Source organism: Trichomycterus rosablanca, chromosome 11 (genome assembly GCF_030014385.1).
Source record: "Trichomycterus rosablanca isolate fTriRos1 chromosome 11, fTriRos1.hap1, whole genome shotgun sequence".
NCBI classification, from domain to species: Eukaryota; Metazoa; Chordata; class Actinopteri; order Siluriformes; family Trichomycteridae; genus Trichomycterus; species Trichomycterus rosablanca.
Window position 1 is genome coordinate 17,616,672 of NC_085998.1, and position 72,089 is coordinate 17,688,760.

Here is a 72,089-nt window from a genome sequence, read left to right on the forward strand (position 1 = left end):
GGCAAAGATTTAAAATAATATATATGGCTTCATGTATTGCACTGATCAGTGTCCTTAATAATTTTGAAATAGAAAAAGCTTGGCACAACCTTGCACTTGCCTAGTGTTGGTTGTCTGGCCAAACTAGGCATTCAGGCAAGGTCAGGGATGTAAGCAAGAAGTCCTGTGTAGAGACAGGAATATTTTTGGAGAGACAAGTACCTTTTCGCACTCCATAAATTGATATCAAGACAGAAGCTCCTGTTGAAAAATGACTTGACCGTCTGCTCTGAGATTCTCTTGTCCAACTAGACAAACATGAATTCTTTAGGCAGAAAGAATTGGGAAGCACTATGTGTGGTAAAAAAACAACAACAAAAAACGGGCACTGCACATCACCTGGTTAGTATCATTTCAACAGTAAAATATCTTTGGGGGGGAAAACTCCTCCAGAGTGCACTCAAACTCGGACTGGAATGACAGTTTACCTTTCAGTGTGACAAGAACCTGAAGCATACAGCCAAAACAGCACTGTAGTTGCTTTGAGGCAATTCTCTGATTGGGTTTAAGCATGTGTTTTGGCTGGGTCACTCAAGGACGTTCAAACATATGATACAGTCATCTCAAATGACTGGATAGATCAATGATTTCAGTTTTGTTTTGCTCTGAAGTTTTAGAAGTGTACCTGCCTTGGTGTTGTTAAAAATGTCTCTAATGGTATTTGCTGTTAAGAGTTGCTGTCTTTTCCGGTTGTAAATAGTGCATTCCAGTAACAAGTGTTTGTTTGGGAGTTGGGTTTGACATGGTGAGCAGTAAGAAATGGCTTCACGTCTTAAGCCTGGCGTATCCAAATGCGGCATCTTGAGTATACTGTTCGGTCCCAGTGGTTTTCAAGATAAGAGATCATTCTTTTTCCAATTATGGGAAATTGCCTTTGATCATTTGTTAGTTTTACATCAGCTCCACTCAGTTTGCCATTTGTTCTTTATATAAGCATTTATTAATCAGCAAATGGTGTGCCTTTTGTTCTCCTTGCCACTTGGTCTACTCTCTTGTTATCTAGGAATCCACTGTGTCCTGGTATACAATGTCACAGTTCCAACCAACTTCAGGTAAGTTATACAATAATGTTTCCTACCCAGCAGCCACGGTGGCCAATTTTTGTCTGTTACAGGTACTGGCAATTGTGCCCGCTAGATGGCGCCCAGCCGACCGGTAGCAGAGACGAGTCTTTATGTAACACCTCATGATTAGTTATATTCTGAGCAATTGATCTACATTTAAGTACATAATTACATTTTGATTCTGGTGCTGGTATAAACTTTACTGTTGTGGCTATTTTTTGAAAGATGTATCAACCATAATCATTCATTTATTCATTCATCTTCCATAACCATTATATTTGGATCATGGTTGTCAGGCATGGTGCCATTTAATTGCAGGGCAGCACATACTTACCCATTCAATCACTTACATCAGGTGGGAATTGAACTTAGGACCCTTAAGCTATGCAACAGCCACACTAAATGCTGCCCTGTTCATCATTATCATGTTTTACCACTGCGGCCTATCAAACAGTATAACATCCAGTATTTTTATTGTACATGCCTTAAGATCATCTCCCCCCATCCCTCAAAAAATGTACATGTTATGGTGAGGGGTATGCACTGCCTGGCCAAATAAGGTGCACACTAATATACGTATTGTAGGCTCTCCTTCAGCTTTGATTATTGCTCACAACGTTGTTTTCTCATCCCTATACAATGTCAATGTTTATTTTCATCTAATTTAGCATTTAGTTTTGGCTGAAGTCTTGTACTGAACACCAAACCACTCTATAAAGTCGTCTCTTCAGCACATCCTCCAAAAGGACCTTCAATGGTGTTAGGCTCATGGCTACGATAGCCAGTTTATGTGTGAAAATGATTCCTCATGCTACTTAAACCTCTCTTTCACAGTTCAAGCCAGATGAATCTTGGCATTGTCGTCTGGAAATCTGCCCATGCCATTGGGAGAAAAATCCACTGATGGGATAATTTGGTCATTCTGTACATTCGGGTAGTCAGTTGACCTCATTTTATTGTCACATAGATCCTAAGCCTAGTTCAGACCAACTAAAGCAACCTCAGATTATAATACTGCATCCAGAGGCTTGTAGTGGCCACTATTCATGATAACTTTATGTGTTTCCCTTCTTTGCGTGACGTGCCCATTACTCTGGAATAAGGTAAATCTATACTCATCAGGTCACATGACCTTTTTCATTGCCAGAGTACAAGCTTTACGCTCCCAAGCAAATTAAATTGCCATTTTTTCCAATTAGCCTCAAAACATATATATTATATACAGTATATGGCCAGAAGTATTTGGACACCTGGCCATAAACTTGTTGGAAATCCCATTTCAAACAGTTTGTTATTAAAATAGCAGGACCTCTATGTGTTTTCGGCTATAACAGCCACTCTTCTGAAGGGGCTTCTCACAAGACTTCTTTTAAACCAAGCTTTTCTTGATGTCTTGAGCTTGCCTTGTGCACAGTCATGCTGGGACAGGAAAGAGCCTTCTCCAAACTGTTGTTGCAAAATTTCTTTTACAATTTCCTATGTATAATTGCTTTATTACACCTATACCAATTGTTGTGACTGAAACACATTAATTTAGTAATTAGAAAGGGTGTCCCTTTTTTATTGGTTTGGGAAATAAGGCTGCTAATTATTGCAGTGTTACAAGTTACATTTTTGCTCATTCTTGTTTCATACAACACTTCAGGTGCTTAACAGTCACCACTGCCCGATTCTCCTCTTCATAATGTACCATACATTTTCAATAGGAAACAGATCTGGACCTCAGGCTGGCCAGTGAAGCACACACCCTCTGTGTCTGTAAAACTACCCTGTCGTCTTAATTGTTCTTTTCCTCTTTTGAATGCCTTTTTTTTTTAACAAGCCGGAACATTGATTTATGTCTTTTGCAGGTGGTCTTAGTGGTTTTGATTACTTCAGAAGGAAACTGGCTGTTCCTTGTGGATTACATACTAGTGCATGGTAACAAGTAATTCACCATAGTATATATATATGTGTGTGTATGTATGTATGTATATATATATATATATATATATATATATATATATATACAGTGTATCACAAAAGTGAGTACACCCCTCACATTTCTGCAGATATTTAAGTATATCTTTTCATGGGACAACACTGACAAAATGACACTTTGACACAATGAAAAGTAGTCTGTGTGCAGCTTATATAACAGTGTAAATTTTTTCTTCCCTCAAAATAACTCAATATACAGCCATTAATGTCTAAACCACCGGCAACAAAAGTGAGTACACCCCTTAGTGAAAGTTCCTGAAGTGTCAATATTTTGTGTGGCCACCATTATTTCCCAGAACTGCCTTAACTCTCCTGGGCATGGAGTTTACCAGAGCTTCACAGGTTGCCACTGGAATGCTTTTCCACTCCTCCATGACAACATCACGGAGCTGGCGGATATTTGAGACTTTGCGCTCCTCCACCTTCCGCTTGAGGATGCCCCAAAGATGTTCTATTGGGTTTAGGTCTGGAGACATGCTTGGCCAGTCCATCACCTTTACCCTCAGCCTCTTCAATAAAGCAGTGGTCGTCTTAGAGGTGTGTTTGGGGTCATTATCATGCTGGAACACTGCCCTGCGACCCAGTTTCCGGAGGGAGGGGATCATGCTCTGCTTCAGTATTTCATAGTACATATTGGAGTTCATGTGTCCCTCAATGAAATGTAACTCCCCAACACCTGCTGCACTCATGCAGCCCCAGACCATGGCATTCCCACCACCATGCTTGACTGTAGGCATGACACACTTATCTTTGTACTCCTCACCTGATTGCCGCCACACATGCTTGAGACCATCTGAACCAAACAAATTAATCTTGGTCTCATCAGACCATAGGACATGGTTCCAGTAATCCATGTCCTTTGTTGACATGTCTTCAGCAAACTGTTTGCGGGCTTTCTTGTGTAGAGACTTCAGAAGAGTCTTCCTTCTGGGGTGACAGCCATGCAGACCAATTTGATGTAGTGTGCGGCGTATGGTCTGAGCACTGCCAGGCTGACCCCCCACCTTTTCAATCTCTGCAGCAATGCTGACAGCACTCCTGCGCCTATCTTTCAAAGACAGCAGTTGGATGTGACGCTGAGCACGTGCACTCAGCTTCTTCGGACGACCAACGCGAGGTCTGTTCTGAGTGGACCCTGCTCTTTTAAAACGCTGGATGATCTTGGCCACTGTGCTGCAGCTCAGTTTCAGGGTGTTGGCAATCTTCTTGTAGCCTTGGCCATCTTCATGTAGCGCAACAATTCGTCTTTTAAGATCCTCAGAGAGTTCTTTGCCATGAGGTGCCATGTTGGAACTTTCAGTGACCAGTATGAGAGAGTGTAAGAGCTGTACTACTAAATTGAACACAACTGCTCCCTATGCACACCTGAGACCTAGTAACACTAACAAATCACATGACATTTTGGAGGGAAAATGACAAGCAGTGCTCAATTTGGACATTTAGGGGTGTAGTCTCTTAGGGGTGTACTCACTTTTGTTGCCGGTGGTTTAGACATAAATGGCTGTATATTGAGTTATTTTGAGGGAAGAAAAAATTTACACTGTTATATAAGCTGCACACAGACTACTTTTCATTGTGTCAAAGTGTCATTTTGTCAGTGTTGTCCCATGAAAAGATATACTTAAATATCTGCAGAAATGTGAGGGGTGTACTCACTTTTGTGATACACTGTATATATATATATACATACAAACTGTGTGCGTATACTAACACATAAAATTACTTCTACACAAATTGCCAAATGTCCTTTCCTTTGTGTGCGTGTGTGTGAGCCTGTCTGTCTGTCTGACATGGGGTGGGGCTGTCTGATTGAGTAATCAAAACCATTGTTGTCCTAGAGGCCGTGAACTTGGCCTTTTGATGTGTGTGTGTGTGTGTGTGTGTGTGTGTGTTGGGTGGGTGGGTTGGGTGACACCAGTATAGCAGATGCGCTATAGGACGAGCACATATTCCTAAAACCTTTATATTCGAGTCGGCATGGCTTTGTTCTGTTTGTGCACATTGGACTTTATGTTTCAATATGGCACTGAATGTGCTTCCTATACGAACAACCATTCGATCCAAGTTAATCCAAGTAAATATTTTTACTAGCTCAGTTTATAATAATAATAATAATAATAATAATAATAATATGAGTAAATATTAATAAATAATAATAATAATAAATAATAATAATATGAGTAAATATTTTTATTAGCTCAGTTTATAATAATAATAATAATACCTTTTTTTTTGTTATGGTTATTATTATGAGAGTAATACATATATTGCTTTTTTTATTTTTACGTTCAATTTTCCACATATTTCTTCTCACATAAAACGAATTAAAATGCTAATAACCACCCATTTTAAAACGCAAAAGCCTAAAAACCTCGAGTGCATTTTTCTATACTGGTTCTAAATGTGTTTTCAGTTCCAACACAAAAACAAAATACATTTTAATACCATTATAAAAAAGCATGATGTTAATAATGTTAGACACATCATGAACCAGCCTAACCTGACTGTATTTTTTCAGTATTTGTGGAGAGGCTTTTGACCTTGTCATTTCACCTCGAATGTCACTAGGGTTTTCCTTTGACAATAAAAATAAATTACCCTTGCTGTTTTTTATTCTGCATGATGTTAGAAACACATTCAATTCACGTTATCCAAGAGTAAAATACAAGCGTGCAATAATTTACAACATTTTATTATTTTTTAATGTTTTCTGAGAAAATAAAGCATCGCCAGACATTCTACATTACCTGCAAATAGACAGTCGCAACATCTGACTTTTGGGCGAATATGCCTAATGAACATTGTGATCATCATGATCATATTGATGACATAATTTAAGCATAAAGAAGGTGTTATAGATCAATGTGATACATTTAATATATTTACTAATTAACTTTAAAACAAATAATAAGAAGAAGAAAAAGAAAAACAATAATAGACCCTTAATGATTTAAGTACAAATAATAGTATGTTCGTGGTCTGTTGCTTGCAACATATCAGTAACCTTTATGTCTCTTAGGATAAGTGTCTAATTAATAAAATAAGTGTCTAATTAACAGATTAAGTGCGTAATTAACGGAGTTAATACACACAAAGGTTAACTCAAACAAACTGGATGCACAGATTGATGCTTAATGAGAACAGGGCTGCTTTTACTGCTGCGCATGGTGCCCATTGTAAACAGTATATTCACATTTAAATGAACTGGACCTTGGCAGTGGGACAGACGCGGCACACGCCAACACACACACACACACACGCTGGTTTTGAAGTCTATTTGCGATGTGTACGATTTCTGCAGTACACGGATCTGGCTCAGACATTTTTAGATAGTGCAGCTCATGGTGGTAAGTGCAGCTTATTGCTTTAAAACAAATAGAAATCATAAAGTACCTTGCTGTATATTAAACCCAACCACCCTAAGTGTGTTTAAATACATGATTGAGATTTTTTGTTAGGCTGCGTAATTGTTTTTTAATAGCAACAATTGTCGTTTTTAAATTGAATTGGGCTTTATTTTACCAAAGTTGTTGTAACCGTGAAAAAAAATCATTTTATAAATAACTGTCATTTTAAAATACCTCCTCTCAAAGTGTTTTCATATGTTTAACTGTTTCGTCATAAGAAACAGTTGTGGTTTGTTTTACCAACAGTTGTTAAATAATAACTGCCAGATGTTCTTCAAATTTAATTCAGGAATCACAATCAGATACATTTATAAAAATTACAATTATAACTACTGATGAGACCTTTTTAAACGACAGATGAAATTCAAAACCAAAGATACAACACAAAAAAAATCATTCATAAATTAATCTCCAAAAATCTAACATCTACCTTCATTAAAGCAACTAATCCCTCCATGCCCTGCATTAACAATTGGTAACTTTATATACGAGCTGCAGTGGTGAAACTGTGTAGCCTTTACATGATATAAATAAGATGACTCAAAGCCAATGTGTGCGTTTTATGAACAAAGAATGAAATACGCATTTGATGAAAAAAGCTCATAAATATTGTCGGATCTGCAGGTCATCGAGGGTCAGTGGAGGAGCAGCACATGAGGATCAGATGGTGACATAATTAGATGGGGTTTATTATTCTTTTTCATATTTATGGATTTCTACATTTTGTATTAAATGCATTATTTTGAATGTCTAATGCTTTCATTGTTTTATTCTCTATTCAAACACAATCATGATTGAAATTAAAAATATTACATGAACATGAGTTATTGCTCTTATATTTGATCAGATTAAAACACATCAGCTCCAGTGCGCTCCAGGTCCTTTCTTGGCAAAGAGAAATTATTGTTTCGTGTCTACAAATCATACGTGACAGAAATATTTCCAATCATAAAGATAAAGCCGAATTTTCCATTCAAATCTGGACTATATCTGAGCCACAGAATAAATGCTTGTCATTCGAATCTTTCATAAGAATTACAAATAATGCACAATACATACATACATACATAATTACATAGCGTACAACAGTGAATACAATACACAACAGTGTTATCTGTTATCATTACAACACAGAAGGAATGAACATGTACATTATATAAATGTATTCATTTATTTTAAAGAAATTACATTGTGCACAACACTGAGGATGTGGGCTTCGTTTGAATACATTTTAATGTAATAAAATGTTTTTGTTACAAATCTGAAACCTCAAAGCTTTACAACAACTACTTAAAAACCAAAGGAGATTAAAGACTGCTGACTGTCATGTCACATTCGTTCATAGTCACGTGAACTATATGCTTTTGAGCATTTATAAAGTGGTCGGCTTGAAGACGAAGAAAACCAATTATTTAGCAACATGACATGATGCTGACATTGGATGACATTGGAATATTGTGAAAACCATGATAACATAGATCATCAGATTTTGCTGGCCCGAATGCAGCAAAAAAGGATATAAAATATTGAGAGAAAGAGAGAGAGAAATTAACTAAATCTGTGTAACTGATCTAATGTCACCATTTTAAGTTTACATCTTAACAGTGCTATTGACTGGCTGGGCCTCTAGACACAATTTGATGTGTCTGTTGGTAGGGATTGTTCAAATCTCTATACTGCTGCAATTGTGACCACTGCTGGCTGTTCAAAGGCTCTCTGTATGAACCTGTCTCTGACAGGTGAAAAGAAGTGGTTGGCAACTGTTAACATGTCAGAGGGGTTACATCAGTAAGCAAAGCTTTATGGCTGGAAGCCTTCATGTTATGCACACAAACAGACACACAAATGTTGCCACATCAAGTAGCCACATTAAAGCAAACAGCAGCCATGTGGAGTTTAGTAGTTATAACAAGATTGTTGTTTCACGTGAGAAAAATGTTTGTTTTTACAAATGTACTACACTAAATTTGTCTAGAACTAACACTACTGTTACAAGTACAGTATATTTAAAGAGTTAATTTAATAAATGAAAGTTATGTAAACGAGTGCATGTCACTACCCACCGCTAATCATCGTCGTTACAACCGTTAATTTTGCAACGTTGAACAGGTGTAGCTTTTATTGTCGAAATTCACTTTGGGTTCAACAACGGGTTTTAAATGTATCGTTATATAGTAAACATACACAAAATCTTTAGCAAAACACTTTGAAAACCGGAATATTCATAATTAATTTCATGACATTCAGTTTTTTTCTTTATCAGTGCAGAACTGAGTACAAATACATTAATTCTAAAGGTCACAGTAATTAAAAGAACTCTTACAAATATCTGCAATTAATACTAAAAGTCACAATAATTAAAATAATTATTACAACTAACTTTAATTTTAACACGTAAGCTTAAATAAATGTAACAAATAACATATACCACATTTACATTTACCCACATTAACTAAATTATCATTATAGAAGCCATATGTTATTGAATTGCCTCACAATTTTAAATTATGCCCTTACATTCAAGTTTTAGGGATTTTAAAGCTTTTCACTCGCTTGAAAAAACTGTCAAACCTTTAAAATCTATACTTTGTTTCAGGCAGGTGAACACAAAGCTGAACGGTTGTCAACATGATTGGTTGGTTGTGTTGACGCCAACCAAGAGGATGAACTTTTCTTCAGTTCAGGTGAAGCACACAATGTTATGTTTTGACCTATCTGAAGGGAGCACATAGCCTATTTAAAGATTTTATGTAAGGTTGACAACCTATTCACAATTAAAATACAATGTGTACAGTGTTGAGAATGTGTTTGCGGTGTATAAGGTTTAATGCTTGATCTCAAGCCATTTTATGCTTTCGTCTTACCTAAATCCAAATCAAAAGGCTTTTGGAAAAGCATGTCAGCCTGTAAACTGTTATGTTCGCATGAGGACAATATTTAAATGTCTTTTGTGGTCATTGAAACGAAAAGATCTGATATGTTCCACACAGATGGACACGAAGTTAAAGTGGCATCATAGGAATTGTTGTCAGAATAACAGATACACAAGATACAACACATCAACTTCTTCACAAACTGACAAACTGACACTACTTAAATACACAAAGTTGTGTTTGCTGGAATTGAAAAAATAGTCAAACGTAAATATTCACATAATCTACATATATGCCTTAGTAAAAAAAACACAGGACAGCGCTGCTGGGTTTATTGGTACCCTTGTTCCCCTGTCTGTGATGGGTTTGGCAGGTTTTTCTCGGGTCCACTGGAATCTCCAGGCTCCCTATACTGTCCCTCACCTCTAAAAACTAACACAGGTGGATTTACTGCTTTAAACAGCCCCGTGGGGTAGAAGAGGATGTTACCCTGATGAAGTAGCTCTGTCTAGGTGTGCTGCATTGCGTCCAGTGTCAGAGGCGACGCACCCGTGTCACTCTCAAACATGAAGCGGCTATTGAAATAAATTCATATTCATTCATTGAAAAGGAACCAGGTGTTTGCATACAAAGTGAGATTCAAGCTATTATACATTATACAGGCCAACGAATTAAATCAAATGTATACAAAACCCATAATGTGTGTTAAATGGTATAAAGTATATCATTTATAAAATACCTAACAACAAGCATGTTCATGTTGCATACAAATTTACATGAGGTAATTTTTGCATCTCAAACTTTAGAATGGTTAGATTGGTTAACAGTCTAAATATATGTCTATATCAAAGAGTGTAAAAGAGTCCCAATCGGATTTTATGTCAAATTATCCACAGATACCATTATTGATTTCATAATGACATATTTTGTTCTGTTTACAATAAACCTTACATTATAATAAAGCTACATACAGGTATATAAATTCACAACAGAATTTACAGCATAAAATAGGTCAGTTGATTAAATGTCCTGTTATGATACCAATCCCAGGTTTTAGTCAAGTATTGGCCCTAATATCGACACTCTGTATCAGATCAGAGATGACCTAAAACAAACCAAATAGCTTGCATGATTTGCTTGTTTGAAACACTTCAATTCATATTTTAACAAATTGTATTAGTGAATTCTGAGCTCGTAACTGTTCATGCTTTTAAAAAAGAGAACAAAATAGAGACTAGGCAAGTGTGTCATAAAACGGACGCAAAGTGATTTTTGTGGTGCAATGACAATCCACGAATACCCCAGGATATTAAAAAGGTTAACAATTGCCAGTATATATCTTAAATAAATGTTATACTGTTTAAATGCATAAACATTACATTATGGATACTGTAATGCATTTTGAAACTATGTAAATTATTACAACTTTATAATTTAATTCATATTTATGTGATCAAACAAATATGAATTGCATTTAGTGTATAAGCAGCTGAAAAAGCTTACAAACTTAGTCATTTTTGTTCTTCTTAAAACTGTTAATTATACCGATTTGTAAATACATATCATGGTTTGTACTTATGTAGGCTATTTAATAGCATTTAAAAATGGTCACAGCTATCTTTTTATTCACGGTAGCCTATAAGTAATTATAAGCGCCTAAAAAGCTTTTAAACTGTTTGTGATATTGACTTTATCTATTTATTTATTTAGATTTTATCGTTGTTTTCACTTCTGTATTCAATAGCATTTAAAACGTGGTCACAAGCTACGTTTTTATCCAAGGTACATGTAATTATGAACAACAGAGGGCGCTGCAGGAGCATCCGTCCAATAGGGTCAGATGACCATACGTCCAAAATGGAGCATTCTTTTGCAAGGGATAGTTAAATTATTATTGCTACTCTTGTCTCTAAAACATTGCTTAGATTTAGACAATATTAAATAGGCTATAGGATAAGAAACTATTCTGTTAGTAATCTGAAACTCTAGCCTTAGTTGTGAAGTTGTGTTTGTGGTACAAAATAAATGCATCTGCTCATATTTTCAATTATGATGATCAACATCCAATCAACATCCAACAAACAGCTTTTAAAATGCACTTCAATTCACTGCACATAGCATAAATAAATGATTTTAATCATCTGCAGTAGTGAACACATGATACGGTCTACTAAAAATACTTGCATCACCTTTGGTGAATTACGATTTTTTTATTGTAAAATAAATGAATGAATAAATAACTGATTTTAACTTAGCCTACATCGGTTAATGTAACTAAAGCAATGGTTAAAGATTTTGGACCAAAAGTCTAAAAAAGTCACGTTACAGAACAGAAAACTTGGAATAAATCACTATATTAAGCCACGGTTGATGAAGAGTAAAGTAAATGACAACAAGAACAAGTCAAAGTGTATGCATTACAAAGAGAAAAGAAAAATAAGGGGAAAGGATATAAGATAAAAATACGCCAAACAAAAACAAAGATAACGTGTTTATGATTTGGAAAATGAAATTAAGATCACCAGTTTAAAACGGACTGGTAAGAATTTAGTAATAGGTTGTGGTTAACAGTTACAAGAAGACTAAAAAATAATTACAATTTAGGGTGGGGAAAAACAGTTGTGTTTCCAAAGGTTCTGAAATATACAGGGCCAAGTGGTGGTGGCTTTGTGCATTTCGTGGCATTAGAGGTAGATGGTTTAAAAGTTGTATAAACAGAACTATACATTTACAGATATTTTATGTTTAATAGAACCGCACTGTACTCATAAATTCTTGTTTTCTCAGGGCAGATGAATGATTCTGTCTCATTTATTTACCACTTTATAGTATTATTTTACTAGTTATTAAAAATATTATATTCATCAAACTATCTTTTCATTTAAACGTTTGGGAAAACACTGCTAATAATAAATATAATTGTGAAGTCACTAGATATCCTAGATCATCAAAGTTACAGTTTGAATACCGAGAAACCGTAGACTTAAGTTCATAAAAGCTTTTCTACTCCTCCTGACTTTTATTCACCATCCTAAATTGAATTCAGTTCTTTTTTATCAGAGCAAATCTCGTGGTGACTTTGCGGTGAAAAAAGTAACAGATTGTCAGTTTAATTAGGCTGAAGTACGGACGCACAGACACTCGTATATACACCAACACAAAGGAATTATCATGACAAAAGCTGGGCGAATGAAAACCAGAAATACAAATCACAGCTGAATACAAAGAGCTTAAAGCACAGAACATTTTATACAGGTAGAAATGTGTGGATTTGCACCTTACGGACACGGGCACTGAGTCAGGAGGCCTAAAATTATCATTCTTTATCCTTAACATTTTTGTATGAATATGATTTTATTATAGCAATAATAATAATAATAATAATAATAATAATAATAATATGAATATGAATATGAATATGAATATGAATAAAAAAGTAAAAATATTTGTCACCTAAGAACTCATTTTTATTTTAGGTTGTATTCAGGCTCATTTAAGAATCAAAGTTTATTCAAATGTATTAAAATATAGCTTTGTTTGACTTTGACCGTGTTTCAAAAATGAAAGTTCAGTTAAGTTTATTTAAAATGTAAGAATGTTTTCAACAATAACGCAACAGACATGAAGACAATCGTGTTTTTATCAGTTTACTTTTGGCAGTGCTTGTGTTTATGTAGGCAAATATATTTGAATAATTTAAAATAATGTATGCCAGCATGTTAAAGTTTAATGCAACGTTTAAAAGGAAAGTGAAAACATATAGTAACAATCTGTAAGAAACAAGAATCAAAAAATCCATTTTCGTTTTTTATTACTGATTTATTACTATATAATTCTTGTTATCGCACCCGGACACACTGGCATAGTCTTATTTAAAATTAAATAAACATGATTTTATATATGTGTAAATGGACAATGGGGAAATAACACGACTTGTACAACTAAAACAACAAGCGAAATGTTTAGGGTTATAGAAAACCTCTCCAACAATGATTCTGTTTTATTCATATGTTTAAAAAAAGAGTTCTAGTAAGATACCGGTCTGAGTATTTATCACTTATGTTAGGAATTAAAAGAATAAGGGACACTGGTCAGGTTTTTGGTAATAGGTTATTATAATGGTTATAACATGCGGATAAGCGCAGTATTATAGACTCCCAAGACCAGCCCAATCCATCCCGCTTTGTCTATAGGCTAATTTTTCTCTCTTGTTTGTTTTGCAAAATAAAATATTAGATGTAATCGAGGTGTAGCCTAATTCCATCACGCCCCCCCCCCCCTCCCTGCCCCCTCCCCACGCGCTCCAATCTCATTGATCCAGGAGGAGCTAATTAGCCCTTCCCGCCGTGCCTGTGTAATAGAGCGCATGCGCACTGTGCTAATTCCAGCCATTTTTTTGCAGGAAACTAATTAGCAGGAATAAAGACTGAACGCTTTTTTTCCTTTGGTGTCGTCAAACAGCGTTTTCTCCTCTTCCCTGTGAGCATGCCAAGGCACGTCGTCTGCGTTACAACCAAATACTATCTGTAAAGGCTTTAAAAAGAACACGGATATACCTCTTTACTTGTAATAATCTATAAGCTATCGGACCAAATGGGACTAGGCGAATGGGATGTATAACCGCGCCGGAGTGTGTGTGTGTGTGTGGACCGGGGAGACCAAGTCAGTGTAGCGCAGACGTCGGAAATGTAAGTTTCACTGAGATGTTTGTTTCCATTTTCATTTTACTATCTTGCTTACTTAATGTTGTCAGGGTTTAGGTGTGTACTTTCTTATTTTGCTAGAAGTTGCTCAGTGTTGTATAGTTTACGTTGGGTCACACAATTCCGTGCAGTCACGGTTCGTCAAACAGTAAACAAAAGAAAAAAACATAATAACCCACCGCAAACGGTGTTTTAGTTGTTCGATTAAGAGACGGTTTATAATGCACTATAATTCATGTAAGTACATACGTGTAGAGGGCATGAACCAGCTCTGTACGGATTCCCGTTAAAGGCACCAGTATTCCATACAGCGCAGCAGTTACTGAACACTAGATTTTACTTTCAAACAGACTTGTTAAAACTAAACAAAGTTGGGTTTAAATGTAGACATGACCCTAATCCAACGATAAAGACCGTTAGTTAAGTTGCTGTCTTATTACCCTGCAAAAAGTACACCGAATTAATCAAATGTGCGGAATACCGTGAGCTAACGCTAGTTACCTCTTCTAACAGTGATCCTCGCACTTGTCAGTTGAAAAACACTGCGGGCAGATCGGCTCCTCTTTTACACACTATAAACAAACATGGGTGGTGTGTATGCACCGAAAGTTGTAAAAATGGTGCCCGCAAGCAGCTGCAGCGGAAGAAAGAAATCCAGTACACAGTAACATGAGTGTCGTGATCCAAAAGGTCCGTTGGTTCGATTTTCAGAACCGAACCGAGGTTCTTCCTTCCTGAACGGATTTGTTAAGTTTACTGGTACCGTCTGGTCCACTGGTCTTCCATATTAAAACAAAACAGCATATTTCAGCAGCATTCATCATTCAGGAGCATTATTAAACCGCTCCAGTCAGATCTGTCACTAACACATCTGCTTTACATGATGACATTATTCTGTCTTACCAAGACATGCTCTTAAAATCACTGCATTATTTCCACTAACTGTAAACAAAAATACAATTTCTATAGAGAGTGAATTGAGAGGTTTCTGTGTATAGGGAGGGCTCAGTGTTGTGGGGTATACACACACAGCACATCATGGTGGAGGAAGGGAGGAGGGGATGAATGCAGGGTCAAAGAGCCCAGACTCACAGGTCAGAGTTCACTGTGTTAGAGAAAGAATGGTGAAAAACAGACAGATAAGGGTGAAAAAGGCGAGAGTGAGAAGCCGAACATCTGAGCTGAAGGGCTGGCAGGAATGAGGGGAGATAATGTAGCCTACTGCAGGCACTAAGTACAGAACCATAGATCAGAACAATTCAAGGTGTGTTTGTGTGTATGTTTCCATCCTTTCTGTTCTTTGTCAGGTTCATTAATGCAGTTGCGACATTCTGAAATTCAGTCCGCAATACCATCTGTCTCACGTAACTGCACCTCTGTAGTATCTAATGTTAACCTCAATGTGTTGTATGTTCCACTTTATCTGCTTCTGAACAATAACCAGGCCTTTCAGGATGACGATAAAACGCAATTACTAATCAAATTTTCTGTTGACTTTTATATTTAATAAGCATCAATTTTTGTAATTATTTATTTGAAAAAATAACACAATTAAGAATTGTCGCCTTCCCAAAACCAACATTTTGCTGCAAATGAACATTTTACTTTTACTTTTGAGTTTGAACATAAGACATCGATGTAAAAAAAACCATTCACAAATCATTTTGTATCTCCTCTCTCTCTGACAAAACCAACAATACGCTAATGTCCTGCATTGCACAAAACACATTAGTTCTTGGCGCTATAGCAAATCATTTAAACGCCTACATTTTGCTTCTAGCATAAAAAACCTTTATTTAATTGGCAGTTGAATAAAAAGTACTAAAAGTTTCATTGACTAGGTTTACATCTCTACAATCTCTCTACAAAAGCAATGTAACAATATAACAAAAAAAAAATCCTTGCTTGGAGGACTCTGAAGTCACATTAATTACCAGACTAGACATTTATCTGAATTGTTTTATCAAGGTTTCATCATGCACCTCCTCCAGTCCTGACAACTAACAATACACCTAAATGTCACGCATTGCACAAAGCGTTCATGCAGCTATAGCCTTTACTTCAACCATTCAAAACCTATGTATAGACCATCAATTTAACAATAATTTAGTAGACTTTATATTTAGTATCTTTATATTTCAAGCTAGATGAGTTTGTTCTTGTCTGTATAATAAATGGAAGGCCATGAGCGATATAAAGGCTAGACATAAAGCCCTTTACAAAAATCATAAGACAAATACCTTCATTTTAAAACCAGTTATGTGCTCATGTTTACTGAGCTGACATCGATTTGCATAAAAACAAAACTGACAAAGGAACTAATAAATCTTTCAAAGCAAACCTGGCAAGTACTGAGCTTTGTGTATTTGTGTGCAAAGTTGAAATGCCTGACAGACGTGACTTTGTTAAACATGTGTAACACGACTGTAATTATCATTCCTCAGACTAACCAGTTCTAACCTTTTTGCGTAATCTTTTTGTTCTAAGAATAATTGAAAGCAGTTGTTTTGGACGTTCTCACGTGGTGTTAAGAATAGTGGTTTTGCAGTTTTGTAGTATTTATAGTGTCTTTCATTGTTGAGAGCTTAAGCCTTTACTATGTGTCATTGCATGCTTGGATGTTCCTGTGTTTCCAAATTGAAAGTACCCAGCGGGAGAATACATAGATAATATCAAAGATGGTGTGTGGTTTTTCTAGTAATTCATACATCTTATAAGTGGGATTTAAAAACAAATGAGCACGAATGCTGTGGCACCTAAAAGTGTTTTTCATTAACTAAGCAATTGAGCAAATACAGCCTGTATAAATATGACATTTCAAATGTGCCAATGTAAAATATTTGGCTCCCCTTTGTTTTCGAACCTTTCCAGTAATGCCTGGTTGCTCACAAGGAAGTGTTTAGGCCTGTCTTATATTTGTTACCACAGAAACTGGTGCTGCCTTTGTAGGCTTTCATCTTGTGGTCTGGTATCCAAAAATATGTTTCCGCTGCTCTTTGTGCTTGTCTGTTTGCCCTTTAAACATAAAGGATAACAATGTTTTCTCTTTACAGGCCTGTAATTATGTCTGATTTTAAAACACTAGGGCAAAGTTTTTGCGTATTTGACATGTTATACTGTTGTTCAAACCATGTGAGTTGTTTGAAGTGTACTACTATTAAGTTTTTAATTATCATAGTATTCACATTTCTGGAAAATCTATTAATCACAGAATGACAGAATGACAATGATTCCGGTTATTACTTTTATACCAGTATACTCCCACTGTCAGTTAATAATAGATCTTCCACAATTACTGCATAAACACAATTATGTAAGTAAATTATGATATTTGACAGGACAACAATTAGTGTCAGATGTCAGGTTCAACATCCTGCATTTACCTGAACAAAAAAAAAGTTCTATTAACTAAGGTATTTTAACATTCAGCCAAAGTATTTAAACAAATTTATTCTGATGTTTAACATTAATATTTATTCATGTTTCTGTTGAACTTTTTAAACTTTGAGTACTTCAGTAAAAGCTCCTGGTGCTAAATTGCTGTACTACAAAAAGCATATAATATACTTTAACAGCAAATACAACTAAATCATGGATTCAAATATTTCTTTAAAAATCGCAAGCCAACATTATGTAATTATGTAAAATGATGGGCCTAGTGTAAATAAAATTCAGGCTGATAAAAAATTGGTAAAAATGTTGTGCTTTAATAAATATTGTTTAGTTTTTTTTATTATGAATAGCATTGGCAAAACTTCCACATAATGAGTATTTATTGTATTTATTGCAGCAAAGCGATGGACCATTTTAGAGCTAAACACAATCCTGATTAGGTTCCTAAATATAGTAAAACAGGATAATGTGGTCAGATAGAAATGAATTGGATCTGCTGTAATTTGTGGTAATGCTTTACTGTTTGGCCGTGTGGCAGTGATTGCGGCAAGTGTGTGTAACCGGTCAGTCATTATTGTGTTAGTGGTCTTGTGTGTACGCATGCATAAACTGCCTTTCTCTCTGCTTATCATAACAATGGCTGTGCTAGCGTAGAGCTGCACACCCAGAGCTGAACTCTCTTTAATACTCGCTCTCTCTTCCTTTATTACACTCTCTCTGTCTTTCTCTCACCATTCCTCCCGGTCACACCACTCAAACATGCCTCCAAAAACAGCTCATGGGGCCCCCGCTTGTGAGCTTAAGTCCGACTCTTCATTGCGCCCTCGGGTTTTGTGTGTGTGTGTGTGTGTGTGTGTGTGTGTGTGTGTGTGTGTGTTTGTTAGATTACAGTGTGCACTTCCTAGACACGTTTAATAAAGACGGACTGATAATGGAAAGAATTCAGTGACTGAGTCTGAATTCTCATCAGAATTCTCTGCAAATATTGAACTACACCACACTCTGAATAAAAGGGCAGAGAAGGAAAAGAACTGCTTATTTGCAATAGTTCTGCAATGTTTAAATGGAAGGAGCAGCTTTAGAGAGGCTCAAGTTGGAGTCAAACAAGGGTCAACATTGCTGTGGGCCTCATTTACAGGGAATGGGGATTCTAAAGGTGATTTATTATAGTCGAAAGCATGTGTCTATTACTAGGTTCTTTAGCTGGAATGGCTACAGTGGGATTGAAACATGCACACAGACATATAATTTCTAATTAAAACAACATGAGGCGAACTGTTTAACCTATTCACCCTGCACTATATTGGCAGCCCTCACTCTCAGATATAACAGGACTGAAACACCTCTTTTTTGTTGCTGGGGTGTTACTCTAACCCTAACTTTAGTTTGTATACTTTTACCTGAAAGAATACAGTTATTTAGGGTACAATGTTTTATGTATAATGTAGTTTTAAGGAGTTTAGGGTACAGTAACTTATGTACTTTCTTACAAACTAATTGTACAGTACAAAGAACACCTTGAGGGTACAACCTTGACAACAAAAACTGCTTTTTTATTTATATTGAAGTGTTGGTAAAGGTGGGCAAGGAATCTAGATGAAGTTAAACAGCCAGTTCTTACATTCCACTATTTACATTCAAACCTGAGCAATTTTAATATAACAATGTAAAACTTATTTACAGCTCTAGGATGAACAAAATGTGCAAAACAAATGAGCAACATATTTCAATTTATATTTTACTTTCATATCATGTCTCATTTATATCTATGCAAATAAACAATTTGGAAGATGTACCAAAACAGAACCTTACTTTCCTAACCACGAATGTTTGCATTTGGAGTTTGCAAAATATTATTGGAACTTTAATTGGAGATGTTTTGTTTTTTAGTGACCAGATATAAAAATAATTCTAAAGAATTATAAAAATAAAATTAAAGAATTATTTACAGGAGGTCCTGTGAGTCTTGTTAGGATACATGGCATCATTGATTCATAAAGTACCAGGAGATTTTAAAAGAACATTCGACATCATCTTACAAAGCTAAAAGTATATAATGATTAGATCTTTTAGCAGAGACAGTAATTCAAAACACATGACCAGCTTCACACTGAAATGATTTGATAACCACAAAGTCAGGATCTAGAAAGCAGACAGTCCTCAATATAATTAAGCATCAATAAAGACTATTAATAAAACTGGAAAATTAAGACTTTTGTAGGATTAAAAGCACATATGTCAATAATTGTGAGAGTTTTATTTTTAATAATAACAATTGTACTTTGATTAAAGATAGTCTTTCTAATGAAATTGTGTAAATTTAACAAAGTCATTTTTATCATGACCTTTTTTTACCAAGTGTTCCAATAATTATGGAGGTAATGGGATGTCTTTCCAACCCTTTTAGGGGCTAATTAGTCAGCTGTGTGCTCAGTTGTAATGTGCCAGTTGTGCATTATTTTGTTATTAGTTTCGGCGCAAGAGTATAATTACAGGAAAGTCATTTGATTTGCATTCACATCTGTGTTATTATACTCTCTCAACATAAGGATCATATAAGTGTCTGCAGCAGTAAAGCAGGCCATTTGAAGCATGTATGTAGCATTGAGCAGCAACTGGGTACATCCTGGTACGCCACAGAAGAATGTAGAAGTGGAATATAAAATAATATGTTTAGTCTTAAAGACAGGATCAAAAGCTCTACCCAAGATACAAACATTAACATGTCAAATATTAGCATAAACCCTATAAAACAGTTTAATACAACGTGCAAACTGCTCAGAAGCCATAAGAACAGAAAACCACATAACCTTCAGTTCTCATTGCTGTATATAAGAAATGTCTGGTACCATTTTTAAAATTTTGGATCAGATATCTCTGCCAATACTGAAACTGGTTTGATACAGACACTAAATTTTAGTAACGGTCAACTATCTACAAAGAACATTTTGTAAAGGACAAAGACAGAGTGGTAGTAATGTGCATTAAGACAGTTTGGATTCTGTGAAGGATTTTTATGTGAATCATCCATGTTGTCTCATTTGGAATGGCAAGCATTTTTAGCATAAAATATGTCAGTGGGTTGATTAAAAATGCATCAAATTTAGTTTAACAGTATAATACAATTCAGCATTTAGGGTTGGTATTAGCCCTAATACTAAATCTGGATATCTGCAGGGCATACATGCAAATCTGTCTATGAATTGTGTATAAACCTTTAATACAAAGTGTGGGGTGATTCAAAAACATTCGGTTCTAATTGTGCATATTAAGACACAGCTTATGAAAAGCACTTAAAGCTTTGTGTAATTATGCACAAATGTATAAAATATTTGTAGCAAAAACAAAACAACAACACATTTTGTATTGTATATATAACACACATTAAAATCTATGCACAGTCTTTGCAAACTCGCTAGATTAATAAGAGCCAGTGGTACAATTTAGAAAGAAAAAAAAACCCTTTAGACGTCTTTACATATGTTATGGCTCAATGAAAGACTGTAATAGTAATAATGAAAGAGAAAGGTGTGGAGAGTGCAAATGATCTTAAACATACATGATCTGTAAAATGTGGTAGTGCATAGCAAGTGACAGCATGTTATATTAATGCACGACAGTGGCCTAAACCATAAGATAACACTTTAATAATCTCCAAAGGGGAATTAGTCATACTGCTTAAGCAATTATAGTTTTTATGTACAGTTACAGATCTGAAACATGTCACCTTTTTAACAGAAATATATGTTAACAAGGCAAAGGAAATAAATCGTTAAAGTAAGAAACTAAGCAAGTGGTGATATCTATAATAAATTTAAAAATAAGTTTTATGCATTATTCCTTTTCACGGACTGAATAAAATAAAATTAAGCAGGTTGCAATTGGAGTACTATAATTACTAGGTGAATCATATTAATGGAGCTGAATTATATAAATATTAATCGGTGCCACTGGTACAGAGGAGTAAACAAGGGTTACCGTTCTCAACCTTCAATGTTGTGTATATATATATATATATTCTCTTAAATATTCTTTAACATAGGACACAAAGTTAGAGCATGTTGACCTTCATTAGTCAGGAAATGGCTCTGAAAAGTAGCTAATTGCCTAAAAATGCACAGATCTACTGTTAGGCTAATAATTAAAAAGTTCCAATCAACTGGAACAGGGACACACTTGCTTGCATACAGTGCAGAGGATGGTAGGGAAAGCAGATACATCCCAAATGATTACTGTTGGTGAATTACAGAAAACTTGGGGTAATCAAGTCTCTACCATCAGATGCCACCTCCATGCCTACACATTTAGAAGGCTTGCCAGGAAAAAAGCCTTTCCTGAAACCATGTTCTATGGTCAGATTAATCGATAGTTAGGCTATTTGACAATAAACACTTAAGATTTGTTTGGTATTAAAAACATTATGTCTACACTGAAAAGAAACTGTTACCCACTGTTACGTATGGTGAAGCCTTTGTGATGGTCCAGGACACGTTCGGTAAACCACAAAAGTGATTTACTGAACAGAAAATTAAGCTTCTTCATTGAGCATCTCCCATCCTGTGATCTGAAACAAAGAGCAAACCTGTGGGGTGAGCTTAAGAGCTAAAGCTAAACCTCTTCTGAATGATCAGGAGAGATTCTGTAAAGAGGAATGGTCTCAAGTTTCCTGCTTAGTATTCTCCAACCCAATAAGATGTTATAGGAGAAGACTAAGTGCTGTATTATTAGCAAAGGGAGGTTCTACAAAGTATTTAATGCAGGGCTTCCAATAACTGTGGCACATGAGGGTATGTAATGAGGGATTTGGATTTTTCTCACTTATTAGTGTAAGATAAAGCTAATTTACCAAAAGGTAAATTTTTTTATAACTCTTTTAACTCCTCTTCATTAGGGGGCCCATAATTGTGAAGGAGACTGTAAATGCCAGCCAATTATTATTTGGGCGGTGGACCATTCTGAGCACTAAATTATACTAACACGGTAATGACATGGTGGTAAGTCCAGTCAAGTGCAGCAGCGTATCTGGTGTTTTAAATATTGTTTACACTTGCTAGTCTCTTCATTAAACACACGTACAGTGGATTCACAAAGCTGCTTGACTGCTTGCACAGGGTTCTGAATCCATTTTTCATTCTTAGCCAACATTGTTGGTGTACATTCACAAACTATAGCTAATTTCCTTTTTTATGCATAGATTATAGATTATAGGACCCTACATATGTACATATTTTATGTTTTTATAGCCCAGTCCCCAGCCAGGACTATAACAAATACAAGCTTGAGTTTTACATTGGCAGTCTCTTGGATTTTCACTTTCTCACCAGGGCCAAACATTGTTCCACCATTGTGTTTCTTGTTTCATTGTTTTTTTTAACCTTTTGCCGTTTGACTCCGAATGTAAATGTCATTTTCTTTTTGGGTGTGTCATTCAAGAAGCACTTCAGCATTCCATTTTCAGGTCTAGTCCTTTGTTTGGTCTTCAGCATCTAGAATCTAGTATTACAATCTTTTTGTCCTTTCAAGAAGTCTGAAAGCTGCCTTATTCACTAGTAACACCTTCTCTGTCACATTGCTTGGCTTGACTGCTTCTGTGTTTTTCTAAAATCTTGCCTTTCTCTCTCGTCCTCTTTCACTGTTTTGAAGTCTGTTTTGGCCCCTGAATAGACTTAGTGTTTCTAATGGAAACGGTGCATTAAATCAAAGATCAAAGGCAGGCAGAGAGCGAAGTGGACAGCTGTCCAAACAGAAAGTGGGAGGTGGAGGGTAATGGGGTTACTAACAGTTGAGTGAACTATACTCGCTGGTATATTCAAGAAAAATAAATGTGCTTTGGTAAAAAAATATATTTTACACAGCAGGATTTATACTTAAAAATATTAGAACTTTTGCTACTGTTAACAAGCTTTACATAAAACTTAAGGCCGTGCATGTTTAGTTTGGTCGGATTATGAACAAGAGTACTAAAATATGACTTGCAAAACCTGTACTTCCAGCTACCTGTTTTTGTTACTAAATCAATCAGACACCTCTTCACACACAGAACTTTTACTATTATTGTACACTGTGAATGTTTACACAATAAATACCACCCAAATTATTACAGTTACAAATGTTGGCAGGGTGTTTCTAGACAAGACGCCAATCTATGGCAGGACCTCAGTCATCCTGCCCTTAGACATAGCCCATCATGTCTGCATGTAGATGCCCAAACAGCCGATAGGGATTTAGACCCTGGATTCCAGTGCTAGTGGGCTAACATAATTAAAATAAATGATTATGAGTTTCCATTGCTTATTGTATCAAACACAGTGTAATACAAGTGTGTTATTTAAAGCCGTGATAGTGGGATCGACTTGCCTCCAGAGCCTCTTGATCTGGGATGATCTTCGATTGGTCTGAGCTTAAATCAGTGAACACATTCTTAGCATCAGGCTGGCATCCTGCTCTGGCTTCCAGTAAGTTGCTTAGAATTCAAACTATTGATTTTTCTATAAGCACTTTAACCCTCTCCACAGTCAGGATCAAACAGAGCTTAATATAACCTTCTGGATGCTTGCACAATCCACACTTTCACTGCAAGGTTGGGCTGTGACCTCACTGTTAATTTGCACACACACTATCATTTTTTAGATACCCAGCAAACCCTTAACCCTTAAAAGTTAAACTTTTTTTTTTTCAAAAATGCAAATTCAGACTAATTTTAAACACAACGTATAAACTTTAATAATAAAACATAACCTTTTATTATTTTTTGTATTCATTTTTTTTTTCACCTGCTTTATTCTGGGCACACTCTGGACAGGACGGCAATCCATTGTTAGGCCTTGGCCATCCCCCAGACATAGCTAATCATGTCTGTATATAGATAGCCAAGCAGCCCATAGCGCCACTGGGGTTTTGAACTGTGGATCCCAGTGGTAGTGGGCTAGCACCATTTACTGCTGAGCGCCCCCCTCCCTCCCCTGAGCGCTTTAATAGTTACATTGTTTATGACTGAAACTATTTAAATGCAGAAACCAAATCGATTGTGGACCCAAGTGCAGTGGCAGAAACAAAATAGGGAGTCTGTAGGTTAAGCTGTCACACTAAAAGGTGTGACAAGCAAAAAAGGATACAACAGTAATGGCTCATCCTAGATGGGATTTGAATCGAAGCTGTGAGCGTTAAGGGGCAGGTGCTTTCTAGCGTGAGCTATGTGGCAGCTCAGAAGGCAAAAGGAAAATTATTCAAATGACGAGGTCAGTAAATGGGGAGTTGACTAACTCAGTGAACCAAACAAAAGCAAAACACTATCTAAAGGGAGAGTGCTAGATGGAGCTGTGACCAGGAGCAGTGCACTAGCTACTCGGTCCACCAATACAGCGAGACCCGATAACAGCCAGATTCTTGTTCCTCAACCCTAGCATGAGCTGAGCTCTCTGGCCTTCATTTAACAGCTTTAGAGTTTAATGCGCCGAATCAGCACTGATGAGCTGTCACCCATGGGATGTGTAGTCCTTTAAGATCGACACTGGTTTGCCTTGCATTTCCTGCCATGGGAGGAAGTGTTTAAGGGAGAACGCCTCATTACAAGAATTGCGGTGACTGTCTTGAATGGGGTGGGGTGAATCTGTGGGTACTAGGACACGCGCTGTAAGGGTTTCAAATTTTTGCTTGGACTCAATAGCATTGCGCAAACCTCTTTGGCAGTTCACCAAAGGGAAGCAGTGGAAGTTGTAAAGGTCTGACAGGCAGACGTTAATTAAAGAGACTTTAGTGATTCCAAGAAATTTTCCTCATATAATATTCAGCTTTCAGCAGTACAGCCTTACAGAGAGTTATTGATTACAGTATAGTGTTTGCTGTCTCCATTGTCATCACCGCTTTCTCGCTCGCTCTCTTTTTATCTCCATCTCCATCTTGCTTTCTCTTTCTCTCAAAAATATACACTTACACAACTTTAACTAAAGCTTTTTGGTAATTTTGGTAATCTTTGTAAACATTTTATGTATAAAGTGGATTTGTTTAGAATAAGAAGTCATTACTCAAACCCTCTGCTCTTATCTGTTTTAGGTCAGGCTGCGATGAGCATGCCCAGTAACTCAGAGGATGGAGTGCTGTGACTCTGTCTCAGCTGATGTTTCCTACACAAACCAGCCTTCAGGTATCTGCAGCTCAACATCATCCAGGGTGCTCCTCCTTCCAAGAGAGAAAACCTCTTACCTGAGCTCAGCAAGTCCATCCAATCAGGGTAACCCAGGGTGGAGTAAAGGAGTGGAGGGGGAAGGAGCGGAAAGGAGGACTTTTGACGATGGATATGAAAAGGAAAAGCAGATTGACGATTGTGATGGAGGTGAATTTGTAAATCAAAAGAAAGAGTGTGACAAGGGTGGTAATAAAGCTGACGAGGTAGAATGCCAAATTGTCTACCAGGCTGATGGTTCTGCTTACATTCTGGAAAGCCAAAGCCAGCTACCATGCAGTGTTGTTCCATCATCCTCTCGCCCCACTGTTATTAGCACATGCCATTTCTCCTCCCCCCAGTACTCTAATTTAAAGAGCTTTCATGTCTTCCACCCCAAGAACTGGTGCCACCTGACCAGAGATATTACTGCTTTGCTGACCTGTCAATCCAAAGATAGTGCTCCTGCCAGGTCAGGGCTTTCTGAACTACCACTGCCAGGCAAAGAACAACCAATCCTGGTGTGCTTTTCGTGTTGCCTGTCATTTAAGCACATAAATGCTTTTAGACTTCACATCTCACAGCACCACAATATCCCGATTACCACAGAGGAACAGCAGTTACTTACGCTCCCGCACACCTCTGCCATCTTGCATCCTGTTGGCCTCAGCGACCACTTACTCCTAAGCTTCCTAGAACCAAAATTACCAACCACAAAGCCAGGGTGCAACATGGCAAGCATGCCAAGTCAGGAGGGCAGGGAGAACTTCCAGATGTCTGAGCCAGGATTCCCTCTTCAGCCCTCTCTACCCAGAGCCCCCCTTCCTACCTCTGTGCTGAGCCCTGCCAAAGACCATTCAACCCTGGGCAGAGAGGGTCCACAGCTGAGCATTGATGGTGATTTAGGAAAAGAAGGTAGAAGTAGCGAAGAAGGAGAGGAAAGCTCGAGTTCATTGGTAGTTTCCACTGCAGAGGACGGTGCTAACAGTATTAGCAGCAGTGGTAGCCAAGGGCACATTAATGAACCGGCTCTTTCAAACCAAAGCAACCCCAAATCTCTTAACTCTGTCACAGTAGCAACCAGCTTTATGAACAACACCAAATCTCCTACAGACTCTGAGTTAGAGTGTGGAAGAAGCTTTAACTGCCACGGCCCTGCTCCCATTTCCTCTACCGTGCAAACCTCATCCACAGCCACTATTCCAAAAGAGCTTGCCAACCAAGAGAGTGCGCTGGAAACAGAACCAAATAAGCTGTCGGAGAAGGGCAGTGTCATGGCAAAAGAACCAAATGGCAAGCTGTGTGATAATAAACCAGCTCTCACTTACTCTGATCTACCTAGTAACCATAGCAATTCCAAGTCACCCGGCATCATTCCACAACAGGCGAACAAATCTTCACCTGAAGACGGCCAGGCAGATGTGGGAAGAGGAAGTTTATTGGCTGGGAGTGATCTCGATTTTGTCGTTGGGTGGGACAGCAACCAGGGATCTTCTTATTCTTTCTGTGCTCAAGTCCCCATGACACACTCACGAAACTCCTGCAAGACTCTCAAGTGCCCCAAATGCAACTGGCACTACAAGTACCAGCAGACTCTTGAGGCTCATATGAAGGAGAAACACCCAGACTCCGATGAGGGTCAGTGTCCATATTGTGCCAGTGGGCAGGACCACCCACGACTGGCTCGAGGGGAGACATACACCTGCGGGTACAAGCCTTTTCGATGCCACGTGTGCCAATATTCCACCACCACCAAAGGCAATCTGAGCATCCACATGCAGTCAGACAAACACCTCAACAATATGCAAAACTTGCAGGCGCAGACACGTTCAGATGCTCCAACAGCCCAGCCAAACCACCTGCCTCACCCACACTCCACCCAGACCACCTCCCCATCTCCTTCTAAACCACAGGGACGCGCATCTTGGCGGTGTGAAGTTTGCGACTATGAGACCAACGTAGCACGAAACCTTCGCATACACATGACCAGTGAGAAGCACACACACAACATGCTGCTTCTGCAGCAGAACCTGGCCCACATGCAGCGCCAGCACCAGCACCGGCAGAGTGCCCACGACCTCTACCAATACAGCCAGTCCCAGAGCAGGCTGCCAAATGCCGCTGCAGTCCAGTCAGCTGGTGAAGCCTTGCAAGAGAAGCTGACAGAAGAAGACCCTCCAGAGGCACTGTTTGAGTGTGCACTGTGTGGTCATTTTTCCACAGACAGTCTGGGGTCTCTCAGTCAGCACCTGGCCGCACAGCGCTCGCTTCCCGATGCTGACTGGAGAAGCACGACCGGCGATGCCCATCTTTGCCGGCTTTGCCATTATGTCACGCCCCTGCGGGCCAACTTTCAGCTGCACTGCCAAACCGACAAGCATCTGCAGCGCTACCAGCTAGCGGCACACCTGCAAGAAGCTAGCAAACACCACAGAAACCCAGAGGAAGAGGAGGAATGGCTGCTCAGGTGTGTTGCTGCTGGTGTCCAAGTGCAGCTAAGGTGTAATGCATGCAGTTATGAGGCCAACAGTTTGGAGAAACTGAAACTTCACACCATGAACATGAGACACAAGGCCAGCGTCAAACTGTACAAGGTAAGTGAACCAATTATGATATTGAACTTGAGTGTGTTTGGAAATTGACACTGTTTGCTGTTTACAACCCTTTTGGTTGAGTAGTAAGAAATATGTGGAGTGTTTTGTCGTTCTAGCAGTAAGATTAATTCCATACAGAATTTAGTTACTTGAATTATTCTGTAACATTTAAACAACCTCGAATCATCCCACATTCAAAAAATGTTCTGAATGCTCAGGTTTCATCATTTGCATTTTTCTTCTTCCAGGAAGAAAATATTTTCGATTCACACTGACAGCACACTGACTGCTTATTGTTTCACTCTTTGAACAACAATTGATCAGTTGATTCACTCGGCTGTCAGCAGTTAATGTATCATACCAAACTTTAGCTGTCAGTTTCAGTTTCTCTGTTTGTTTTTCTCACGTCTACCAGTCACACTTTACCTTCCTGAATACTTCAACTTAACCCTTTCATAACATCGAGTAAGATCTTTATTTTGGTTAAGCTAAAGGTCTTTCTTTTTCTTTAAAAGGTTGCAGGAACGTTCACGGAAAGCAGGGGCAGAAATTGCTATTTTGCCCTCAGGCCTCAGTGGTCTGCTGAGTAATGGAGATTGATGATATGTTATTTTTCTTTGCTGCTAATGTTCATTACATCTCTCCAGTATATCCAACAAATGTCCAACAAGCTTTGTAAAGCAAGCAAATGCTTTTTTAATAGTGTTTTTAAAGAAGAACAAGGCTGCTCCCGTATTTAGGGGTCACCACAGCAGATTATCCTGGTCCGCATTCCTGATTTGGCACAGTTTTCACACTGGAGTGCACCTTCCAGTGGTTAGGCTGCTTTGCTACTTCTCCTCAGACATGACCAATCATGTTTGTGTAGATGGCCAACAAGCTTATAACACTGCTAAGATTTAAATTCTGTATCTCACTGGTAGTGGTTAGGCATGTCTTCTTGCTATTCCAAAAAATGTAGCTTTTTATTGTGGAAAAATATTGCTAACTGACTTAATACACTAAAACTTAATACACTATATATCTTATACCACTGCATTACCTTACCATTAATCTATACATTGAATACAGTTGAATCTTGTCAGTTGCAGTTTAGTTTGGAAACAGTACAACCGAGTAAAATGTAGCTTGTATATTGGCATTTCCAAAGATTTTATGAATGTACCATGTTTATCATGATTTACTGTTAAATTGTGTGAGTTGTTCAGTCAACATATGTAAATGTTAATTATAGAAATGTGTTTAACAGTGCCGATTCTGATACATTTGTTTCCTTCCTTCGCAGTACCTGCAGCAGTTTGACAGCGCCGTGTCTGATGGTGGCGAGCTGTACTGTGTGCTGTGCGATTACTCCACTCAGAACAGCCTCAGTCTGGTACAGCACTCCAATTTGTTGAGTCACCAGCGAGTGGAGGAACTAGTGCGACTGCAGCGAATCCAGAGCGGTCTCCAGGATGAAGAGGAGGAGCTTAGTGCCATCTTTAAGATCAGAAAGAGTCATGCTCAAGATAGCGGTAAGCAACTGAACCAAATCTGTGGATTTTTTGGTAGATACTAAAGCATTAAAATATTTAGGTAATGACTAGTTTTTGTAATGCAAAAATAAATAAAAAAAACATCTCATTGGTTTTAGTAAGAAGAGAAAAAGCTAATGTGTTTTACATAATTATTTTAAGTTAAGACATTAGTTTGTTGTTGTTTTCATTTCAGAAATATTGTGGGTATATTATTATGTCAAATCCACCCAAATAACTAGTTTGCCAAGACTGGCTTTTGTGTTGGTGGTTGCTTTAGGACCTAACCCTCTATTCTAAGAGCAACATGCAATTTTCAGATTACTTTTAGAAATCTACTTAATCCACTTCAACATATTCCAGTAATTTAGATATTTTTAATCCTGGTTTGTCTTAAAATTATATTTAGGTAATATTGTAGTAAATAATTCTACAAAATAAATGTGCACCTGGCATTTAAATACGCATTAAAAAAAACTCTATTAGGGAAGTCATGCAGCTTTCACATTTGTTTAAGGAGTTTACTATATCTATTCAGTATTGCAATACTGTGTGGTCATTTAAGTAATTTAATTCCAGTTTAATGAACTCTACAGCCTTGTGGTGGGCTTGCCCAGTACCGCAAAAATTCAGGGATCAGGGGTTTAAATCTGTGGTGCTATCAGCCAGTCTGGCGTCTACACAGGCGTAATTGGCTAATGTCCAAGGGGGTGCACCTGTAAGTACGCTCTCAGTACCTGTCCCAAGCCTGGATGAAAATGGAAAGTTTGTGTCAGGAAGGGCATTCGGTGTAAGAACTCTAAATAATTTACTCTACATGAAATAAAGCCTTGTTTTGCCAATGCTAGTGCACAGTTACGATTTGCTGGATTTTAGATGGATGGATGGATGGATGGATACTTTATTAATCCCAAAGGAAATTAAGGCCTCAGTAGCATGTTACATAGATCAAAAGTAAACAGAGACGTAAAACATTCTAGCAAATTGGCATTTTAATTACTGGTGTATGTTGTTTCCTTTTAAAAGTTTCCTTTCATTAAATAAACCAAATATGGAATTTGGCAAAAGATGAAACTTTTGTGAACAACTGTACCAGCAACTAATTCCACACAGTGCAGTCACAGGTTAACTGTGTATTTGCAGCCTGTCAGATTTAAACCTTTTTACAAACACAACAGAAGCTTCTCTTTCATGCTATTGTTGGTTTACGTGCCACATAAAATGTCAATAGAAATCGTCATAAACACTAAAGAGTGGTCAGCCTCCCATGTTGTGTTTGCTGCTTTTTGTATGAAGCCACAAAAGATGGCAGGACGGCAGAGGGGGAGGGGCTGAACACATGAAAGACTGAACGTAAAAAGAAGAAGAGAGACTGTGGTTATTTACTCCTGGGTAATTGAGAGAAGCGGGTGGTAGAGTCAATTAGCATTCGGTAGAAACCCCAAATCAGTTCAGCTAATGACTTAAACAACAGCTCAGTGCATGTGCCTGGCTACAAAGAGAAAGACAGAGAGGGAGGAAGAGATTTTTGTGGAGAATGGCAAGAATTGATTGTGTTAATTCATCTGCCAATAATCAGACTTGTTACATCGTCACTGCCCTGAAGGAAACCTTACCAAGGGGCGGTGACCAGTCGATGCAGCCGATAAATGCCTCACCCACTGATGAGAAATGAGTTAATTAATGCTATCCAATTAATCTCTGAAGGGAAAACGATGGAGAAAGAAAGCAGTTGAGATTTACATATTGCCAACTGCCTCAAGAAATGCTTGTGCATATTAGGCTTGGGTAAGAGCCAAAATCATTGACAATGTATGTATATTTATTTTATTATAACAGTATATATTACAATAAAGTAATTACTGCTAAAATTGAATTAACCCATATCACATTGGTTTAAGCTGTAAATACACTAATTAGGTTTTTATAATTAATTCAATGCAGAAAACACAAGCAGAATTACATTCTGAAGATTTTTAAGATCTGTTGTTCTGGAATTTAACTTCCAGCTTCAGAAATTCAGTTCTTCTGTGCCTCTGTGGGGTTTTAAGCAGTGTCCATAACAGTTTTCACACTCTAGCTCCCTTGATGAGGGCACATCTCAACTATGTTATGAAAATACATGGGTGCATTTGTATAGGTTAGCTAGCGATATAAAACTACTAAAAATTATAGAACCACCAGGTACTTTCAGTTGCTCATTTGACTTGGTTAAAACCAATGTCATTGTTTTTCACAGATCTACCAGTAAGGCTTAATTTGTTTCTTATGTAGTTCTATCTTATGTAGTTTATGTGTATGCGTTATTCAATAAAAATGAATATGCCTCCTACTAGGGTTGTATGATATAGACCACATACCATATCACGAATATTTCGGCTTGCAATAAATTACCAACCAATTACTTCCTCAGAGATTCATCAAAACCCCCTTACACCGATCGTAATAGCTTAGGTTAAAAAAAATCACACCACATAGTAATTTGTCCTGTAATTTGTTTGAGGATTAATTTGCATATAACAGCCTTTTGTTACACCAGTAATTGAAAGGCCAATATTGCAATAGTCATTAAAAAAATAATCACCCCTACCTCAGCTGTACTCTTATCAAATAATTCTCACGGGACCAAGTTGTCAAGAAGCTGAGGCCTCAAATTGTCTGGCTAGCCTATTAAAAACAGGAGTCCCTACAAAGAAAATTAAGCCAAGAGATAAAACAGTGGGATAGGGGATGTCATGTGTAAAATTTTCACAGTTTGGTAGATGTGCTTTCACTGTGTCAAGGTGTGAAGTGACCGCTGAAGTAAATAGGCAGGTGAGAAGGCACTGTAAGAACCTTAATAAATGTGCAGTGCACATTAAACACAACTGGCTGGAGCAGAATCCTTTTTTAAAAACTCTAATACTGTTTATGATCTATTTTAGGACTGAAGAAGTTTGAGTGACTGGTTAGCCTATTGTCATTTCCATGCTATGATGTTTTCATTATAGCAGCTCAGTTATTATATCATGTTGTTTTGAGATGTACTCTGTGGCCAAAATAGGTGAACATCCATCCCAATTATTAAGTTTAGGTGTTTTTTTCAGGTCTTGTTTGATGGGTTTAGTGTGGAGCTCCACTGTCCTGCACAATACCCTGTTAAACACTGTGAAGATTAATTGAAACGAACATGAGCGAGGCCTTCACATCCAACCAAAATCTTGTGCAAAACCATCCTAGACGAGTAGAGGTTATTAAAGCTGTGAAGAGCAGGAGGACCATATTAATGCTAATGGTTTACAAACGCGATGGCTAAAAATTACCAGGTGTTCACATACTTTTGGCAATACACTGTTTGATAGTGTGTTTCTTAGTCAGTGTAATTAAGGGACTAGAATAAATGAAAAAGCACCAAACAGAAGGAGATGTAGCCTTTAGATCTTACACCATGACCAGCCAAGTTACCCTCATACCCAGCAAGCCTAGTCAGAAGTGCGCTGCACCATCCAAAAGCTCAGGGAGGTGAAAAGTAACTGACATGGCTTTGCCAAGTCTCTTAGTTGTAAGAGGAGGATGGATAAACAGTGCTGGAGTGGATCACTGTGCCTCAATGGCTCACTATTGATCTCTGTAAGAACACCAGGGCATTTCCTAATTTATAATCAATAGTGGATCAATGCCGCCGAGCATTTGTATACCGATCCCTGAGCCGAGCAGGAAGTGCTGATGAGGTGTGTGCTGAGAGTGTGTATGGAGTCTGTTAGCACGTGTGAGTGCATTTTATCACTTCATTATTGGCTGGGCTGACCTCACTGGCCCAACGCGGATTCATTTGCTCTTTCTTTGTCTAAGATGGAAACAAGCCAACATGACCCCCCCTTTCAAAAAAACCCTTTGATTAAATAGGTTTAATCAGTCTTTTTGTTTGTTTTATAGCCAAAGAAATTTCATTTCTTTTATTGCTCTGTTTTAGAGCTCAGGGAAGATAATTGCTTTACAAATTCTCAACTAATTATCTAAATTATGGAAATGTGAGAAATATATTGTGTTACGTGATGACAGCTGCACATAATTAGCACCGTATTTGATGGAAAGAACTGGAAAATCAGTTACATTTGTCTAATTCTATTACAATGTATATTGAATGTAGTCTGCTCTCTTTAGATTTGCTTATTCACTTAAAATGTTGTCAAACTATTCCAAACAATCTTACAAAAAATGTAAAAATGTTTTGCCTTGCTTTTTTCTGCTAATATCGCCTTTCATCATCTTTGTCTTCACCTCACAGGCCAAATTTGTGACCGGACACAAAGGCGAGCGTTTAGGTGTCTCTGCGGTGTTCATGAGAGTAACTGTGTGACGGGTGCAGCAGAGCATTCATAAGCAGAGCGGATTTGACTATTTCAGATTATGTGTTCTGTGTTTATGGCTGTGTAGGTCTGATAGGAAATCAATAGCATGGCTGTCAGGATAATTGGTGTTCAGCTGGCCTCTCCCTCCTTCTCTTTTTTTCTCTTTGTCATAATCACTCTCTTTGAGAAGCACTAGCAGATAGCTCAGCTGCACTTTGATTGGCCTGTTATGACAACATGGCTTTTTGTCTCCTTCAGCTTGCCCATCTCTAATCCTTAAACTCCTACCCAAATCAGCTCTTCTCCTCCTTTCCCCTCCCCCACATACGTAAACAATTGCTTTGCAGAAGAAGCAGAAAGCCAGAAAGGGACAGCGAGGGGAGAGGGGGTGGTTGTGGGGGCTATGGGGTGAAGTGCATGTCCTGAGGCACTGTGTCTTGTCCTCTTTTAAACACTGCAAAAGAATAACAGAATTTGACTGCCCTTTTTGCCAAGTATTGTTTGGGTTTTAGCCTTCGAAAGGAAAGCAGGACACACACCAGAACGTCGTTTTTTTTACTCTAGTAAAGCCTGTAAGGATATTTTCAGAACTTCAGCTTGGCCTCCACTGTGACCTCTGCAGCACTGTCTCTCTCCTAAGATTTTAAACCCCTTTAGCACATCTGACATGACTAAGCATCAATTTTCTTTCTCTCATCTTTTGTTATTTTTCATCTCTTCCAAGCCTCAGCTTGTCTATATAATGTGTTATAGCATGTGGATGCCTGCTGAATAGTGACTTTTCCCAAACACAGAGACAGTTTAATAAGAAAAACCATTATGTTCTTAAATGGATTTAATAGAAAATAATCATAAATTAGAGTGAAAACGTCATGTTAAACGGAGACAGGTTAATAGTTAAATTATGGTGATAAAACACTGTGCTGGTAAAACAGGTCTGTCGTATTTTCACACTACAGCTTCAGTTAAGATCTGACCTAGATGAATATACATTTAACATGTTAAATTCTAAAGCCGTAGTTTTAAACTGTATTTTTATCCTTTACATTTTTATATATTTAGCAGACTCATATCCAAAGAATCCAAAGCGACTTACAATTGTGATTGAATACAGGGTGGTGGGGTTTGAACCAGCAGCCTTGTGATTACTAGTCCAGTACCTTAACCACTAAGCAATCATTGCCCTTGGATAAAAATCCGGAACCCCCTTTTTTACCCACAGTTAAAAAATGCATTGCCACACTGCCCATGGGTGTGTTTAAAGACAATAAATACACAATGCCATTACCTTTTTTCTTTGCTGCACTGGCCCATGTGCAGCCACAGACACATAAACACTCACACATACAGACAAAAATAATATACATACAAATTTGTCCATTATCTTAGGTTAATAAAAGAAAATGATCACAAATGCATGACCTTTTACCTTTTTGTCTGAACACAGATGTAATTAAAGAAAATGAGACGCTTCTTTAATTGTTTTTTTTTTAATGTTGCTTTGTTTAATGTTCTAGAACCATGAGGTTAAACACAGAGGCAATATTTGTGGAAAAATGCACATCAGATGGGACAGCCCTGTTTTACAGCTGAACACCCCCACCCTGAGGAATACCACCGTGTTTTTAGGCTGTTACAGTGATCGCAAAAAATCAATATCATAACAGCTCTTGCTATAGCTGAGACCCTAACAGGCAGAGCACAGCCCATTTCACTTCATGTTGACTTAACAGTGCACTACCTAGGGTGTATAAGCCATTGTGTTACACCCTATGTGGTACAAATCCATTCAGAATGATCAAAGCTATCTTGGTTTGGCATTATATCTCTACCTGCATTCAAACAGGTAGGGTTCTAGTTATACATGGCTGGAAATAACTGCCATGGATATTTAACTTTCAAGCCTTTCAAGTAAAGAAACTTTACTGTAAAGACTCTGAATGATGTCTGTTTTTTAATCTCCCACCCTCTTCTCCAGGAGACGTGACTGAGATGGAGTCATCCACCGAGATGACCTCGGACCAAGAGGACCGGACCAAACACACAGGCAAAGAGGAGGAGAAAACAGGTCAGAAATATGTCTGTGTTTCGTACAGTTGACATAAGCTTGGATCAGCAACAATTTATTTTTAACGAAGTTTATATGTCACAGTAATTAAATAGGGTTCGTATTAATAACATGGATGTAAACATGTTTTGTCCTTAGAAACAGCTATTCATGTGGAAAAGAGACAGAATGAGTCCTCCACCGTTCCCAAACGCCCCCGTTCTGCATCTGAAGATCTGGAGGACGCCATACCATCAAAGCTGCCTCGAGCACAGGAAGAGATCTCCTCAGAACAGGTGATAAAGATAACAACCAAAGCTTTATCTTTGTACTCTGGGTTAGTTTTAAGTATTGAAACATTTTTATCATAATGAAGGAACCAAACGTCTCGTCTTACTGACTTTCAGGTGCGGCAGTGCCCATTCTGTCGATTCAGTCATGCTGATCTCGGACGTCTGAGAAGCCACGTAATGATCCAGCATGCTGTGCAGCCCACTCTCCGCTGCCCACTGTGCCAAGACACGCTGCGCAGTGTTGCTCTGATGCGCTCTCACCTTACACACCTGCACAGCGTCACCGCAGACTGCACCCAGAAACTCATCAACACGGTGAGAATCACTGTTTACACAATTCTATATTGCTAAATGCTATAAATGTTATACGTTTTGTAGACCTAAAATGGTATAATCTTGGTGCTAGTCACAAATTTCTTAAAGTAGGGTGGTGCGAGAAAACACCCCCCCAACATTTAAACCTGTTTTTTATCTATTGCTTTATTTGCTACAAAGACATCAGTATGTTTCGTATATTGGAATGCAATAGGAAATGCTTCACATCTAATTGCAGGTTTTAAATGGTGTAGACATTTTAAGATCATTAAATGCTCTTAATTTGATTATTTTAGATTATTAACACTTATGATGAGGTTAAATTCTCTCTAAACAGTATTCATAGCACAAACTAGTAGGAAAAAAACATATAGAACTATTGTATGTTTTTATGTCAATTTCTCTGCTTCTTGTACACATCTTTGTAGCTCCTCAGTGCTCCCTCCCCTCCCCACATCATTTCTTCCAGCTTCCCCTCCACCTCCCTCCTCCACTGAGATAGGGTAATGAAAATAATTGAGCTTCATTAGTCCTGATCCTGTGCTAGGTGGTCCTTGTTGCGAACCGTGCTTCCCAATTATGTGCTTTAAATTAAATGTGACCTTGAGAAGGTCTCAGAGCTCGCCTCCAATCCTCTAATGAAGCACCTTACTGAAATGGTGGGCTTTGTGATGGAAATGGCAGCCATTTTATTTGGTTGTTTGTCTCTCGGCTTTAATTTCTCACTGCCGTACTGATACACTGATTTCCATATTTTAAAGCTAAGGGGAAAGAATAAAAAGTGTGTGTGGCTTTGTGAGGAAGAGTCGTCTGAAGGCATTGTTCTATGCTTTATAGGGTTTCCAGATACACTTAACCTGTGAACTATCTGAAGTGGTGCTCCCATGTCCAAAGCTCAGTTCTTTGAAATGCATTAAGAATGTTTCCCTACACATTCTCACTCAAATGGGAGTCAATGGAACTTGAGGTTCTAGTTTTTTTTGGTTTTACCCTATCATAATTTGTTTTAGCTTTTACTGGATCTTATTCTCTGTTACCTCTATCATCTCCATCTGTAAACAACAAACACTCTACAGTTTTCTGAAGTTGTTTCATTAGTGGCAGGTCTGTTTTGTTCTTTAAGAGTATAATGTCATATATTATGTTATGCACTATATGTAATTTTTTAACCTTACACCAAGTGTATTTGTTGTCATTGGTGCCAGTCTTAAGTAAGTATATAAAACTGGGCCTGTGGTCAGTAAAAATACCCATTTCTAGTTTTCTGGAATGAGTGGGAATGAGTAGAAACGCTTGTTCAGTGCACTTTTCATGAATTATTAAATATACTAAAGAAAAGGAAGACACATTATGACATAATTAACTAGTGTAAATCACACAAATGAGATTCTGTGGTTTAATTAATCCCTAGCAAGTCTTTTTTTGATTTCCCTTTTTTCTCTGATGATCAGGTGATTGCATCAGATGTGCTGCCAGAGAAGATGTTCCTACCAATGCAAGATTCCAATACCCAGCAAACAAAAGCAGATTCTAGCTGTAATGGAATGAAAAGACCTGATGGTAGGTAGAATTACACTCAATTCTAGCAATTAAGAACACACTTTTTGCTTTGTATTTAACAAGATTGTATTTAAAATTAAACACAGCCAATAAAGTGCAGAATATAACATAGAAATAGTACTTATGTTAATACTTGTCTACAGATATAATACTATTAAAAAGGTACATTTACCTTCATGAGATTTACCAGTAAGCTTCATTTGGTTTTACCATCAAAGTTAACTTGGGTGTCATTTCTCTTTTGGATGTAATTGAAACGGTTGATAGATGTTGCCCAATGCAAGATCCCCTAAACCCTGAAGCACCCACAGTAACTGTTACACCAACGCAAAGCCTTCAGAGTCTAGATGCATTTGCAATACTTACTTTATATAATACTTATGCAATACTTACTTTATATCAAATTCAATGCTAGCCCATTTAAAAATAAACACTGCCGGTGTAATCAAATTCTGATTATCACTGTTCTCAATACACTTGTCCTAAACTCCTTGGTTGTACGCTTTTATTTTGTTATTAGAACAAAGTGATGATGAACAGGAGAAAGTGACTACATGCCAACCAGAGATAGCAAAAACACAAAAGCAGCCATTGGAAGATGCTGAATCCACCAAGGAAAATACCGCTGCATTCCCTTGCTGGCAGAAGGGCTGTAACAAAGTCCTGACATCATCTACTGCCCTCCAGACACACTTCAACCATTTTCACAGCCAGAAACTCCAAATGCCGATTTCAGATCGCCACGTCTACAAATACAGATGCAATCAGTGTAGCCTCGCCTTTAAGACCGCTGAAAAGCTGCAGTTGCATTCTCAATACCATGCCATCAGGGCTGCCACCATGTGCTGCCTTTGTCAGCGCAGCTTTCGAACCGTACAGGCCCTGCAGAAGCACTTAGAGACTAGTCATCTTGAGCTCAGTGAGATCCAGCTGCAGCAACTCTGTGGCAGTCTTCTGTTGACCGAAGACCTCTTGGGCTCAGTAGACCAAGGGCTTGAGAATGAACAGGGATCTCCTGAGGAAGAGAAAGTAAAAGAAGATCAAGAAAGTGACCAGGAAGAGAAAGTGAGCCCACCTGACAGTGGTTTAAGTTTAGCTCGAGAAGATGCTGAACTTAATCCAAAACCTTCTGTTCCACCTCTGAGAAAATGCTCAAACCCTTCAACAGAGAAATTTCTAGATCCATCAAGACCCTTTAAATGTACAGTGTGCAAAGAATCATTTACTCAAAAGAACATCCTCTTGGTGCACTATAATTCTGTCTCACACTTGCACAAAGTTAAGCGCTCAGTGCAGGATTCCTCGGCTGCCCTGCCAGAGTCTGTCAGCAGCAGCACTGACCACAAACCCTTCAAGTGTAGCATTTGCAATGTAGCTTACAGCCAGAGCTCCACCTTAGAAATTCACATGCGATCTGTCCTACACCAAACCAAAGCCCGTGCAGCCAAACATGATTCATCTGGAACAAGCTCTACTACTGTTAAATCTTTGCTACTTAAAGCAGCCTCGGATAATACAGCAGCCAGCTCCACTACAGCACTGAAGCCATCAAATGACACAAACAATGTGAGTTGCACTTCCTCAAGTATTGATCAGCTTTATTTAAAAAACCAACAGAGCACTGAACTCAGTGTTGTATCATCGAGCCAAACCAGTCATTCTTCACATTCTGAAGAGAGTAAGAGGAAACAAATGGTGGACGCAATGGCTTTAACAACAACGGCGCATCGGCATAAGTTGTTACAACAGCAGCAATTACAGCAACAGCAGTTAGCACAGGCCCAAGCTCAAATCCAACAGGAACTCCAAAAGAAAGCAGCCATTCTTCAGTCTCATTTGTTCAACCCAGCACTTCTTCACCACTTTCCCATCTCAGCAGATGCTCTCCTTCCACTCCAGCAGCAACAGCAGATGCTTCTTCCTTTTCTAATCCCAGGAGGGGAATTCCAAATTAGCCCTGAGCTGAACCTAAAAGGCTCAGGAATGAACCTAAACACAACAAAGCCTATAGCACCTGAAAATTGTCCTGAGCCATCCCAGCAGGGTATCTCTATCTCTTCTTGTAAACAGCCATCAAAAGGAGATGCGGTCTTTACTTCTCACCAGTCTATGTCACCAGCATCTGAGGAGAATGCCTCTATCCTTCAGAAAGCTGATGAAAAGATATTGACCTCCGATGCTCAGCGTACCAAAGGCATGGATGGACAAAATAATTGTAAAGAAACAAGACAGATGCATACAGCAACTTCTAAAGATAACTTAGAAACATTCAAAGAACAAGATGAGGTTGAGGAAGAGGTTTCAAATAGTGGGAAAATATTTACAGAGATAATTCCACCAAGGGTTTCTCATGATGCACCTGGAAATGTTTCAAAAGCATTGTTGGAGAATATAGGATTTGAGTTAGTCATGCATTTTAATGAAAATAAACAACAGTATGAGAAAGATCAGGCTGATGTTGTACCCAGTGAAGATACAAAGGTTAACACTGAAGAGGTATATAAATCAGAGACTTCTAGCAAGCTAGAGTGTGAATTCTGTGGAAAGCTTTTTTCGAACGCATTGATACTTAAGAGCCATAAAGAGCATATCCACCAATCCATTTTCCCAATACAGTCATTAGAAAAATTTGCCAAAGACTACAGGGAGCAATATGACAAGCTTTTTCCTTTTAGACCCGAAACTTCTGCAGCTTCTCCCTCGCTGGCAACCCCAGCTTCACCTCCACCTCCTCTAACTGAGCAAACTCAGCAGAAACCAGTGCCATGCAGTTCTACTTCCACAACCACAGTTACTTCCCCTACTGTCTCCACTTCCCAGGTCCCACTTGCACCAATTCCCTTGCCTATTGACTTGACACTTTTCTCACCTCTCATGATGCATCCAATGCCATTGCAGACTTTGCCCCCTCAACTGTCTGTACATTTGCCACCTGTTGAGGCCGGTCTTACTCCTGATTTAGCCCAGCTTTATCATCAGCAGTTAAACCCCTCTTTGATGCAGCAGCAAGGTAAAAGACCTCGAACCAGAATCACAGACGATCAACTGAGAGTTTTACGGCAGTACTTTGACATTAATAACTCCCCAAATGAGGATCAACTTCAAGAAATGGCCAACAAATCCGGCTTGCCAAATAAAGTTATAAAGCACTGGTTTAGAAACACACTGTTTAAGGAGCGTCAACGCAACAAGGATTCTCCATACAACTTTAATAACCCACCTATAACAACACTGGAAGAATTCAAGGTGGATTCTAGACCATCCTCACCTGAGCCTCCAAAACAGGAGTTTTCTGGAGGAAAGAGGTTGTCAAGGACCAGGTTTAGTGATTACCAGCTTAGGGTTCTTCAAGATTTTTTTGATGCAAATGCTTACCCTAAGGATGATGAATTTGAGCAACTTTCAAACCTTCTCAATCTTCCAACACGTGTCATTGTGGTGTGGTTTCAGAATGCCCGTCAGAAAGCTAAAAAGAACTATGAGAACCAAGCTGAGGGCGGAAAAGACACAGAACACAGAGAGCTTTCTAATGACCATTATATTTGTACCCCCAATGGTAACTATGAGTGTAAGAAATGCAGTATGATGTTTCAACGCATTTTTGATCTTATTAGTCATCAAAAGAAGGTGTGCTTTAAAGATGAGGATGAGGACATTTGCAGCAGTCAAAATGAGCTTTTGATGGATGCAAAATCTCAGAGTGCACCTGACTCCTCAAGCTCTAATCCAACACCCACCAGTTTCAGTTTTTCTAACGATACTGACATAGATGTAAACACAGAGGAGACGTCTACTAATAAAGACGAGTTAGACCATGACATCCTCTCTGACCCTCTTACTGAAGATCGAAAACAAATGACAGAAACATCTCATTCTCCACAGAATGATGAGTCAAGTAAAGAGTCAAAGGATCCTGATGAAATTAAGCAACAGACTAGTACTAAAGCTTCTTCCCCATCTCCACTCCAGCAATTCCAGCAATCTAACCCACCTATGGCCCAGACAAGCCAAGCTGAACCACAAAGTCCTCAAATGACTGTAACAAGTCCTTCCTCTCTGCATCAACACCCAAGTCCATCACAGCAGATGACTCCATATCACTGTATTCAGTGCAAATTAAGTTTTCCCTCTTTTGAACATTGGCAAGAACATCAGCAAATGCACTTTCTTGTGGCACAAAATCATTTTGTCCATTCACAGTTTTTAGATCGCCCCATGGATATCCCTCTTATGCTTTTTGATTCAACCAATCCTCTGGTGGCTAGACAAGTACTTTCTGGAGCTTTTCCACAGATCCCAGTCAATTCTCCTACAATTGCTATTCCTGACTCAACCATAAATTCATTAAAAAGGAAGCTTGAGCAGAAATCTGAAACCAATTCTGTAGAAAATGACTGGGAGAACAATAATGATGATTCTCAGCGGGACAAGCGCATGAGAACCACTATCACCCCAGAGCAGCTGGAGATCTTATACCAGAAATACGTCTTGGATTCCAATCCCACACGGCAAATGCTTGACAACATTTCACAGGAGGTGGGTCTCAAGAAACGAGTTGTTCAAGTATGGTTCCAGAACACTCGAGCTCGTGAAAGAAAAGGTCATTTTCGTGCTATGGGTCCAGTTCAGGCCCATCGACGATGTCCATTCTGTCGTGCACTCTTTAAGGCCCAAACTGCCCTTGATGCTCACATACGTTCACGTCATTGGCACGAAGCACAGAATGCGGGATACAGCATGGAAGTATCAGGAATGACTCATGACTTAGAAGGCTCTCATATGAAAATGGATATGTTAAATATTTCCAATTTTTCACAGTTGGCAAACTCAGAAGAGAGTTTAAATGGCTCTGATTCACCAGCTAGTAAGAGTATAGGTCTGTTGTCAAACCAGCAACATCCTTGTCCAAAAACGTTGAAGAGTGATGGAATGGATAACGTTGAAGGTGTAGCCCAACAGTCACTGGACTGTGGCAAGCTAGATAACCTTAGGGATACTTTAATGGACACAGCCCCTATTGGAACCACAGCTAATGATGAAAATGACTTTGAGGAAAAGCACAATAGCACAGATCACTTAGCCAGTAGTTCTGATAGAGAGGCTTCTTTAGAAAATGAAGACAAGATGTCCTCTGGGCTTGTTAGTCCTGCAATGAGTTTCAATGCTAAGGATTATGATAATGATTTGGTCTTGGATTACAGTGAAGACTCAAGTTTAGCTGATCCTGCCTCCCCCTGTCCTGGAGGATCCAACAGTCAAAGCATAGATGCTGACAGATTTGGTCAAAAGCGGTATCGCACTCAACTTTGCAACCTGCAAGTGAAAGTTCTCAAAGCCTGCTTCAGCGACTACAAAACCCCCACTATGTTGGAGTGTGAAGCTTTGGGAAATGACATCGGGCTTCCCAAAAGGGTCGTTCAGGTGTGGTTTCAAAATGCACGCGCCAAGGGAAAAAAGGCCAAGCTTAGCCTAGCCAAGCAGTTTGGTACTGAAAGCACATGCACTGACAGACCCAAGACAGAATGTACTCTGTGCTGTGTTAAGTACAGCAGTTGTCTCTCTGTGCGAGACCATGTCTTCTCCCAGCAGCACCTGGAAAAAGTCAAAGAGGCTCTTGGAGGACAGTTGGACAGAGAAAGGGAATATGTAGACGTTCATCCAGTAATGAGTCAAGAAGAGATGGATCATCTAAATAAGGCAAGTGAGGCCCTGGCGGTAGCCAAAGCTCGACCTGCAGAGAGTTCCGGGAGCTTCAGTAACCTCACCTCTCAGTGTTTAAATTTAACCATGGCTGGTTTACATGGGGATGGCAGCAAATCTGTGGCAAACTTCTCTTCAAAAAAGTCAGGTGTGTAATTTCAAATATTTACATAATTAAATGGTTACTGTTAAAACAAAAAGTTTGAAGTTGAGTGAAATTTGTGATATACAGTGTATCACAAAAGTGAGTACACCCCTCACATTTCTGCAGATATTTAAGTATATCTTTTCATGGGACAACACTGACAAAATGACACTTTGACACAATGAAAAGTAGTCTGTGTGCAGCTTATATAACAGTGTAAATTTATTCTTCCCTCAAAATAACTCAATATACAGCCATTAATGTCTAAACCACCGGCAACAAAAGTGAGTACACCCCTAAGAGACTACACCCCTAAATGTCCAAATTGAGCACTGCTTGTCATTTTCCCTCCAAAATGTCATGTGATTTGTTAGTGTTACTAGGTCTCAGGTGTGCATAGGGAGCAGGTGTGTTCAATTTAGTAGTACAGCTCTCACACTCTCTCATACTGGTCACTGAAAGTTCCAACATGGCACCTCATGGCAAAGAACTCTCTGAGGATCTTAAAAGACGAATTGTTGCGCTACATGAAGATGGCCAAGGCTACAAGAAGATTGCCAACACCCTGAAACTGAGCTGCAGCACAGTGGCCAAGATCATCCAGCGTTTTAAAAGAGCAGGGTCCACTCAGAACAGACCTCGCGTTGGTCGTCCAAAGAAGCTGAGCGCACGTGTTCAGCGTCACATCCAACTGCTGTCTTTGAAAGATAGGCGCAGGAGTGCTGTCAGCATTGCTGCAGAGATTGAAAAGGTGGGGAGTCAGCCTGTCAGTGCTCAGACCATACGCCGCACACTACATCAAATTGGTCTGCATGGCTGTCACCCCAGAAGGAAGCCTCTTTTGAAGTCTCTACACAAGAAAGCCCGCAAACAGTTTGCTGAAGACATGTCAACAAAGGACATGGATTACTGGAACCATGTCCTATGGTCTGATGAGACCAAGATTAATTTGTTTGGTTCAGATGGTCTCAAGCATGTGTGGCGGCAATCAGGTGAGGAGTACAAAGATGTGTGTCATGCCTACAGTCAAGCATGGTGGTGGGAATGCCATGGTCTGGGTCTGCATGAGTGCAGCAGGTGTTGGGGAGTTACATTTCATTGAGGGACACATGAACTCCAATATGTACTGTGAAATACTGAAGCAGAGCATGATCCCCTCCCTCCGGAAACTGGGTCGCAGGGCAGTGTTCCAGCATGATAATGACCCCAAACACACCTCTAAGACGACCACTGCTTTATTGAAGAGGCTGAGGGTAAAGGTGATGGACTGGCCAAGCATGTCTCCAGACCTAAACCCAATAGAACATCTTTGGGGCATCCTCAAGCGGAAGGTGGAGGAGCGCAAAGTCTCGAATATCCGCCAGCTCCGTGATGTCGTCATGGAGGAGTGGAAAAGCATTCCAGTGGCATTCTGTGAAGCTCTGGTAAACTCCATGCCCAGGAGAGTTAAGGCAGTTCTGGGAAATAATGGTGGCCACACAAAATACTGACACTTCAGGAACTTTCACTAAGGGGTGTACTCACTTTTGTTGCTGGTGGTTTAGACATTAATGGCTGTATATTGAGTTATTTTGAGGGAAGAATAAATTTACACTGTTATATAAGCTGCACACAGACTACTTTTCATTGTGTCAAAGTGTCATTTTGTCAGTGTTGTCCCATGAAAAGATATACTTAAATATCTGCAGAAATGTGAGCGGTGTACTCACTTCTGTGATACACTGTATTTTAATTGTATGCTGTTTTATCATTATACATAGATCCCAGTGATCCCTCTTCAAATGGACCGATGGGCAAACCCAGTACATCTTCCTCTTTGTCAACTACAACTGACAAATCTTCAGCCAGCACAACCGACACTGTTATAACCCCAAAGCATTCACTGTCTGACCCAAAACCCCAGTTTTCCAAAGAAAGCATTTGTGAAAAGAATACTAATCTATCCAAAAATCTCAATTTGGCATCTGCTAAAAGTGCTACATATTTAAACACCTGCATCACTAAGGAAAAGCAAGACTCCTTGGGATCAGCTGCATCTACACCAAAACATGGTAAGGCATATACCATGGAACCAGCCCAGTTACAGGCTCTCCAAGCAGCAGGGACCACAGATCCCACTTCCCTACTTTCCAATCCCCTCCTGTCCTGTCTTATGCCAGGATTCCCCCAAATCTTTCCTCCACAGATCCCAGCTGCCCTTACCGGAAGCTTTCTGCAGCCCATGTTTGGTATGGAAGGCATGTTTCAATATGGCTCAGTCTTTCCACAGGCTCTAATGGGTCTGTCCCCAGGCTCTGTTCTCCAACAGTATCAGCACAATTTGCAGGGTGCACTGATGCATCATAGGCTGCAACTCCAACAAAAACAACTACTACAACAACAGCAACCACAGAAACCCAAAGTTAGTCAAACATCTGCTTCAGCATATTCTCAGGACATGGCTCATAACAAAGGGCTTGTCTTGAATTTATCCAAATCTGAAGAGAAGCAAGGCACTTCAGATGGAAGTTCTTCTTCTTTCTTGTCTGGCACCAAACCGATAAATAATAGCTTCCTCCTTGGCCAGTGCATCGTCTCCAAAGGAACGTGCAAAGAGAAAGGCAAGGATATTTGTCTGTATAACTGCCTTGCCTGCGAGATCTCTCTCACGGGAAATGAAGAGCTTATGCAGCACCTGGAGAACCCTCAGCACAAACAAAGAGCAGCAGAGCACCTAAATGCCAAAGAGCATGCCTCTCGCCTCTTACCTCACGTTAGTTCTTCATCTACCTCACAGCCAAATCCACCCAGCAAACAGATGTCCCCTTCAATATCCCAGCCCAAGCAGTCTGCTCCAGAGAGTCCCTCTGACAACTCCTGAATCTCCAAACCAACAGATTGCTCATAAAGCCCTTCAGTCGGTCAGCGTTCCCGGATTCCATCGACCTCTACAGCTTTATCTGGGACTGCACAATGTTTTTGTGCTCCAGCTTTATTCTTTTACAGGTTTCCTTGCTCTTAACTGTTACCTCATGCCTAAATGGCCATATGAATTTAAAACCAATAGACTCCTCACATGGGAGTTATAAGAATAATGGGTCAGCAGAGGAGTCCAAAGTTCCCAAATGGTAAACTGGAAATAAAGGCTGGATTCTGACTGTTGCAGATGTAGCTGTGATTTGCCTGCCATTCTGCAGACTCCATTGTATTGTTACAAAGGACAAGGACCAAAAGAGAAAACCTATGGTGATGGAAGACATTGGTCTTCTAAAGAGAAAACATGAAATAAAAACGTAGTGTTAGTTTTAAAGACGTTTGAATGGATTGAGTCCTGTGGGATACACCTTGCATTTCCAATGCTTGTAACCAAAAAACTGTCAATAGAATGTTTTCTCTTGTCAATATGCTGGTCAGTTTAAACTTGAGTATATGTATACACTGTTTGGAACTAAAGTGTGCACACCTAAGGACTGGACTGAAACCTAAGATGGTTTTATTATTACCTAATAACTAACTAACCAAAAGTTTGTTTATTCTTATGTTTTAAGTACACTCACATAAACATGTTTTACCACCATATAAGTGTTGAAATAATATAATATTGGCTTACCAAAATAATGTATTTTAATGTTGTCTACTCTCAGGTCAACATGTATTATTTTTTTCTGCTACTGAACAATGATGTTTAAAAAAGTTCTGATGCATACCAATAGAAGAGTTTTAAAAATCCTAAAAAGTTATGATTGGGAATGTTATAAAAACTGGTTTGTTTTCATAATTCTTACTGTCCTGACAAAAAATGCAGACTTTAATTGTGAGAAAAACAATAGATTTTTTATGGGGAAAACATTGTGTTAAATAGAAATATGTATTGACATTTTGATGTTAAGTAGATTGTCGAATTCAATGACTTGAGTGTATGGTAGATTTTTTTAAATGACTTGTATATTTAAATTTTGTACCTTCCCAGTCAAAGACACTTGAGGTTCTTTCAGCCAATGTCAAACTGTACATTTTACCCCTAGTTACTGGACAAACACCCCTCCTGCACTGAGCCAAGTTAAACACCATATCTGCAAATTAGTTTCTCCAAGCAGATTTAAGAAACGTCATTTTAGTTTCTCAAATGTTTTTGATTTGTGCACTTACTAAACTTTTATACCCTCTCTATATAATTCCCTGTGTTTTTTACTTTCTTGTGAGTTGTTTCTAACTCTCTGCTTTAACAAAGTATTTTTGTTCCTGAATGTTTCTGCACTTGCCATATATGGTGACAACAACAATAATGTTACTGAATTCAATAACTCACAGTATTGCTTTAAAGGAAAATCCAAAGATTAAGTACCATTGGTGCATACAAAGGATGGGGAAATCTCTATATTTGAGAAAATATTACTGTTTTTAAGGAATGGAAACCTTTTTAGATGTTGGAGCCAGCTAGAAATATACTCTTTAAACTTAGAACATTTGTGACCTCGTATATAAAACAAACAGAAAACCAAAAACCGCAATGCCTCTCTGTTGAGGGTATGGGACAGCACCGTAGTTTAGCCATTGCAGTTTGTAATATAGATGGAGATCGTTTAGTTTAACTTCTCCTTGAAAAGTTTGTCTGTTTTTTTGGTTTGTTTCTTAATTAAATGTACCAGGTTTTATTCTTGAGGAAACAGTGTGCTGCTAATGTAGTTTTGTATTGACACTAAGATGCATGCTTGATTTCGCTCTTTGCTGAAGCTTTAATGACTACAGACAGTAGCCAGTACCCCTGTCCTCATGTCGCTGCAGCTCCACCCACACACTCCAAGACTACTGTGAAGACTGTGAACGAATATCCATAACCACGTTCCTTTTTCCCTCTTTACACAACCAATGTTAAAACTGAACCAACCAATGTTGAAAACCAATGATGTTATATTTATACAAAGTTTGCATTCCAAAAATCACATTGTTTCAAAAGATTGTTTTTTTTTTTTTTTTTTTTTGATTGGGGGACTGTACCGTGTACTCCCATGTCCGGGTCTGAACTTGATGTGAAAGACATTGTTTACTGTATGTGATCCTGGAAATGTTGTTACTGTTGCAATTGCCAAATAATGTACATGTTCATTATGCACTTGTGTTTGTCATTGGGCTAGTCTCTCTTACATCCTCTCTTATACAAGCATTCAAATTCAATAAAGTCTGTTTCATTTTACTAGGCCATTAACTAGTTTTGACCCACATTATTTTTGCTATGATGTTTAAAGGATTTATTCTGGCCATTAACAAAAAGGTTTGTCTGTTTTTATATATCTGCTGTGCTTGGCTACATTTAGCATTTATGAATAGTTTTGTAAACAATTATCAAAAAGTTGCCACATTTCAGCTGTTGAAGGGGAGAACTTAAATGATATTACTAAATATGGAAGCTAGATGACTGTTACAATAACACCCTTCTGATTACCTTACATTACATTTAAAGCATTTATATTTACAGTTATGACTATACCATGCAAGCAATTGAGAGTAAAGAGCCTTGCTTAGGGGCAACTTGACAGTAGAGGGGATTGAATTGGCAACCTTTTGATAACTAGTCTGGTACCTTAACCAGTAAGCTTACACTGCCCCGTCACATGCAGGCTAGCTACTATTGCTGCAAGCTTACCTAAGCATTTCAAAAATGCTGCTAATGTTTTTGTCCCACTGACAGTGGTCTACAGAAATGTTAGTTCCCATAAGCGCGCATTCCTAAAGATCTTCAGGTTTCAAAAAGCAAAAGTTTCTCTAAAGGTTTTATGGTAACTGATGCATTGCAAATTGTAAGCTTACACAATATCTTACACAATATCACAGCTGGCATATATATTGTATTATTAATACTGCAGAAATCCTCACTCGTATTCCTTAATGAAGCAGTAACGGTGGAATTTATAACTTGACAAAATATAAATATTATATAAATATTAACTTCTATTCTTGCATATTGGTCACATGTGACATGGTGGTGGTGGTGGTAGTGTAATGGTCTGGTGCTGCTTTGCTTTTGCAAGACTTGGACAAAATGTCATAATTAATGAAACTATAAATTCTTCTCTCTATCAGAAAATCCTGAAAGAGAATGTCTGCCTGTCCATTCATGACCTATAGCTCAAACACAGCTGGTTTATACAGAACAATGATCTGAACCTTAAAAGCAAGTCCACTTCTTAATGGCTTAAAAGAAACGTAGTTAAGGTTTTGGAGTGGTCAAGTCAAAGTCCTGATTTGAATCCCATTCAGATGCTGTGGCAAGTCCTTAAATAGGCTCAAAAATGAATAATGTAGCCAAATTAAAACAATTCTGCAAAGATGGGGGGGGGGGGATTTCTTGCAACCATTTAATTGCAGTTGGTACTGTCACAGTGGCACAGCCAGATATTAGTTTTAGAGGGCAGTTACATACATATGATGTAGGTTTTAAATACATCTTTATTGCCATTATATGGAATAATCATATAAAGGCTAGATTTTGTGTTTACTTGTGTTTTCTATAATATTCTATAAAGCAGTGTAATATTTGACTATTCAAACAAATGTACTTTTAGCATAAGGTGATGGCTTGGGTTTTCATTATGACCTGTTTTTTGGGTGTAGTCAAACTAGCCATATTTATATGGGCACAGAGAAGTTATCATAGTCAGTAACAATGTATACGATATAAAAAGCAACAAAGTTTAATATTATTGTTTGTATTTTTTTTTTTACATTTTGGCTGCTCCTGTATTTAGAGGGTGCATAGCAAATCTGCTTTTGACTTTTTCAAGCCGGATTCCCTTCCTAATGCAATCCTCCTATGTTTATTCGCATTTGGGACCAGCACTGAGAGCGCTCTGCCAGGTGCACCTTCCATAGGCAAGGCTCTTTTATCCATCCCCCCACCTCAGACGTTAAACTATCATGTCCGTGCAGACGCCTGATCAGCTGATAGCACTGCTGAGACTTGAACCCTGGATTGTTGGATCTGAGCAGCAGTGGGCTAGTGTACTTTACTTTTGCACTACCCGCCACTATTTCAAAACACGAAACATACGTTCATGTAAAAAACTCTTGACATTTGTAAATTCAGTAATAGACATACTGTATGTGTCTATTACAGTGGAAATTATTGTTTTTGTTTAGTGGGGTGGACAGTTAATCACAATTTTTAAAGTGTGATCAACCTTTTGTTTAATTTTGTTGTTCTTGGCCCATCAAAAATAATAATGTATTTATTCAAATATTATACATTTCTTGAAATATACCATTAGCAACAAAATTGTGGGTGACAGTATTGTTGGAAGTGTACACTCAGTGCTAGACTGACAATGTATGTGAGACAAGCTATCGACAGGAGAATTGGAAATCAATGGAGGTTAAATGAGACAAAATCAATGAAGCTAGGGTTCAAACTGAAATTCAAGTTCATGTGTATGTGTGTGTGAGAGAGGTAGACAGAGAAAAAGAGAGAGAGAGAGTTAGCGATGGTTGGCGACTGCAGTAAAAGACTCTTATCAGCCCTAAGCTGGGCATGTGTGTAAACACACATACATGTGTGATTGCCTGTTGGGGTGCTGGGAGATGAGGTCTAAATTACCTCTCACCTCCGAATGATTTCTTCGCATCTCATTAAGTGGAAGAACGGGAGGGGGTGGGGGAGAAGCCGGGGGAAGACTATAGAGGAGCGCTGGGGATGAAAGAGCTGGAACGGTTGATTGTGTTCGTAAGAGCAGCCAGTCACAGGCACTTTGTTTCAGCATCACTGGCTTCAAAACAGACTTTGATACCAAATACCATTCTGATATGATCACACGTTGACGCAAAATGTAAAGGGCAGAGGAAAATATTGTGGGAAGAGAGTCAGCCAGGAAACCGTGCGTAATGAGAAAGAAAAACAACCTGAACTGAATTTCAATTGTATGAGCTTCACCCACTGCCTTCAGGAACATAATAAAATCTGCTCTTCTAGCATTCACCCAGAGCTTTGAATGTATTTAGTTTAATCCAGTGTTTACAATTAATCAATACACACCAATTAGGTCTTATTGTGCCAATTAGGTTTTGGCTTTGGAAAAAAAAGCAGTCTGTTTTCCTAATGAGTCCATAAGCTATTTATCCGCTCATCAGCATCATAAGAAAGTGATGATTCTTGGTGTGAAAGGGTGGCCATCAGAAAGAGCGTCATTGGCTACTGCGGAAGGTTAATTGACTTTGTGTTTAACATGCTAAATTATTCCAGTTTGCCTGCATGGCATTAGCGTTCGAGGGCCTCTCTTTCTGGCGAGGTCAGCCAAGACCAGTTGTTAATTAAACTAGTGACATTTAACCAGATGAGTTTGCTTTATGCGAGGATGATATTATTAATATTAACAGCCTCATGTGAATAGGAGCTGTAACTGACAACGTTTTAATCTTATATGGAAGATTGGATCTTTTTATGTGGCGGATTTCAAAAATAGGTCTTCCGAAGTCCCCTCGAGCAGAGATAAGTGTTAAATGTGAAATGGCAGACATTTTGTGCATAAAATCTTCTGTTGTTGAGCAGACGTTGTGGGTGTAGTTTTTTTAAAGCCCTTTACTGGTCATGTGAAGATAAATACATACATATTAAAGATTTATACAAATATCTAGAAATACTGGCGCCACTGGAAAATATGTGTAAAAAATCTAATTTATTTATTTATTATTTAAAATTATTCATTTTTAACTAAAAAAACCACAATATTTTAAACCAAACCACACCAAAACAAAAAACCAAAAAAGTATCTTAATCATTACAGAAAATAGAGAGTACACAAAGATGTCAAACATAATACATTAAAATAGGCTATAAAAACAGCTACATGACTGAACCCACTGGCAGTAATAAAAAAGGATGTACAGTGTATCACAAAAGTGAGTACACCCCTCACATTTCTGCAGATATTTAAGTATATCTTTTCATGGGACAACACTGACAAAATGACACTTTGACACAATGAAAAGTAGTCTGTGTGCAGCTTATATAACAGTGTAAATTTATTCTTCCCTCAAAATAACTAAATATACAGCCATTAATGTCTAAACCACCGGCAACAAAAGTGAGTACACCCCTTAGTGAAAGTTCCTGAAGTGTCAATATTTTGTGTGGCCACCATTATTTCCCAGAACTGCCTTAACTCTCCTGGGCATGGAGTTTACCAGAGCTTCACAGGTTGCACTGGAATGCTTTTCCACGACATCACGGAGCTGGCGGATATTCGAGACTTTGCGCTCCTCCACCTTCCGCTTGAGGATGCCCCAAAGATGTTCTATTGGGTTTAGGTCTGGAGACACACTTGGCCAGTCCATCACCTTTACCCTCAGCCTCTTCAATAAAGCAGTGGTCGTCTTAGAGGTGTGTTTGGGGTCATTATCATGCTGGAACACTGCCCTGCGACCCAGTTTCCGGAGGGAGGGGATCATGCTCTGCTTCAGTATTTCACAGTACATATTGGAGTTCATGTGTCCCTCAATGAAATGTAACTCCCCAACACCTGCTGCACTCATGCAGCCCCAGACCATGGCATTCCCACCACCATGCTTGACTGTAGGCATGACACACTTATCTTTGTACTCCTCACCTGATTGCCGCCACACATGCTTGAGACCATCTGAACCAAACAAATTAATTTTGGTCTCATCAGACCATAGGACATGGTTCCAGTAATCCATGTCCTTTGTTGACATGTCTTCAGCAAACTGTTTGCGGGCTTTCTTGTGTAGAGACTTCAGAAGAGGCTTCCTTCTGGGGTGACAGCCATGCAGACCAATTTGATGTAGTGTGTGGCGTATGGTCTGAGCACTGACAGGCTGACCCCCCACCTTTTCAATCTCTGCAGCAATGCTGACAGCACTCCTGCGCCTATCTTTCAAAGACAGCAGTTGGATGTGACGCTGAGCACGTGCACTCAGCTTCTTTGGACGACCAACGCGAGGTCTGTTCTGAGTGGACCCTGCTCTTTTAAAACGCTGGATGATCTTGGCCACTGTGCTGCAGCTCAGTTTCAGGGTGTTGGCAATCTTCTTGTAGCCTTGGCCATCTTCATGTAGTGCAACAATTCATCTTTTAAGATCCTCAGAGAGTTCTTTGCCATGAGGTGCCATGTTGGAACTTTCAGTGACCAGTATGAGAGAGTGTGAGAGCTGTACTACTAAATTGAACACACCTGCTCCCTATGCACACCTGAGACCTAGTAACACTAACAAATCACATGACATTTTGGAGGGAAAATGACAAGCAGTGCTCAATTTGGACATTTAGGGGTGTAGTCTCTTAGGGGTGTACTCACTTTTGTTGCCGGTGGTTTAGACATTAATGGCTGTATATTGAGTTATTTTGAGGGAAGAATAAATTTACACTGTTATATAAGCTGCACACAGACTACTTTTCATTGTGTCAAAGTGTCATTTTGTCAGTGTTGTCCCATGAAAAGATATACTTAAATATCTGCAGAAATGTGAGGGGTGTACTCACTTTTGTGATACACTGTATATACAGAACAGAACCTAATACCCCCTTTTCAGTATGGTAGATATAACATCTGTGAAATTAGGAAACTTGTCAGAATATGTGGCATTATGGACTCCATAATGTACCAAGCTTTTTAAAATAGAAAATTTGGCTGATTTTGCCAAGTAACTTTTCAACAGGACAAAGCTTCCAAGCATTTCCAAATCCACACAGAAATGGTTTCCAGTACCCTGACATTAAGCCTGCTGAACTACTGAGGGAAGAGTCTACAAGAGAGGACCTATGAGCCTGGAAGAATCTGGAGAGACTCTTAGTGACAAGTGCTCTCATATTCTATGCTCTGTATTCTCCAATTTCAAGCATTATAGAACAAGACTCCTCTCTGTTCTGTAAGATTAGACAAGGCACTAAAGCTAGAGCTTGTGATAATTTATACAAAATTGACAAGAGTGTTTTTAAATTCATATAGGTCAACTAAAGGTTACATTTCTCAGATATTTTAGCATATTAACCATTTCAATACATTTATTTCAACCAATTAGTGATAATTTTGGCACTTAGTCATACTGTTAATTAAATTGTTTTCAAATCCTGAAAAGACAAAAGCTAGATTGACGTGTTATAGAAATTATTGAGACGCACATAAGCCTTGTGAGCTCTACCACGTGTTTGATTTGTTCACCACTTCTTTCACAGCTTCCATTTTAAAATGATGATGGATGCATTTTAATTTTACAGCTCTTCTGATCTAGACTAAAATACCGAGCAAACGATTAGTGATCGCAGGTATAAGTGCTTCCTTTTACAAAGAGCAGCCAGTGGAAGCTTGATGCTTGTGTTGTAGCTGCTGCATTACTGTAACCCTCCCCCCTCGGTCTGGTATTAATATTGGGGAAGACAGGGCTGTGGTGGTGATTTCAGCTCCTCTCTGCCTCTGATAGATGGCTCTTTGCTGATATATGATCTATGATGCATGTGCAGAAAGGCCAGCTCATCTTTATGCATGAGCCTTGCAATGTAATTTCCTTTTAAAGCGGCAGAGCCCATATTTTTAGCTGTAGCTGGTGTATTTTCTCCCTCAAACCATGTATTTTTGAGATTATAAAACATTACTACACCAAGACTGGCTGGATTAATAAACATTTTTGTAAATTATCCTTGTTTAATACATATTGTTTGCTTCAGATCTCATGAATGTTTTGCACAGAAGATTAGCTTGTAGTGGCATTATCATTATTTTCCAGAGCAGTCATTACAGGACTGGTCAAGTGTGCAAAGCGCGTACCATGCTGTCTTTCTAAAGCAGTCAAGCATTTTTAGGTTATTATAATAATCTTATGAAACGGAGATACTACACCAGGATGTGCTCATTAAATCTGCACCGGGGTCCCTAGTATGGGGTTGTGAGCAGTAGCTTGTGATTGAACATGTACACATACAATAACATGTAGATATCTTTTATTTCAGGAAATTTTCATGGCCTGCTTTTTAACCTTGGTCTTTTTCTCTCCTTCCCTCGGAAAGCATTAGTTTCCTGCATTAGATGTAGGAAGAACCTGCCGCCTATCTGTCTCTGAAATGACTTTTTAATGGCCAGCTGGATTTGCTCATCTATCAGAGGACTGTGCCATTCCTGATTCTCAGATAAACTCTAATGGATTCTGTCTCTAATGTTCACAGTTGGGCACACAGCTCAGTTTCATGTAAAGCTCTGTGTACGCAAGACGTGTATACACAATTGGTTATTTGGTTAAAAAACTTAACACGTCAAAATAGCAATACATTATAATCATACACAAAATTTAGCCTTTTATTGTACAGAAAGGTACTGTAGTTGTTAGTCATAATTATTTACTGCTATATGGTTCAGATTTTTACGTCATCAACATTTTGAGCTGTTGAGAAAATATATATTCAGAAACAAAAGAATTACCTGCATGCTCTAAACAAGCAGAAAAACACTAAACCAACTAAATTATATAGCAATATTTAACCAATCAGCACCAGTAGGTATTTTACATCCTGAGGTGTCAGTTTGGTTTGGTCCTGGGCTTTAGAGAAAACCCAGCTGCTAGCTTTACCCAATAGAACTGTTAAAATATCCCCCCTAATATTGGTGTATTCATAGCATATAATTGTAATACAATATACTGTACCATGATGTATTGCAGTGCAATAATGAGACATCAGGGATGCAATATCTGCTAACTGTTTCAACATCATTATTTCACTTTAATCCATATGCTGGTTTGAACTACAGCTAGGAAAACTACTACGACTGTACACTGATTTAAATATTCTATTTAAATATTCTAAACCCTATGTGTGTAACCTAAAAGGAAGAGAGCAAGGGTGTAAAACAGCTACACACTGAGTTTTCTGCCTATTTTCCATAAAGTAACAATATACAGTGTATCACAAAAGTGAGTACACCCCTCACATTTCTGCAAATATTTCATTATATCTTTTCATGGGACAACACTATAGACATGAAACTTGGATATAACTTAGAGTAGTCAGTGTACAACTTGTATAGCAGTGTAGATTTACTGTCTTCTGAAAATAACTCAACACACAGCCATTAATGTCTAAATGGCTGGCAACATAAGTGAGTACACCCCACAGTGAACATGTCCAAATTGTGCCCAAAGTGTCAATATTTTGTGTGACCACCATTATTATCCAGCACTGCCTTAACCCTCCTGGGCATGGAATTCACCAGAGCTGCACAGGTTGCTACTGGAATCCTCTTCCACTCCTCCATGATGACATCACGGAGCTGGTGGATGTTAGACACCTTGAACTCCTCCACCTTCCACTTGAGGATGCGCCACAAGTGCTCAATTGGGTTTAGTCCATCACCTTTACCTTCAGCTTCCTCAGCAAGGCAGTTGTCATCTTGGAGGTTGTGTTTGGGGTCGTTATCCTATTGGAAAACTGCCATGAGGCCCAGTTTTCGAAGGGAGGGGATCATGCTCTGTTTCAGAATGTCACAGTACATGTTGGAATTCATGTTTCCCTCAATGAACTGCAGCTCCCCAGTGCCAGCAACACTCATGCAGCCCAAGACCATGATGCTACCACCACCATGCTTGACTGTAGGCAAGATACAGTTGTCTTGGTACTTCTCACCAGGGCGCCGCCACACATGCTGGACACCATCTGAGCCAAACAAGTTTATCTTGGTCTCGTCAGACCACAGGGCATTCCAGTAATCCATGTTCTTGGACTGCTTGTCTTCAGCAAACTGTTTGCAGGCTTTCTTGTGCGTCAGCTTCCTTCTGGGATGACGACCATGCAGACCGAGTTGATGCAGTGTGTGGCGTATGGTCTGAGCACTGACAGGCTGACCTCCCACGTCTTCAACCTCTGCAGCAATGCTGGCAGCACTCATGTGTCTATTTTTTAAAGCCAACCTCTGGATATGACGCCGAACACATGGACTCAACTTCTTTGGTCGACCCTGGCGAAGCCTGTTCCGAGTGGAACCTGTCCTGGAAAACCGCTGTATGACCTTGGCCACCATGCTGTAGCTCAGTTTCAGGGTGTTAGCAATCTTCTTATAGCCCAGGCCATCTTTGTGGAGAGCAACAATTCTATTTCTCACATCCTCAGAGATTTCTTTGCCATGAGGTGCCATGTTGAATATCCAGTGGCAAGTATGAGAGATTTGTACCCAAAACACCAAATTTAACAGCCCTGCTCCCCATTTACACCTGGGACCTTGACACATGACACCAGGGAGGGACAACGACACATTTGGGCACAATTTGGACATGTTCACTGTGGGGTGTACTCACTTATGTTGCCAGCTATTTAGACATTAATGGCTGTGTGTTGAGTTATTTTCAGAAGGCAGTAAATCTACACTGCTATACAAGTTGTACACTGACTACTCTAAGTTATATCCAAGTTTCATGTCTATAGTGTTGTCCCATGAAAAGATATAATGAAATATTTGCAGAAATGTGAGGGGTGTACTCACTTTTGTGATACACTGTATGTGTGTGTGCAAATTACTGTTAGAATTACTAGTGACAAATCAATACATGAGCTGACAGGTACTAATAATTTGTACTAAAATATACTGTAATAATATGCATTGAGGAGGTGTAATGAATTATGCCATGTAATGGTAACACAACTATAGTAGCTGTTTCTTTAGGATCAGTTGGATCAATACATGCCAATATATTTCTTACTGTAACTGTGTTGTTTTTGTTGCTTTGAAATGAATTAGGCTTTTGAACAAAACACAACAGAACAAGTATGTTTAAGAGCAGCAGCAACTACAGCAGTAGGTGAACTGGCACTGTGCTAAGGTGTTAGCATAAGGAGCTCAGTTATAAAGAAGCTTGCAATGCTAATCAAGGGGAATTGAGATCAAATTAAAGTATCTGATGCTAATCACACCCCCATTTCTCCCATTAGATTCATAAAGCTGATGATCCAATACTGAGTTACATACAGTATATTGGCCATGTGCTGCACACTGTGATGTAAACACATTACTAAACACAAAGAATGTTACAAAAATGGAAACAATGCATTGTGATCAATTAAGGTGTGATTTTAGCTACAATTTATACCAAATCTGTTTTAAATTATTAGGTTTTGCTGCTTCTGTGTGTTTCTGGCTCTTAATGTACTGAAGCAAAACCAAATTTGTGGTGTATATTTGTGTGTGTGTCTGTGCGTGGATGTGTGGGTGGGCACACATGAAGCTGGCTACAGTAGAGCTGCTATAGATAAATTAGTTTTTTGCCAAAATTTTAGCATGGAAAGTTATTATAACAAAGCTTGTAGCGCTGATTAAGAAAATTGAGTCAAATCTCTGGATCTCATTGTATAGTTTTAGATTACAGATCTAAAAGGGTACATTGTTGTGTACTGTTCATGGCTTTAGAAAAACAGAATGTTTTAGTCATTATTTTATTTATTTTAATAACAGTTTAACTGAATCACAATTATATAATATTGTATAATATCAGAATCGAAGTTAAATGTGAGCTGCATCGTTACAGCCATACTAATCACATTCATAAAGAGCAAAACCATCAGTCATTTTACTATTCAAGTTTAGATAGCCTAGGCTAGTAAGGGTGGGGGACTGTGGAAGGCGGTCGTGTGGAATGAGATGCTAATCAGAAGCAGCAGGAGCGTGAACGGGCTGCGCGTGGCCACCGTGAATATCTCACACTGATGTGATAAATTATGCTAAATCTCTGACCCTATGTGAGCACATCGAGGCCCCTGTAAAGAGCCCAGATTCAACTGATGTTGTAGCGGCGCAGTAACGTAAGATAGATGAACAGCATGGAGCGAAGATTAGCATCCTAGTCGGTGAAGAGTGCCAGAAAGACTTCATAGGGTTAAGAGATGTGGGTCAGAGTAAGAAAATACAGGTAGAGAGGGATAGGTATTAGGCATGTAAGGGTTGAAGTAGGAGCGTTTCTGAAAGAGGGTTTGTAACAGGATGGTAGGGAGTCAAGGGTTGGGGGCCACATGTAGCAGCTCATTAGCATGAGAAAGGAACGCTGCATAGTAGTTATGCTGCTCTGTCCAGGGTTGATAACAGCAAGAAGTGTGCCAGACAAACACACACTTAATGATACATGACATCTCACCAGGTGGCAGCCAGGCACCACATGTGTTTTCCTACTTTCCTACAGTCTTCTTTTCAGTTTTCTGAATTTCTAAAGCACAATTTGTCCCTAAGTGCCCAGAAGACCCATATATGAGAGCAGGATTACAGTTTGTGCATTAGAATAGCATTATTAATAATATATACTTCTAGCAAACATATAGTTTAAAACAAATCTGTACAAACTAATCAATGTTGTTTTGAAGGGGAGATTTAAAGTGATATTAAGATGCATATTATTGTATGCACTACTCACTGAGACTTAATGCAGGAATAGTTTAATATAATTTTATATTAGCACCCCCATCCACATCTACACTGTCACTTCTTCATTATGCATGATGGATAGCCCAATTTAAAAAGCTGCTGAGGGACTCTAATTTAGGCATGAGATTTTTAACGAGATTAAACATCTCACATTCATACCGGGTAATCGATGTAGACGTTTCTATCATACACACACTCGGCTGCTTCAGTGTTTACATACACATTTAAATACATCCGCCAGGGAGTAATTACATTGAAGTCAAAATGGGTGCTTGGTCATTCTTTTGTTTAAACCTACATGCTGATTTATAAACAGAACAGCTACAATCCAATGACATAAAAGTGTAAAATCGGTTTTGTAAAATTTGTTGAATGAATTTTAAAAGCGCTGTGTTATAATGGATTTGAATGCAATTTTTGTATCTGCAGTAATCAATGAAATGGATTGATATTTCTTTCTAAGCTTGTAAAATCATTTTACCATTCAGAATATCAGGAGGTGCAACCACACTATACAAATTAAATAAGGATATTACATTTTTTTTACTGTTGCAAAAAGGTGGAAATATCACAGGTGAAGATAAAACAGAATTGCTAAAACAAATTTATCAAAGCAGGTGAGATATACAACTAAGAAAACAGCATTTAAATAGAGCTGGGCTGGCTTATTTAACCTGATAGAGATGCCCTAGGAGCTCATCATTCACAAACAATATTTACTGCTCACAAACAAAAACATATTCCCTTGGTAAATGGCTGTAATTTTATGATACTTATGATGATGCTAACCAAAGAACACTATTTTTAACCTTCACTTCTATGAGAATGAGTGAGAAAGGGCCACTCTGCAATGCATTGGCAGTTTGTTTGAGGCGTGGTTCGGCTTTGCCCCCAATGTTTTAGTTGGCACAGGATCCACAGTGACCCTAATCAGGACTAAGTGGTTAGTAAAAATGAACAAATGAACAAATGAATTAGTGAATAGAATTACTTAAAAATAAGAACTAGATTAAAATTATTTTAAAAAAATTCAGTGATTTCAGAGTTTATTTTTTTGTACTTTGTGTTAAAGCTTTGATTATAAATGGATCTAATTTCCATGTTTACCCATCAATTTAAACTCAACCATGAAATGAAACCATGGGAAGACAAACACCTGGGTGTATAAGGGCCCAAAATGTACACTACATTGTCAGGACAAAAAACAAGCCATGAAGTCCAAGAAACTGCTGGTGGATTTAATTGTGGGAAGGCGTAGGTCAGAGTAAGGATATAAAACAATATCTAAGGCTTTGTTCCTATGACTCCAGTGACCTCAATCATTTTGAAATGAAAGAAGCTTGGTACAACCTTGAAAATGTCAAGAGTTGCCTGTCTTGCTAAATTGGGCATCCGGGCAAGAAGGGCCATGGTTAGAGGTAAGAAAGAACCAAGTCTATAACATCCTTATGGTGAAACACAGTGGTGCCAGGATGCTATGGGGACTCTCTGTGCCAGAGACAGGTTGACTTTAAGGAATTTTGGGGTGAATGATTGCAGCCAACACAAACTAAACCTTTTACTACAACAATGACCCAATGAGTGACTTAGTTGCTAGTCACTAAATGTCCATGGCCTAGCAAAAGCCCAGATTATAAAGCAACTCAGAATAGAGTGAAAGATGGCATTTCAAAAGCCATCATAGCCTAGTATAATCTACAATAAAGAATGGGATAAACTGTCCAAATCCAGGTGTGCAAAGCTTATTGAGACACATCCAAGAGGATGGTCTGAATACTTTTGTATGGTCTGAATACTTTTGTAAGAAAGGAATATGCCCCTTAAAGTTCACCAGTCCATCAAAGGGCACAAGCAAATCATCTACACTTATGAGCAACATATAGTAGCCAATCCCCCTCCTGCATGAGAGGAAACTGGAGTGCCCAATACTAAAGTACCAATGTAATAAAAGTCTTTTCTCGGTAAATGTGCTGTAGGGTTTCAAATATTATTAAAAGAGATTGTAAAATAATGTTACACATCTTTTATTTATTAAACTATTAAGTATAAAAAGGCAGTTTAACACAAAAAGGCACATCAATGACAAACAAATACGGTCAACAAATACAAGCGTTAGTAGAATTAAATTGAAACAGGTTTGAAAAAGGTTAGAAAAAGCTTTTTCAAGAATAGTGTGCATTATCACATGCCCTCCAACATCAATGAACTGAAGCAATGTTGTAAAGAAGAGTGAGCCAAAATTTCTCCAAAACAATGTGAGAGACTGATAATCTCCCACAGAACAGGTTTGCTTCAGGTTATTGTTGCTAAAGGTGATTCTACATAATAGTGAGTTATAGGATGTTTTTCCTGCCTGGTTTCTGAATGTTGATGTACTTCTGATCTGAAAAAGATGACTTCATATATATACAATACGGATACAGTATATTCTTTTTCCCATGACTCTATGTCATGGCAGTTTAAGGCGTTCAATGACTGCACCAAAATACATGGAAAAGTGGTCTCTTGCCAAGGTCAGGAAATAACTATCACAAACATTCAGATGTAATCCAAGAACCAACAAAAACAGGTATGCAATTATTTAGAAGCTTCTTAAACAAGGGAGTCTCTGTCCACAATCAACCAAGCTTTACAATGCCATGGCCGTCATTCAGGAAAGTCCAGATTCTGTGCCTGAAAGTTTAGCTAAAGTTTGTGGCTGACCACAATAGCAAAGTAAAAAGCTTAAGTCGAGGCTCTTAAAATACAGTCTTTATATCTTTAAGGGAATGCTTGTTTAACTGCACAGTGTTATTCATTTTAAACCTGTTCTTTGATGGTTATTGACCATCCAGACATATTTCTTTTAGCCTAAGCTGACAGTTTTTTTCTTTTCTTTTTGACATTGCTGAGAGACCAATTTTCCATTTTTCCAATTGTACTTGTGCAGTTGAACTAGCACTGTTTACACTGTATATGGACACATAAAAGTCACCAGCTAAAGTTAATCATAAAGGTGTTGGAAGGCCATGTCACACAGTTTAATGACAATAAAGAAAATTTTACACCACCAAAAAAAATCTTCATTGCTGTGTCAATATTTTTACCAAGTATATAAAAACACAATGAACATGCAAAATATTGTTTAGTTGCTACATTTACAGTATTATGGCTTGTACAAAATTTATAACACAAATTACTTTTCAATTTGTTACAATATAATGGATTTGATTTATAATTATTAATTGAATAGCCTCAATAATTGCATGCAAAATATATGATTTCTGACACTGAAGTAAAAGGCTTTGGTTGGTCAACTGAAGCCAGGTAGAGCTATGGGCCAAATGTTGTGAAATCCATTGTGGCATTAAACAACAACAACAACAACACAAAGCAGGAATTTTTTAGTAGTTGTTTGTTTTTGGTGGCACATTAACAATAAAATTTGTTAAATATTGTCGACCAACCAGTGTCACATGACTAGTCAAGTAAAGAAAATTGACTATATGTCACTTGACATTTGCAGCTTGGACCACTTTAAGTGAAAAGAATGTGTCTATGGCATATGATGCCAATGTCCATCAATTATATTTTCTTTGGTACTATGTGCAACTAAGAAAAGCCCACTAAAATAAACAGATATAGACTCTCTAGTTCTAGTTTACCAGATGGCAGATGGCAGCATGCACAGATTAATTCGGAACTTAATGGTTTTAACTAAACATTTTTCTTTGTTTTTACAATTTAACAGCATTTAAATGTTACAATGTTTTTCACAACATTCACAACGTCTGTGTGGACATGCATATGCCACCTGCCACATGTTTACACCCACCAGCAGTGGATTCAAAAAAAGAGCGTCAGCACCTAAAAAGGACCATGCTACTCCATCCATATTTTCATTTGCTCATGCTGGCACCTTTAGAAGACAGTAAGAGTAACTGTTGCAGCAGTAAATCCCCATCTGGCCTTCCCTTTCTCAGACAGCCAATTTCCGAGTCAAGCCTCTGTGGCTAGCATGTTAGTCTGCTGCCCTACCCATGCACCTCATGACCAAGTATAAAGCTATGTTGACACCCTAAAATCATACAAGCTGATATGTTTAAATGAAGCAGCCTAATCACCACATAAAAGTGAATTTTTTTCATACTTGTGTCACTGCATCAGAACCTGATGTCTTGATTATGATGCAATATCCTGCCTACTCTTCCCAAAAGTTCAAAGATGTAAAAATGTCCAACAAGGTTTAATTTTAGTGTACTTGGACACATTTCTTGTCACTGACTCATATGAATTTCAAAATGTGTAGGAGTCAGTGCTTTCCAAGTAGTGGTAAAGTACCACACAAGAAATCATATGTCTTCTATAAGCATTACTGTTATTTATATGTGACAAGCATTCTGATCATTTTCCTTCCCTGTGCCCTACTATGTTTCAGGTCAAATATTGCAGGAGATTTTTAGTGGCCTGCAAAGCAAGGCATGATTTATTTTAGTTATGTGTGGACGTCCTGCGCAGAATAGCCCATTGTGTTCATCACAAAAAGTAAGGCCAGTCTCAGCAGCCAGGCAGATGGCACATTTTAGAATTAGAGACAATAGCGTTCAGCCAGAGTTCTATTAAAGAACGCACCCAGCTGCATACTAATCATGCATACATTACAGCAGCGACCAGCACAAGCCACACATGAAGGGTTTAACATCTCTTTAACATATAAGATATGAATAATTCCTTGTGTTTTCAACACTTTTAATTAAAACAGCTTTAGGGTGTTTTGTATTCCGCAAACAGTCTTATTTTCTCTCAGTGAAGAGTGAAAATATAATATTACGAACAAGAGAGATTTCCTAGAACTACCATTATTCCACAAGACCCAAATAAATACATTCTACCTAAATCTATAGTGTTGACCACAACAACAAAGCAGTTTATTTATTCAGTGACTTTAGATGATGCATTTTAACTAAAACCTTTTTGAATAAGCACTTATATTTCTATTGCAAAGAGCTTTGGTCTCTCCTCCCCCTTCCAGCAGGTGCAATTTAATAAGATGCAAATGAGACATGCATACAGCCAATCTTATGCGCTATGATTAAGCACAGGGTATTAACCATTCTCCCTCTCGCTCTCACTCACTCTTGCTCTCTCATTTCCCTTTTAATTTAGTTAATTCCATCTTTCCATCATTAGAAAACTGGTGCAACACTGGTTTCCAAAAAGATCTTCTGTTATGTCCTCATTGTTGGAGAATATTGGCTTCTTTTAAATTCAAGCAATTCTGACCACCATGTCTCTTCATTTCCCCCTCCTGTATCTGTTGTCTCTTTCTTTTGTGTTCCATTTTTTAAAATCCATTTGCATAATGAAAATGAGGTGAAATTAAGATCCCCAACCGAGCAGAGACGTGAACACTGACGATCCAAACCTCATTAAGACGCAAAGATTAGCATATCCGCACGTAATCCTTATCCAGCGCTTTAAAAATGATAAAAATTCATACATGATGAATGTGTTCGCTAATTTTGCCGGGTCGTTAATGGCTGTTTTTTAAAAGTTGCCCTAGGATGGCATTCATTGATTAACAATGCCAAATGAATCGTCAACTTCCGATATTCTCTGCCCCTCAAACCATAAAATTGAAGAGGAGATGCCAACGCAACATCTGCAGCACAAATCCCTCCCTTTTAAAAGAGAATGACAGAGAGACAGAGAGGAAGATTTGCTTTTTCATATTCCTCAGCCATCCAGAGTGAGGATCTCGGTTCTCTCAAATCTGCAAGATCCTTATATATTTCTGAGCACAGGTTCCATACAGCAGGTGTCTCAGCTAGATATTTGGGTTTCTTCACAGTTTAAAGGTGTAAGTATAAAGATATATTTGCCAAGAATGTTTGAGGTGTTTTATCTCTAGATCTCCTGAAAGATGTAACTTTTTAGCTTCATCCAGGACTTGTTCATATCCTCCTCACATCCAGCTATCCATCCTGTTTCTTCCATCCATTATTTTACCTTCAAAAAATGCATACTGACGTTTCTTTTATAAGAAAAAACAAAGTGATTAAAGAAAAGACCATTTTATTACACAACAGCTCCATTTTGCTGAGTCACTGCTGCATTTGCCAAGGCCTCCAAGGTTTTCTCCTCGTCAGTTCCTCTCTCTTGAGCCCTTGCTTCTTTTCGCTGTTCTTCTACCCCAGTTTGCAGAAATGATGCTTGATTCCAAAGGCTATGAATGAAGAGATGCTAAACATGCCTCATCATCCAGTCTCCCTCGGATACTAATCTGAACTACATACTCTGCAGAGTTGGCACAAGGTTGGCAAGGGCATTGCTTTCCTTATGGTCCTGGCATTTGCCTGCATTCCTTTAGTCAACCGTACCCGCCCTTCGTATTTTCACACAAGCTGCTGCATTCCTCATTTGTGAGCAAATCAGTCACTCTAATTAACCCAACAAACTCCGCTGGTGTTAATTAAGCTGTCGGATCAGAGTGTTTGGCACTCTTTTGTTTTGTGGGTTTGTCCCTAGGGCTCTTTGTCTTTGCCAAGTGGCACGTGTCAGGAACCATTGCCACAGAGGCAGGTTGGCACGGTGCCATTCTTGAAACGATGCCATGATTCCGGCACCAGACGGCACACTGGAGATCCTGGCACATCGCCGAAGGTTAGCAAGTGCTAATGCGGCGTGCCAGCATAAAGACGCGCTAATGCCCATGGATGCGCTTTCGCAGCATCGGTTAGTGTGAATTATACAGAATAGTGAAAGGAGGACGAGCAGGTTGGCACACAAAACATGTGGTAGGATAGCTGGCAGAGAGTCAACGACAGGCTTAGAGACAGATGTTGAGGGAAATGCGTCTTCCGCCTTCCGTTGCTGTTGGTAAAAAGAGAAAATATGTTTAAAGTAAGATTCTGGTCAATCCAAAAGTAAACATATTGCATATGTATTAAAAACTTACCCAGTGAGCATTTTTGGTATGTAATCATTAACCAGCGACCATCTTCAACTTTTTTTAACTTCCGTGCGTCGCTCAAACACTTCCCTTTCAAAATGCCATCTGGATGATGACTCTTTCTGTCTCTTCTTTCTTCCTCTCGCTGATGCCCGCGTGCCTACACTTGCTTGCTGGCGCCCGCGCTGAGTGGATGGCACTGTGCCAACCTCTACACGACCACCAAGCTCATTCGCCACTCTGCATCATGCCCCCCCCACCATCCTTTCACTTTAGCTAATGAGACCTCCTTTCGTCTGTACCACTCTTCCTTCTAATTTGTATCTGTAGTCTTTTTCTTTACATCATCATTTTTATGTAGTGTGAGCTTTATTCAGAAACACACACACACATCAGCATATTTAAACCCTCACACAAACTCTCGGCACTCATCAGTCTTTCTCCTCTCGCTGTGAACAGATGGCTGTTTTATGAATTTGATTAGTTCAACCCTTAAGACACAGATCCTTGATTCGTTGATCCTGTCAAGTGGGCCTCAACAAGTTGTTTCCACCTTCTGTCCTCTTTTTTTTCTTTTCTCTTCTCAGTTCATTCAAACAAACCGAGCGTGAAGCCCTTTGCAACCGGAGCTAACCACAATGCAAATGTACTACATTAGCAAGTCATCTGATAGCATGAATATGCAAAAGGGTGTGTAATTTATGTGTTTGTGTACTAAACCATTCAACACCCCCTTTCTATCTTTAATTCCTTCTTTTCTCCTCTAATTCGCTTTTCATTTGCACTGTTTTAGAGCATTTCTTTGTGACTAGATTAATGTGGAAGACCTGTGACTGAAATGAACACAAATCTCAGAATTAAACAGATGCAGAAGAAGGGTCACTAGTGAACATGATTTAATGCTTGGCTTGTTATGATTAAAAAAATTAGCTGATGATAATTCTCCTTCAAATAATTGCAAACAGCGGGATGTGAAATAGTAATTAGATATACACTACGGTCTGTGACATTGTATTTAAATTTACCTACATAAAGCATTCATAACACATTCATATAGTGCTTTTTCCTGTTTTTGTTTCTTATTTTTTATATATTTGTCACAGTTAATTGTGTGTAATTATTGAAATTATTAAAATTCAGTTTTAAAATTATTAAATTAAATTAAATTATTGTTTCATTTTTAAAGGAAAAAAATTATTGAAATACCAGCTAATCCTATGTGAAAAGTAAATGTCTCCTGAGTTACTTTATCATCAATTAATCACATTTAATTTATAACTGAGTTCAGTTAGACTCAACACACCCAGCCTTGATAACTCCTAGACATGTTACATTTTAACATCACTTAAAAAACTTTAAATGAATGCATAGTAGCTAAAAGGACTCTTAAAGCAGCACTATGCAGAAATAATCAAAGTAAATTTTAGAGATGAGAAAGTTATTAAATATATCAGTCCAGAAGCCATTATTAAGCCATTATTATGAAGTCCAGCAGGTGACTGACCTACCAAAAGTCCTCCAGGAAAGCATTGAATCACAAAAGAACCTTGAGGGGGGAGAAGAAGGTAGGAGTTTTTTGATTCCACTATCAAAAAGGGGCTAGGCAAACTGGTTTCAATAGAAATGTTAATGTACATAAACCAGTACTAACAAAAAAAAAAAAACACAGCTTGTGTTTTATTTGAGAGAAAAAAAGAAACAACAGCAAAAACTATATTCTATGGATTGAACTATTTGCAAGGTGTTGGTCCTGTTACAACTGGCATAAGGTTAACACAGTGTTTCCCAGTAAAAGACCATACCAATAGTAAAAATAGTGGAAGTGAGATGGTGTGGGGTTGGTATATTGTTTCTGGGCTTAAGTGACACGCTTTACATTATGGAGTCATGAATTTTTCTCTCTAACAGAAAATCCTAAAGTAGAACGTCCATGATCTAAAGGTGCGACATAATTTCAGGAGCAATAAAGTTTTACAGTGGCCTAGTCTGATTTCTGACTTTAATTCCAGTAAGATTCTTTAGCTAGACCTTTAATGCCCTCCAGTGTGGCTAAATTAAAGCAAGTGTGCAATGAAGAATGGGTCAGAATTATTCTACAGGAAGTGTTAAGCTGCAGCTGTTGTTGCTAAATATGGCAGAACCAGTTTAGTTTGGGGAAGGCAATTATTCTTTTAAACAGGGGTTATTTTGTGTTGAATAGCTTTGTTTTTTTAATAAATGAAATGCATACACTGCATTTTACGTTTACTCAGGTTATCTTGTAGAAAATGTAGTTTGAAGATGTGAAATAAATAAGTGTGGGTTAAGTAATAATAGAAAAAATCAGGAACGAGTCACATACTTTTTACATAGCTGGAGGATTAATACAAGTCTAATGTGAAATCTCATGAGGTTACATCAGCCCAATATTTTTTTACCCTGAGGAAACAGTGGTTGTTTTTGCTAAAGTACTTCTGAATGTAGCATAAATAAACACCATTTACCACTTAATTTTTATTAAATCTGTGTAGCAGCTGAATGGATAACTTTGATGACCTTAAACTAAAATGCTGACGCATTTCTATTCATAGCGCTCTTAAAAACTTGATTTAAGTGAATGTACGTAAACTAAGGTGATGAGTTTTGTCATAAAGACATTATTTATTTATAACAAATCCCTCAGGAAACTTGATTGTGCACACATTAGTTCTACTTTTTCAGCTTTTTCCTGCTTTTACTATATGTTTGTGTTATTTTAGGTTAATACATTATTTTGTATGATTTGGTTCAGGAACACACACATTTTCCCCATAAAAAGGAATGATATTTGTACTTTATCACTGCTTAACACCATTTTGGACTGAACTAGTGATCAAAAGATCACTAGTTTAAGCACTTCCTCTGCCAAGTTGCCATTGTTCTAGAGCAAGATTCCTAACCCTTAATTGCTTGCACTGTATCAATTGTAAGTTGATTTGGATAAAAGTCTCTACTAAACGCCATGTAAATAATCTGTGCTACATGGTTAGAAAGTATTTTTATTATATTAAATCAGTGATGCTTTGTGTTTACAGCAGGTGATTACACTAAGAAACAACATTGCTGATTGATTTAACTTAAAGGTTTTTTTGAGGGTTTCTCATTAGATTATTAAATTGCATGTAATTCCAGCTATTAGATCACAGCTATTTTGTCAGTAACACCCAACAAAGGTCTAAACGTCTTTGTTTTATCTGATTAAAGTCTGATTTTTTTTAAAAAATCTTGAAATGTTTAGTCACAAAAACACAAAGTATTGAACAAAAATTCAAACTGATGTCTATAAGGATGAACATAAAAAGAAAAAAAACTATTCCAGCTTTATTCATCCTCCATCCTGCCCACACCACAAAGTTCTGTCTGTCCGGCATTCAAAGTCCATGCATTCCAAAGATTTCCAAAAAATGTATCTGCGTTTAGTTAGAACTACTTTTAATGTTCTGTAATTGCAGTAGTGGCACCGTGCTTTCCAAAGTGAGATCCATAAGGGCACGGTTTGACAAGTTTGGTATGGGTTGACCTCAACCCCAATGAACACCTTTGAAATAAATTGGAATGACATAGGCCTTCTCATGCAACATTGGTGCCTGACCTCACAAATGTTCTTTTGACTGAATAGGCACAAATTCCCACTGGCATACAAAAGTATATGTAAATCTCTGTAAGGCAATGTGGTATTATATTCTATACTGTAATGTAGTGTACATGAAAGACCATTAGTATGGTTATTTTGAGGTGAGAAATAAAAGAACATTGAGTATTTGAACATTACTGGCACAACAAAAGATAAGGGTGGATGCCACCCTTATTGTTCTGCTTAGTCTGTAAACTGAGACTACACACACAAATTACATCATTATCTTTATTCACTTCTACTGTTAAAGTCTCTTGGACAAGTATGTACATGCACGTACACACACCCACACACACACGCACACACAGCGACTTACAGTAATAGCCACTCTGAGGACAGAGCTGTATATAAATCTCATTTCCCATCAGCCCCTGGCCTGACCCTTGAACTGAAGAAATGTATGGTTTTCAAGAAGGTGTGCATGACCTGGTCAATAGTTACAAGCTTCCTGCTCCTCTACATCATATTATTCTCACATCTATCCATTAGCAGGGCAGAGAGAGTAAATCTCTCATACACATCCTGTCTTCCTCCACTCTCGGTTTTCATCTGTCTCACCCTCTCACACAGGAAAACTGAGAGAATGAAGAGAGGGAGCATGGGAAATATTAAGAACGGCATGGAATTACAATTGTCATGCCTGTCACGAGGCCTTCAGGTAGGGTTGCCATGGAGATCAACAATGGGAGGTGTATTATTATGTGAAGGTATCATATTTGACGAGGATGCTGTCTCTTGCAGGACAGAGTGTTTGTGAGTGTGTGTACACGCAGGCATAATTACATCTAGGTGCTCATGCTGACAAGAAGCCGTCCTGGTCTGTTTTCAGATGAACCTGCTATTGCCTTTGCACAATCAGCTTATTGTTTTGCAGCAACAAATGTATATTTTTACCAAAATAATAAAGAATGAATGGGAATTTGAAAAGCCTAGCGTTTATATAAACACAACTAAATAATTTATTATGTAACTAGAATATAATGAGACAGTATTTTCTCCTTTCAATTATTA

The 72,089-nt window shown here is 38.4% G+C and overlaps 1 protein-coding gene across 1 annotated transcript; it reads left to right on the forward strand.

Moving 5' to 3' along the window:
* The first annotated feature begins 13,953 nt into the window (after positions 1-13,953).
* On the forward strand, positions 13,954-47,623 carry zfhx3a (zinc finger homeobox 3a). The gene is given in 10 exon segments (XM_063005224.1): positions 13,954-14,051; positions 25,512-28,214; positions 29,500-29,728; positions 36,038-36,127; positions 36,266-36,402; positions 36,514-36,714; positions 38,166-38,274; positions 38,795-44,122; positions 45,880-47,088; positions 47,091-47,623. Coding segments are annotated over 9 exon segments (10,110 nt in total). The 5' UTR covers positions 13,954-14,051; positions 25,512-25,547; the 3' UTR covers positions 47,231-47,623.
* Positions 47,624-72,089: the final 24,466 nt, after the last annotated feature.